Raw genomic sequence first — 70,427 nt, forward strand, 5'->3', positions numbered from 1 at the left:
CAATCCAGGTATAGGAAATAGTATGTGCAAAGACACTGAGGCATGAAACAAAACAGTGTGTTTGGGAAATTACAAGCCATTTAATATTGCTGGAGCACAGAACGCAAGGAGAAGGAAGCTGAGATACTCGTTGGAGAGGCTGCAGATACCCATGTAACTGAAAATGTGTATTTTTGTTTGCAGATGATTCCGTGTGTCTACTGTCTTTCCAAAATACATCAATCACCCCGTTGCCGAAGAAATAGTGGCACACACATTTATTGCATGATTTTATATTTGCCTGAATTTATCACAAAAACTGTCCCCAGTCTCAGCTCGTATTTGTTCCGTCCCTGATGACTTGCACCTGGCGCTTGCTCCCCTCCGTGTCCCGGTCATCCTGCTCAGTTTCCCCCTGCACTGCCTCCTCCCAGATCGATCCGCGTCCTCCTACAGTCTCTCAGGTCAGCCTCCTCTCTAATGTCAAGCAATGCCTCTTCCCTCCTGCAGAACAAAGCTCAAATGACCTCTTCTATCTAACAAGTCTGTTGGCTAAACCCAGGTGCAGAACATGTAGGCTCTGGGGTAAGACGGATCTGGATCTGAAACCTGGGTCTCTGTGCCCTTGGGCCAGTCGTTTGGCCTCTCCAGGCTCTTTCTCCACCTGAGGCTCAGACACGATCACACCTGTCTGTCCAGGAGGGGTAATGCACACTGTCAAGAAAGCTTGGGAGTGTCAAAAGGAATACTAATGGGAAAGAACTTTGTGTAGCACCTGGCATATCGTTGGCCTTTAACAGTTACTGTTAATCATAAATTCAAATTGTCTTGCGATTCTCATGCCTAAGTCATATACGGCGATTTTATGGGTGGGTACTGACCTTGACTCTTTTTGCTGTTGTGATATGCAGTGTTGCTGGACAAATTCAACGCCAACAACGTCCCTCTCCCCCCCGAGGTGGGGGGTGGGCAGAATTCGATGAGTCTGGGAAGGAAAGGAGGCTTTTCTTCCAGAGTGTTTCTGTCTATAGTTTGATTATTTCAACTTCACAAATACATTCATGTTTTCAAAGTGTCAATGAGGTTTCTGGGCAGGGACATTTGGGCTTTTTTTTTTTTTTTTTTTTTGGTTGTCGTATTTGCTTGTTTCTATTTTGTACCACTATTCACTAAGCAAACGAATAAAAACCCTAAATTAATAATACACTCTAGGGAAACTCAGTATTTTAGAAGTCATTCTAGTCAGATTTAGTTAGGATTTTAGGAAAGAGTTGATCAGAAAGTATGTGTCGGCAGAAAGAGGAATGAACACAGGCTTTCAGCTCAAGCAGACCTTAAATAGTAGATTTGGACCCACTATTGACAAATGACATAATCTCGTTAAGCCTTTGTTTCCTCATATTTGTAAGGCAGCTAATAATTCCAACCACCTTCAGGTACTTTCCAGTCCCTCAATGAGATGCTCTGCACGTAAAGTACTCAGTGCCAAATGTGGCAAACATCGGGCTCGGTACCCGTGATCGTTTTTATTATATGTGTGTTGCTGTCCTAGTTGCTGGCTCATAGCAGGTTAGAATGAAGATGCTGGCTCAAATTGACAATTAAATTGGGGTTGGTATGAGGATTAATAGTTAGAGTCTGTAATAGATTAGGGTTAGGATTGAAATTAGAATTCAATTAAGGTTAGAATTAAAATGCATACAGAGGTGATTATTAAGGATGGGGTTAATTAAAACTGGATAATGGAAGAAGGAAGCAGTATGAGGAGTACTGGTTTAGTTGGGTGAAAAATTAAAGAGGAAAGCAATGTGGAAACCCGTGTAGAATTCACTGATAAAGGAAAAGTCTTGAAGACGAGAAGGATTAGAGTCCAGAGCAGAGCTGAGCCAAGGCTTCTGAGCTGTTTCCTACAGGTGCGGTCATCCCCCTGCTGGATGAGCAATACCTCTCGGCAGAGGCCCCCTCCCATGGGGAGCAGGAGCAGCCAGCGGGGAAAGGAATGCCCAGGGCCCACACAGCTGCGTCTAGCCCAGCACCGTGCCAACACATTCCACACCCCCAGCTCCCCAGGCTGTTGCTGAGTGGACAGGAGCATCCAGGAGCCAAAACCCGCCTTCTCCCTCCCGTCCTTCTCTGCTTCTCCCCCTCCCCCAGCCTCCACTGTAACTACCAGCTTTTTAATCCCACAGACAACCTACTCCACACTTCGTGCAAGTCTCTTGGAAATGCATATCGTGTGTCACAGCATTTTAGAGTGGAAAGTAACCATAGAGATCACAACCCAACATGGACACTTTTATTTTACCTATTTACATGATGGAGATAATCCTCGTAGGTCAGACGTGCTTTGCAAAAACTCTCTACTCCTAGTGAATAGGACTGAGATGCTGGGTGCGCATGCATGTACAAAGGGCATTAGAATGATTATAGGCAAGGAGCTATTCCCAATGGAGACATCCACATCCGCAGGAGAAACTACCCTTGTCCTCAGAGACATGCAGGAGTGAGCAATTCCTCAATCTGTACGCTGCTAGGAAGTACTGATGATAATTCTCCCATTCCTCCTGCCCCCGAGGGGACTATCTGCCTCCCTATCCAACATGGGTAACCCCTTTACTGTGCACCTGTGTGATCATGGGAAGTCACTCAACTTCTCCTCGTCTCATCTTCATCCCTTCAACAAGGGGCATTGATGAGGTAATCTTGAAGGTTGCTTACAACTCTAATACTCTTTCATTCTGTAATTCTAAAAGCCAATGTCTGCTTCCTATTCCCAGGGCCTAAAGTGCTGCCAAACCGATGCTGATGATGCAGAAACGGGAAAAGGAACCAGTAGGAAAAGAGCATCCTGGAGTCTCATGTGCTAGCTCTTAATAGTCCCTCCAAAACAGCTCTCCCCTCTCCTCCCACCCTGGGTCCTCCTCCCTCGCAGTTACAGTTGGGGGAGGGGGAGCGCGGGGGACCAGCAGTCCATAGAGAAGGAAGTGAGGACAGGCAGAAGGGGATCACAGCAGAGCAGCAGATGGAAAAGATGATTAGTTAGAGGAGATTGGGACCTAATCCCCTATCCTGCTGTCCCATCCCACCCATCCCCTCTTAGTCCCGCAACACTCACCTGTCCTCTCTTAAGCCCACTCAGATGATCTCTAAGGCTTCTTCTATCTCCAAAGATAATACTCTTTACCCATCAAAACCTTTAACTGGGAAAGCCTGACCCTTCCCTTCTGAAGCCCCATCCTCTCTGAAAACATGCCCATTCCTCCTTTTTCTCCGTAGGACTGAACTCATGACAGCCTGGTCCCACCACTATCAGAAAGCCCGAACTTCCCTTTGGGCCTCTCCTCTCTCTTGCATCCTGGTCTGTACAGCCTTCAACCACACTCTGCCCCCCTCCATTTTAATCTCATGGAGATTTTATAATGTCAGGGAACCCCAGGGAGCAGAATGGTTTGGAGTCACTGAAATAGGGGAATGCACGCAAGTCAGACAGTCCAAGGTGACCAAAAACGTCTGCAACTAACTCCAAATAACTACCCAGACACTCAGGAAACATGTCAGAGGCAAGAAGAGCTCTTCTCCCAGAAGTCCCAGACAGATTCTAGAAACAGAGAAGCAGTGGGGCACCATTCTGACCTCCTGAAGGAACTTGCCACAGAACATTCACTGGCAACCCCATCAGTGACTAACATCGATAGAGAGCTTTCCCGATTATGGAGTGCCTCCCCATCCTTGTCCTCGAACTACAAGGGGGCAGACAGTTGAGCCCATCACAGAGGGCTGAGAAAGCCTGTCAGAAGGGGCAGAGATGACCCAACATGAAGGATCCTCATGGTGAGGCCCAGTCCCAGTGCAGAAAGGGGACTGGCATGGGGGTTAGAAGACATACTCTCCCACGTCCTAACCACCGTTTGCGTTTTCTGCTATGAACTGTCAATGTGACCTGGAAACCTTGGAAAGGCAGTTAACCCCCATCACCTTAGCTGCACTTGTATAATGAGGGGTTCTGCCAAATCTTTTTAAAGAATCCTTGCATAGCTCAAATTCTTTGATTCAGAGAGTCTAAGATTTGGGACTGTATACCCAAAACCGAAGCTTGAGCAAAACTGACTTCCAGGGATCCCTTTCTGAGATGTACCAAGAGTCTTCCAGAAATACACAGATCACACAGAACAGTAAACCCTAGGGACTAGGGACCGTGGAACTAAAAGCAAGTGCAAAGGCCCTTCGCCTCTCATCCATCTTACATCTGGCCTCAGGGACAAGAGCCGCATTAACCACAGAGGCATGGCTGCATAAAGAAGGCCGATCAGACCATTCACCCAAGAATCTTCCTTACTAAAACTTGAGAAGAACGAGCTCCTCCGAGCTCCTCCGGAAGACTGAGAAAGCAGCAAAAATGCTGGGGGGAAGGGCTGGGAGTGAAGGAGGGTGGGCAGGACTAAGGTGAAACTACAGAGTTGCTCTGGAGGCTGCTTGGTTGGCCAAGAGTCTGGAGTGGGTTTTAGAGGGGGAGTCATTTCTTGAACAAGGGGTTGAGGGAAATGTGGATTCCCATGGCCTGGGGGTTTGCTGGAAGAAGCCTTTCAAGGAAATGGCCTGGGGCCCCACATTGTTGCTGGACAGATAACTGGGGGGCTCTTGGGTCAGAGGAGCTAGGGAGCTGTGCGTTTAGGAGAATGGGCAGGGTAACTGGCTACCCGTGGGGAGATGTCGCTGGGCAACACTCCTGATAGGGCTCCCCTCAAGGCTCATGGGGTTCCCCAGTTGCCAAAAGAGGGAGGGCGGGGCCGGAGGATCTCTGGCTAGTGGGCACGCCCTTGCCCAGGCCTGCAGTGGCCGCTCTCGCCAGCTGGCCCAAGGCCCTGCCCGGCTCCCCTCTCTCCACCCAAGCCTAAGAGGGGTGCGAGCCCGGTCCCTCTGCTGAGCCAGCTCCCTCCCTCCGCTCCACACCCGCGCCCGGCTGGCGGAGCTCCCGGGGGAGAAGGTGGAAGGCACCACGAGGGCGCGGAGGGGGTGTGGGAGGCGGGGGGAGTGGGGAATGCGGCAGCTTGGCCCCCCCGCGACCAGCCCAACCCCCCGCCGCCCCCCCTCCACCTCCAACGGAATGGTTTGCTCCGAGCGCCCTATTTAATCCCCGCGACTGCAGCAGCGCCGGTTCCCTCCCGGTCCCCGCCTCGGCCCCGGGCTCCGAAGCGGCTCGGGGGCGCCCTGTCGGTCAGCGTCGTCGCCCACCCCCTGCCCAGCCCCCGTCCCCGGGGACCCAGGCTCGCCAGCGCGCAGCGGGGAGCCGGCCGGGACGCGCCATGGGGGGCCCCTCCGCCCTGCCCCTGCTGCTGCTCCTCGCCTGCTGCGGGGCGCCCGGCGGGGCCAACCTCTCCCAGGACGGTGAGTTTGGGTGGGGAGGGGGAGGCGTTGGGGTGGGGGGATACCGGGGCGGGGGCTCTGATCGCAGCGGGACGGGGGGAGCCTGTGGGCTTTGTCTGGAAGCGGGGTTCCAGTCGCCGCCGCCGCTGTACCCGGGTGGGTCTGCCCGGGCATCCGTGTCGGTGTGGAGCTGGGCTGTGCTGGCCGTGCACCTGCCCTATGCCTCGCTGTCTGCGTGTGCACCGGGCTCGCTCTGCTCGCAGCAGCCCGGGCTCTGGCTGTGCCGCTGTCCGTGTGCGTGTGTCTGGGTGTGCGCGTCTGTGTTGGTGTCTGCCTCTGCGTTTCTGTGTCAGTATCTGTGTGTATGTCTGTGTCAGTGTGTGTTGGGGGCGGAGTGAGATCTGTCGCCGGTTCAGTCAGGGCGTGTGTCGGGGGTTTGTGTATGTGTCTGGAAGGGCTGGATAGCCAGTGCAAACCCCCAAACTGCTGTATGCAAACATCGCTCCCCCCGCCCGCCCCCACCAGCGGCGCAGCTCCGAGTGGGCAGGGAAGGGGGCCTGGGTGAGGCTGCCGAGGGGGGCGTGGGCAAGGAAGGGGGGGCTTCTCCTTGGAGCAAAACAACAACACAGGGCGGGGGCCCCAGGATGGCAGGATCCCTAGCAGCGGCAGCAGCTGGGAAAAGAAACCCAGACAGGAGCGGAGGAGGTGGGGGAAGGTTGGGCAAAAGGAAGGATCAAGATATTTGGGAAGGAGGATGCCGAGAAAACCCAAAGCTGTCCTGGGCTAAGCACTGATTTTGCCAGATTTGGGGTGGGGTATCTCGCCTGGTCCCCTTTGCCCCAGGTGGGAACTCAAACCTTCTTGGGTTTGTCAGGGACGAGACAAGGAAGAGAGTGGGGGGAGCAGGGAGGCGGGGCCAGGGCGAGGGGACTTGGGGAAGAGCCCCTCCCGCCCTGGACCAGGCTATGTAGGTCAGCGCTGTGGGGGCCCCTCGGTTTTCTTAAAGGCTGCTAACGGTTCATGGGGTGGCAGGGCACAGTTTGTAGGGAGCCCAGGAAAGGAGCCATGGCTCTGAGCCTCAGGTCCCCAGAGGAGGGAGGGCAGGCAGTAGAGGGACTAACTAACGGAATGCATCGCCTGGTCTTCTCCGCCCAGTCAGAGGAGGGCTGGGCTGCCTTGGGGGAGAGGGGACAGGACCTCTGTGGAGCAAAGGGATGTGGGGAGAGTGAGGGAGAGGGTGGTGGCTATGCCCGGACAGATGCCAACGAAAAACAGAAAGAACCGCAGGGGAGGAGAAAGGGGAGGCGGCTCCTGGGCTATGGACCCAGTGGCCAGCAGGGATGGGCATAGGGCCAGGGCGGGGCGGGGGTGGAGAGGGGAGGGGTTGAAACTGGGGAGGATGATGTAAAGAATTTCATCTGAAGAAAACAGGCGGAGAGCCAGGGTGCCAGAGGAATAATGCTCCATCTCCCCTGACCTCCTCCCCCAGCCCTGTCTCCATCCCCGTAAAGGCGCTTCAGTTGGGATGAAGACGCTGGGGATCCCCTCCCTGTAGCTGGCTGGCTGACTCCTTCCACACCATCCCCATCAACACCCCAAAGGGAGTCCCCACCCCAGTCACCACAGAGACAGCAACCCCTCCCCTCTGTGGAATCCCCCTTCCCCAGAGAACTGCAGTCATGACCCTACTCACTGAGGAAGTGAGGAGAGTCCCAGGGGCCAGCTAGGTGCAAGGCAAGGAGACTGCTTGTTGTAGGTCTCAGTAATGATTCTCTGCGAGGCCTTGACTTTCAGCTGCAGCCCCTGGATTTCTCATCCCGCTAGCTGCATTCAGCATAGGCAGTGTGACCCCAAACTGCACCTGTTCAGTAGTGGGGAGGGACGCTCCCAGCCTGGGGCCCAGAGTCACCCCAGAAAGCTGGGAGCTCTTCAGCTCTAGGACACAAACATCGTAGAACAGAGTTACTCTGTATATAGCCAAGTCTTTCTTCACCAAACCCAGTATTATGTCTTGGCCCTTGATTCGGGGGCCCAGCACTTACTTGGATGTTGGGTTGAGAGGAAGAGAAACCCTCTGCCCTCACATTTATAATCACATCCCAGCAGTGCTGGACAGAAAAAGTACGAGGCACTAACTTGGGAATGGAGAATTTCCAGAGGAGAGGTCAGGAAGTCAGAGATGGGAAGGGAGGTCTGTTCCCAAGGAAGAGTCAAATGAAGCCTCATTTTCCTTGCAGAGTGTTATCTGTCTGGACAGTGGGCATATGTCTCATGTGCAATGTCCTGGGACTTACTGGTGTACAAGACACACAGCCACACACAGTCTTTACCTAAATTAATTCCACCTCGTAATTTCTGGACCTAAAATGGCCAGATCTGATGCAGGAGGGAGTAGTTTAAATCTGAGGCTCATGAGTGGTGGTCTTGATGACCATTCTGACCAGGATCATGAAGAAGGTGGGTGTGGTACCCCTGACGTGGCCTGGGTCCCCTGGCAGAGGACAAGGCAGTGTATAGTCTCCCTGATGATGTTTGCCCAAAACGAGATGTGACATAAAAGCATGAGCACAACATGCCCTAACACAGGGAGGCTTGAGTGGTCTCGGGTGTGTGGTGGAGTGGCTCGTTCCACGCAGAGGGAGGGAAACAAACGTTAGGTGCTGCTGGGATACAGACAGCCCTGGAGGAGAGCACGTTTTGAGGGTTCATGAGGCTGAACGGGGGCTGAGAGGCTGGAGAAGGACGGGACATACTGTGGGAACCTGACCATTAGTGCTGTAGCGGGTGGCCCAGGACCTGTTTGCCCCTTCAGTTTGCCACCTGCCCCTTCCCTCTCACCTTTCCCCACTAGTCCCAGCAGAAGCTGGCAACCCCAGGTTTGGTAGGTAGGAACCCCATGAACTTAATGTGTTCTGGGGTGATCTCTGATAAGCAGCTCAATATTCAACACTGTGACCAACCTTCCTTGGGCTCCTCCTTCTCCAGTCATTTCCGGAACCCTGAGAGCTGAGCGAGTGTAGAGGATGGGTGAACAGCCTGACTTTGCTTCAGCCTGTAGCAATTTAACTTTGCACTGCACTGCCCCACACATGAATATCTTTCCCTTTCCAGTGACCTTCTGTCCACTGCCATCCATTCTTCAGCCCCCTGGCCAGGTGCCCAGTGTAGAGCTCATGCCCAGTGTGCCGGAGAAGTCCAGAAAGCATTCACTCCAGAGCTGCCCACGGGTCTGCTTGGCAGACCTCCTCCATCCTGTTTCTTCCTCCCTGCAGCTGTAACCGTTCTGTCCCTGCTCCCATGCTCTCCCTAGTACAGCTGTAGCCCTTGGGAAGGATAGACATGCGTTTCCTGGCACTGAGAAGTGGAGGCCTTCAGAGAGAGGCTGGTGTGGCAGGGATCTGTGAACTCCATGCAGAACCAGTCTATCTGACAAGGGCTCCCTCCAAGCTGTGGCATGTCCACTGGCCATCCAGAGTCCCACCAAGGGCTCTGCCCCAAGCTCTCTCTGGCACTAGGCAGCACTGCTGGTCAAAGGGCTTTTTTCCAGGACTAGGACAGTGGTTTTCTCACTTTTAGTTTTGAAGATGTGAAATTCCTTTATCACATAAGAAAAACAGATCAAAGGAGAATTGCTCTGCTTGAGAGAGAGAGAAGATAGACCTGTGGCTCTTTCACCCTTCTTCCTATCTCCCCCCTCCACTCCCAACAATCTTGACACCCCAGTGCTCTGCTACACACAGCTTGAGGTCCTCTGCCCTCGCCTGACAGCAAGGAAGCTGGTCCACTGCCCTCAGATGCTCTCTCTCCTTCTTCTTCCAACTGAGGAAGACTGGAGGTCCAAGTCTAATTTCAAGAGTGCCTTGTTGGAGACATTCCCTCTTCACTTGGAGAGTGACTCACAGTCCTGCAGCCATAAAATTTCACAGATGGCATCTTTTGGGTGTGCTGGTCACTTTGCAACAGCAGATCGGGTAGTTGTGCCATTGTTCTGTAGATCTTGAGATCTGACGTTGGTACTCCTCACCGAGAGTCCACATACAATGCAGAAGGGGATCAAAAGCTGCTTGTCCTTAAGTCACATACTAGGACCAATATTTTCACAGTTATCACTGGATAGATAAATCCTCGGGGGGGAGGGCACTGGCTGTGAGGCATGACATTCTTTGTTGTTTCCTGCTTCAGTAAATTGCTGTATGATCCCTACTCTGTCATCTGCTCAGTAAGGGAATGTCACCTAAGGATGGCGACCTAGGTTGCAGATTCTCCATGAAAGCAACTGGTGGACTGGACTACCTCCTTACTTGACCACTGAATGAAACATCCCCAAGGCTTTAGAAAGTTTTGGTAATTATATCTCCCTCTCTCATTTTTCATGTTAAAATTTAACATTTCCTGTTTAACCACAGGCTATAGGCCTACATACGGGAACATTCTGTTTCCTGGATGAGGTCATGTCCTAGAGGTCTATGCATAAACTCTGAGAACAGCAATCCCCATGGGAATGCTTAAAAAAGATAGAGAGAAACAAACCATCAGAAAAAGAGCCTGAAGTAACAAGCCATCCAATAAAGATTCAGGTCCCTAAAAACTCAGTCAAATTAAGAACAAAAACCCCAAGCAACTATAAAATAGAGAAGAGTTAAGTCTCTGGAGCCAAGGACCTGCCTCTTCCTCTAGGATCAGCAATAGTAATGATTCCTTACAAGGTCAGAACCATCTGGTGCTCAGAGTTCCTATAACCCAAGTAAAAACCCAATCCAATCCTGTTATAACGAGGAGATCCATCCCTTCTAGCACTGAGAAGCCAAGCCTTCAAGAGTCTCGAAGCTGCTGAGACTTTTGCAAAACAGAGGTTTAGCAAAGCTACGTATTCTTCACTGCAGCAACAAGTACTAGAGAGAGAACGAGATTTGTCCCTTTACCAAAATTTCTCTAAGTATAAAGAGAATGACCAAATGCCCCAGCTTTGTCCTGAACACAAATGCCTTCTTAATAGGCATGATCCATTCCTCTTTCCCACGCATGTTGAAGACTGGACTGTCCATGGCAATTTGGGGAAGGTTCAGGGCACTCTGACTCTGGCTCATCTCACAGCCTATCTGATGGTAAGACACACTTTGGCTTTCTTATGCCCTGGTGTCTCTGAGGGGACACAGGTCTGTGGCACTATTTCCCTCATTAGAAGATACTTTTATTCATAATTGACTGTGGTAAATGAAACCCCCCTCCACCACCACTAATACTCAGGTAATCTTCAAAATTACTAAGGCTCATGTTGACAAACTCAGTCTGGTGGTGGTCCTCAATTTTTTTTTCATTTTATTTTATTTCTTTTCAGTGTTCCAAAATTCATTGTTTATGCACCACACCCTGGTCCTCACTTTTTATATGATCTTGGATATATATATATATAGGACAGGTTCGAACAAAGTATTTCAGGAGGCCTTTTAGAGCAAGTGATGGGTATAGCACGATCCTAACAGAAGTCCTGATGTCTGTGGTTTCAGTCTGACTTCTGGAGAGCTGGGTACCTTAACTCATCATCCCTGCTCCCCTCTGTTTTTTGAGGAAGGAACTGGAGCTCTGAGCTCTCCATGGTGCTAGCCCCCAGGAGCCACTACAGGCTCTCTTTGCTGCTCTCCGTGGTCCTGCCCTCCCTCCAGACTTCCCAATTTCCACCTTTCCTAAAGTGCATCTCCTTCCCCTCACCACAAACACATATGATCTTGGCTATGATACCTGACCTGCTCCACCAGGAAGAGGGGACCAAACCTTGAGATATACATATGAAAGGTGCTCACGACCACCTAAACAACTGTAGGAAGGGGACAGAAAGAGGAAGTGACCCTGAGGTTGAGAAGAACTGTTTGAAATGCTCAGGAGATGAGGGCCTACGGTGACCTCAGATGGCCTCAGAAGAACTGGATGTTTTGCCATATGTGGAATCATAAATGAAAAACAGAACTACAAGTAGTCCTGTTTTAGATTAAGACAGTATTGCTCATACACAGTAGTACCACATCTGCCCTGTAAGTGTGGAACACGTAAATGTGCGCTCCTCAGTTTGCTAAGCATGCTCCTCATAACAGCACCCTGAGCCTGATGACCAACTCAAACTGTCCTGTCACAGTGCTTATTTTCTCTTTTCCCTCAGCCTTAGCAATGAATACAAAGATAATACATACTGATGAGTTATCCGAATAGATAAGGGAGGAATTTAATATAAGAGAGGCACCAAAACAAATACCAAAACCCTGACTCACATCCCCCATTTTACAACCATCTTATCCCAGAGGCCAAGTCCTTGGCCAAATCTCAAGAGGTGTGTCTTTAAACTGGACTCTGCTACTCTTTGGGGGTATCTGCCAATACTGATGACGTCATATGCGGCTGGAGCCGAGAATGCTCAACCCCTGCCAGTCTGAGACTAGACAGCCTGTTCCTCCCATTACCTTGGAACCACACAAGCTTATCTTCCCCTACATGCTGATTTCCCCATATCAATTTCTCAGTAATAGTTCCTCTAAGAGTTAACACTGGTGAATGACCTACAGCAGAATCTAGTTGGGGAGGCAAGCTTCCAGGATGAATTTCCAGGGCCCCTCTTCCATCTCCTCATGTGAAACAAGGAGAAACTTCATTCCTCAAGGACAGGTAATGGAAGTGATTTATCTCCATGAGTGAGCCTTCAGGAAGACAGAAGTTGGGTTACAGTAACAGCTGGAGTATCTTCTATCTACTCATCTCTCTGAGCCCCCTGTCCTCATGGGCAGCGGACATGTTTCAGGAAGGATTCTAATGCAGAGCTTCCAATATTTTTTTCAAAATGTGTATCATTCTTCTGCGCTGAGTTCCTTCCTCTGGGATTCCTTAAACCTCTCTCTCCCTGTCTCCTGGAGATCTCCAGGAGAATGATAAGAAAGCTAAACAACAAAAAGAACTTAAATGTAGTCTTCTCTAAGGATTTATTTTTCCTTACCCCAGCTAGACCCGCACTAATTGTGTATTGATTGCTAATTATAAGCACCTCTGGTTCATTTACTTCCAGTTCAGGGTCAGGAAGGTCAGATGTATCACCTTGCCCTAGGGGAAAAAAGGAACAAGAAATGAAGGCTGCTCTCTCAGCCATTCATTTCTAAGCTAACCACTACTTAGCTCTGCACTTCCTTCATATAATCCCAGATATTAGCTAGGCAGAGTGGGGAACCAGTACTTCCAATACCGGATTTCATTGTGAATATGCAAATCCTGGCTTCATACACTTATTTGTCTTCTTCTGTTGCCCCGATTCTTTGCTTCCAATCCTGATTCTAGAATTCCAGCCAAAGCCTCATGGTAAAAAGCTCCAGAGGGTGAACTGGTTTCTAGAGTATCTGACTGAAATACCTGGTACTTCTTAGAAACCCAGCAAGACTCTCCTAGTTACACTGATGACAAGTAACTTGAGACTTAGTGTGGCTTAGGTCAACCTCCAAAGAGCCTAGAGCCAAGTTCTTTCCTTATTATGAAACAAGGGACCAGTTTTGCCATCTGCTCCTAACCAGTTGTCCCTCAGCAAATGCAAAAATGAGAGTAGGACAACGGTATTCATTCTTACTAACCCTTACTCTAATTCCTAAGGATGAAGTCTTTCCAAACACATATTATGTGTTTTCTCCTCTGATCCCTATTCTATCATCTCAAACAAATATAAAAACCACCATACTAAGTCCGTGGGCCTCACATATTCTCATTTATCCTCAATTGCTGCTTCATGCCAACTCTCTTCTGGGTTCCAAGCCCTGGAGTCCTGTGTCAGTGACAGATGGCCTGAGCCTCAGCGAGCCCTTGGGAGGAGAGAGGATTCTGTCCCTTTCCTGGGGAGTTTGAGCAGAAGAGAGAGCCTAAATTCTGCTTTGGGGAGAATCTCTGAGTTTAAGCCATATGGTTTTCTGGAAGTAAGGGGTTCTGACTGATAATGGGCTGCAGAAAAGGGCTCTGTATCTGGGTCATAAGAAAAGCTGTGTTTGTGTCAGAAAAAAATAAAAACAGAGATACAAATAGTGAAAACTCTAGTGTGTGATGTGTGTTGAGGGATACATGCTGAATGAGAGAAAGAGGGTAACTCGGTTGGAATATATGTACATCATGGAGAACAAAAACTGAGTGTATATCCTCCTCAGAGAAGGAACTCTGTGAAGGTTTAAGAAAAGAGCAGGAGATCTGTGAGTCCCCGTTGTGGGGACCGTGAAGTCTGTAGCACGGAAGAATGTGTCTGTTTCACAGAAGCGCTCAGCTGCCCCTGGAAGGCCCAAGTCAGGCTAATTGGACAATGTGCCATCCTCTAGAAAACATATTTTTTATGTGAAAAAAGTGAAAGGAAGAGATGGAGTCTGTTAGGACTGAGGGAGGGGGCCTGGAGCAGTGTGGGTGTGCAGAGCAGAACGTATCTGTCTTCATGCAATGCTCCTCACAGCGGCCCTGAGCCCTCCAGCCACACCTGACTCTCGGGACGCAGTGGAGGGAAACAGTAAAACCAGAAGCAGCAGAGATGAACGCTTTCTTGCCTGACTTCGAACAAGTGAAACTCGTCCCAGCATTGTTATCCCCCACACCACGCCAGTGGGCTAAGGTATCGAAAGTAGGACTTTAGAGCCAAGGAGAGTACAAGAGCCTGCTGAGAACGGGAGGCCATCCTTGCACCCAAGCAGCCTGAGGCTCCGCAGCGCAAACTGGGTCCCTCAGGGAACCCGCTCTTTACCTCTCGCCCGCGCCCCAGGCTACCTTGCCCATTCCCAGTCCCTCCTTTTCCGTAAACACACTGTCCAGTAATCTGGTGGAATTCTGCATTCGTGTACTCCCCCTGCCTCTGTTAGGTCTCCTTTCCCATGTCTGTTCCAAGACGGGAGATTTTTTCCCCAGTTCTGTTCCATACGTCTGAAAGCAGAAAGGTAAATTTAGGGGAGGGGTATGAAGTGCCTGGCCCTGGTTCAGGGGGGACACTCAGAGTTCAGACAAAGCCCGGCTTCCTGACTCCTGCATCGGCCTGCAGACCCCGGTTCCCACCTGTCCTGATTTCTGCGTGCGTGAGCGTGTGTAGGAGGGGAATGAGGAGGTGGGGTGAATGGACGTTCCCAAAATGGCTCAGAGCTACTGTCAGGGGAGTGATGTCATGCCCAGCCTTGCAGGCTTACCTGAGCAACAGCGGGCGAGACAGCCCCCTGCGGGCGAGACAGCCCCCTGCACAGACCCGGGCCGCTCCCCCAGCAGCTCCTCCTGAGGCGTCCTCTTTGTTCTGCCTCATCCCCTCCCAGCCTCTTAGTCCAGAACACTGTATGCTTGTCCCCAGAACACAGCCCAGCCCTGCGAGGAAAGAGCTCAGCCTGGGGAGGAGCTCTTTGGGGGATCAGATCCCCTTCCTCTCTGCCTCCCAAATGCAGATCTTGCTACAAGGCAGTACTGGCTACAGAGGGGCTTGTTTCTGTTGGGGGCCAGCCCGGGGCTCCCTCCCAGTGCTAATGCACCGAGAACACTGACTCAATAGCAAATCAAAGCAACAGCTGTCCCCACCTCCTTCTCTGCCACCCACTTCCCAGTCTCCGCTCCTTGGAATCTTAACTAAGTCTCTGAGGGGCCCCCTCAGCCTACCACAAGCCCACTTCTGCCTCCAGATTTTTCTCTCTCCTAAGCTCAAGAATAGGACACGCTCCTCTGCTTTCTCCTCTCTCGTAGCTGTCCCCCTCCTCACGGCCAGCTCTGCATCCCGCCACTCTCCACCGCCAGAGGCCAGCACACGTGTGTGCGCACACAGCCTGTCCTCAGTCAGCCTTTTCACAGCTAAGGGGAGGGAAGTGCCTTCTGCCTCTTGGTGTCCTCTCTGGGGAGACATGGAAGCAGCCAGTAAAGCCCTGAGTCTTAATTCTTCACGGCCGCAGGAGCTCACACCTCGTCTCATCCCACTTCTAACCTGCCTGGCATTTAGGAGCCTTCCCTGCTTTGAGGTCCAGGGTCCTGGGGGGACTCGCTACCATACAGAGATGGGGAGCAGAGAGGGTAGATGTCACAGAAAGTAAAATCACACCAGCTGGTAACTTAGCCTCTGAATCCCTTGGCCCACAGGACTGCAACCAAATCACAGTAACCACTGGGGATGGGCTTCTAACCATAGGTTCCACCGGCTGCCTGTGTGACCTTGCCCAAGGGTCTCAACCTCTCTGAGCCCTGGTTTTTCTTCTTTAAAATGAGATTTGCACTAGATGCTACCTTGGGTTTGTGTCACCTTTCAAAGTCTATGCTTCTAAGAATGATAGAGGAGAAAATATTTTGGGGAGGATTAGGCATAACAGAAGGAAGAAAGGAATCACTGTTTGCTAAGAGGGGGTCAGAAAGGACATCGATTCCATCCTCTGTGTGGGAGAATCAACAAGATTTTAGGATTAACTACCTCTGGCCATTAGGGGTCAGTAGAAAATGACCAGATGAGTTTTAGGAAATTTACAAAACGTATTTATTCATGACATATTATAGTTTGGTACTTTTTTCTAACATTTGGGTAAGACAAAACATTTGGAATAACGAAGTTTGCTTTTGGGGTTTTGGGGAGTTTTTTGGTTTGGTTCTCTTTTTTTAGTGAAAAGAGGGTTAAAACATAGATAAGCTTTTCATCTTAACCCCACCCTCCCACCCACCACAGGCGAGCTAGCCAACGAACCCCAAGATTCCCTCCTCCTCATTCAGCCTGGAAAAGCTTAGCCACACACCATTCCAAGCCCAGGAAACAAAAGCCTTTCATTTTCAATGACCTACTCAGGATGGAACCAAAAGGCATCTGCCAACGTTCAGTGATAAACCTGTTGGAGCCCGGACCAGCCCCTTCCAACCCTAAATCTCTTGGATTATCTACGAGCATAGCACCCCTGTTTCTGCAGATCTGAACCTCTTGGCCACGCTTCAGCAGGCCACGGGGCGAATCGGCATAACAGGCGCTTCTTCTAGCGAAGGTTCTCTTTCCCACTCTGTTTACCGTCTATTTTCACTTATATCCTGCACGCCTCCTGGGACAGTACAGCAAGGCTGAGAGAGTTGTGCCTTCTGGGCCCAAGAGGCTGCTGGGAGCCAGAGGGAAAGGAGGTAAACAAGACTCCAGGAGGAAAAGCCAGACGGCAATAGAAAGAACGGAGGGAGGAAACAAGCAGCAGGGTCTCAGTGGCCCTGCCACAGAGAGGGTGGAGGGGAGGCCGAGGTGAGGGAGGCAGGCTGCTGGGGTGTGACTGAGCTCGGAAGTCCCACAGGAACCATGCTGGAGCATCCCTGAGCTCAGCCAGGTCACCCTTTCGACAATCCTGCAGCCTGCGCGGGGACAGAGGCCGATCCCAGTGGAGCCACAGAGAGAGCAGGAAACATACCTGGAAAGACAGAAAATCCCAAATTGACAAAACTCCCACCTCTCATGACCCCAGCTCTTGTCTGACTGCACTATAGTATAGAGAGAGAGAAAGAGGGGTTGAGAGCTCGGGGGAGGACACAGTTCAAAAGGGACAGAAGGTGGAAGTGAGAGCTTTTCGACACTCAGGCCCTCAGTGCCCTAGACAAGAACCACCACAGTAACACCAGCAGAAATAGCGTAATTCCCGGCGGCACACAAGGAAGTGCACAAGTATGAAACAAATTCTTCTTCGATCAGGGTGTTGTGCTCTAAAGTCTCTCGGGTCAAAGGGACTCCCCCCAGATCTCAGAGTTAGCATCTAAATCAGGACTCGCACAGGACTGGCCCACCTTCCTTCAGACACAGAATCAGACATTCACAGTTAAACGTGAGGTTCTGGGCACACAGCAAAGGTCCAGGGACTGAGTTCTAAATCTGATTTTGCCAGACCCATTCTCTTCTGGCTGTGATCCACACGTACACAAGAACTCACCAGTAGCTCAGGTCAGGGAGGAACCCGAGCGAGATCCCCTGGCCGGGGCGCCTCACAAAGGGTGTGGGTAAATGAACCTAAAAGTGGGTCCCTTCAGTATTTTGGGCCACAGCCCCCAGTGTGTTTTTCCCTTGGAGATAACACTCCTCCACCCACCTGTCATGGTAGTCGTGAGGAATAACAAGTAGGCTGGGATGAAGAATATTTTTAACTGTGGAGTTAGAAATGCTGACTCATCACATCACCATCACCATCACCATCATCATCAACTCCTACTCAGGGAGCTGGTTTTCCCTAGTCGGGAAAGCAAAGCTCTGGACCCAGGTGTCTGCAAGGCCAGCAGTGGTGACCTGGGAGCGCTTCGTCCCTGTCCCCCCATCCCACCTGTGACCCTGTCCACGGGCCTTAGGGCAACGCACCATAGATTCCCAGAATAGACAGGGCAGGGAAGACATGAACCGAGCCATTGGGGCTCATACTGGCACATTCTCTCAGGCTTCCCTCCTAGCATCCCTCAGACGGGAGACATCCTACATTGCCATTCACTGGTGTCGCTCATTTATTTATTCAATAAATATTTATTGAGCGCTTACTCTTTGTGAGGACACGTGTTATGAGTGAAACCCTGAGTCACAGGTAGCGCTGCGCGTCAAGGGCACGCTGCTCAGTCCCCAGTTCCCGCCTCTGCTACTCTTAATGCGAACAATCCATCAGAAGGCCATGGGTGGGGGAAAGGGCTACTTTGTCCTTTAAAATGCCGGGAGTCCTGAAGATACTAGAACCCACGGGTAAATAAACCAGGAATTAAGAAACCCCCAAGGCAACTGAAGGCAAACAAGACACTCTTTTGGTTTTCAGCCCAGACACTGGAGTCCCATGAAAACGTGAGAGGATTCTGTTGGTTTTAACTACACGCATCTGCTGCTTGGTTAACAGAAAAGTCCCCCCATTGTAAAGCTCTTGGGGGTAAATGAAGTATCCCCCAGAGGTACAGATGAAGCCACATGAAGAAATCCAATTAACAAGGAAATTCGGCCGGTGTAAGCCATCCCATCAGCAGACAAGCCCCCCTTTCCAACTTGCTACATTGTTACATTGATCATTTTACAGATGAGCCTGTGAATGTTGTTTCGTGAGCCACCCCAGCCAGCAATGCAGGAAGGAATCTTGACCCCTAGAACCCCTGTTCTCCTCCCTACACACACACACACACACACACACACACACACACACACACAGAGGGAGACAGTGCGGCTGAGATGTGCATGAAGTCTGGGTTCTGAGGTGAGAGGGGTCTAAGTTTGACGACTGTCCTATCCCAACACTTACTGGCTATGACACGTGGATGAATTACTTAACTTTTCTCAGTCCTCGCCAACTCATCCTTAACGTGTGCATGATGATACCTGTTCTGGATAATGATTATAGAGCACCTAACTTGGGCTTGATGCACACAAGGTGATCAATAAATATCGATTCCCACCCTGTTGTAGCTCCTAGAGCTTTAGCCTCAGGACGGTCTACCCTCTCCTTTGTCCTATTTCTTCCTCTTCCTTTTTGGTTTGCTGTTCCCTCTCAACGGGCAGAGGCTGAGCCTAGTTCTCACAACAGAAGATGCTCAGCATCTTGGATTCATTTATGAAATATGTATTTATTATGCCCCTCCCATGTGCAGTATGCCGCATTAGAGTCAATGCTGGATACAGAGATGAATCAGCTATCAACCCCACCTGTGGAATCTTTATAGTTTGGGAGGGAAGCCAAACTTCCTGTACCACACAGCAAGGCACAGCTTAAGAAAAGTAGATCAAGTGTTGCAACTCAGAGAAACCAGAAGCTAGTTCCTTCTGGGACAATTAAGGAAGACTTCTCGGAGGCAGTGCCACAGAGGGTAGGCTTTAAGCACTGGCGGCGGGGCTTAGATGTATGAAGATGGCTGGAGGGCATTATCAGCGGGGTTATGGTAGGAAAGGGAATGTAGGCAGGAAAGCCAAGGGTTTGTAGAAAACTCAGATTGGCATCATGTCTGGGATATGGGTAGGATAAAGGAAAAGCAAACTGGAAATCACAATGGCATCCAACTGCCCAGGATCTCGAAGGCCAGCCCGACACAGCTGGGTATTACGCACAGACCATGGGATTCAGTGAAGGCTCCGAAGCAGGAAGACCGTGAGGCCCATTTGAATAGAATCTTTTTGCCACTCTTCCCTATGATTAGCCTGACTTCTCCCCCCACCCTTCCCGCGACACACACACACAAGGGGCTCTGTAGTCCAGACTGCACCGCCCTCCAGTGTCCCTGCCTGAGCAGAAGGTCAGCTGTGTCCACTGCAAAAGTGTCCAATGCCACCCTTTCCGAGGGCTCCTGAGTGTTCCCTTGCAGTTGGAGTGCACGGAAGCAATCTATGCTGATGCCATAAATGAACAGCACGATCTGAACCCCAAATCACAAGGCCTTTGCAACCCCAGTCATGTCTGCTACTTATCCATGTTTCTGTTAATAGTATTATAATCCCTCGTCCGCTGCTGGGGGCCATTCTGAATTGATCATTACAGGTGCACAATGTTATAAGAACAGTGAGGAAACTTTCAGGCTTACTAACAGACAGCTCTCAAGAGAAGACATGAGATCATAAGTAGTTTTCAGAACTAGAGGGAGAAATATCACTGCAGCAGGAAAAGAAAAAAAAATACACACACACAGTTATATGTTCACCGGCTTCTTAAAACACTACAAACCAGACTGAGTTCCCCGGAAATCTACAGACAATATAGGCCATTTATTAGTATCCGTTTTAATTATCAGTCCCCTTATCTGCACAGTTCAGTGTGGTTTGAATGGCCTCCCTTCCCATGTCCCATATTCATCCTACAGAGGGGGAGAAAATGCCAACAAAAGCAGGGAGGAGAGGAGAGACGAAAGGAACAGGGGAGAATGCCGAGGGAAGGCAGCAAAAAGCACAGAGGAGAGAAGGAGCAGGAGAGTGGAGACGAAATCCGCGCCGCCACCGCTGCTGTTGGGCAAATCCATCTCCTGCCTGACTGCGAGCAGACCGAGCAGACCGAGCACAGCACCAGGTGTATCTGAAGGAATGACCAGAGCCAATTTAATGCACCAGGAACCCGATCTGCCCTAAGAGCTGAAGCTACAAAGCCAAATAAGGTCAGGCCTCTGCTCTTCACCAGCTCAGAGTTTAGATGGGGAAACTGATCAGCAAACAAGTGGACAGCTGCACAATGGGCAGAAATGCCACATGAAAGAAAAAGGAGCTGCTGAAAAAGCTTTGAGAGCCCCCAGGGAGAGAGAGAGTGGATTCTTGAGACGTGCGCTGTTTGTGTGCCTCTAGGTACACCAGGCCACGGGACCTCTCTCAACCTCATCTCTAAAAAGATTGTTTGGCTGCCTGTCTCTCAAGGTCGTTTTGTCAGCCAATGAACCGGTGGCTGAAGATCCGCCCTGCAAACTGAAAAGTCCTGTGCCAAAGTTTCAGATGGCGATTCTCTCCGCTCACCTGAGCAAAGGCCTGTTCGGTGCCTACTGCACACAGCACCAGGACTGCGGGTGGGCATCTGAGCACCGACTCCTCTCTGGCTTCTCCTTGTCCCTCTAGCACCCCAATCTGCCTCTCCGCCCCCTGTGTCCAAGCACCCACAAATACACAACCCGGAAAAGAAGATGAAACACTCACCCGCGTCAGGTTGCCTCCAGCCTTGAAGTCCGCGGAAGGCAGCAGGGCAAGGGCCTGGCGCGGGGTGGGGTGGGGGGCACTGCAGGGTCTGAGAGCCCCCCCACCCCGTGCCAGCACTGGCCACCTCTCCGGGCAGCCTCAGCCCTCTTGCCTCCCTTCACCAGCACTTTGCCGCCTGCTTCTCTCCGCGGGGTGCAGGCGCTCCGCTGTCTCGTCTCTACTCTCCTCCCATTTGGGCATTGGTGCTTCTCCTCTCGGAGATGTTTTCTCGAATCTCCTGGAGGGTGTGTGTGAGGGCCCGTGGAGGCCGCTGACCCTCGGAGGCGCGCTCAGGCCCTTGCCCTCTTTCTCCGCCTCTCCCCTCCCTTCCCCTGCTCTCCGCCCTCCCCAACCTGCCCCTTCTCCCCTCCATTCGAATTCCGCAGTGCCCCCCTCGTCCCGCTCCCTATCTTCAGACCCACTTCTCAGTCTGGTCTCGCACCCCTGGCCCGCATCCCCGACCCCGCCTAGCACCGCGGGGGCAGCGCTGGCCTGTCCCGTTCCCGCGCGCCCGCCGGTCTGCCCGCCAAGTTCCCGCGACCCGGGACGCGCGCCGGCTCCGGACTCTGCTCGGCAGCCGGTGACGTCACTGAGCCTTGCGCCCGTGATTGGCTAGTTCCGGGCCTGCGGCGGGAGACTTGGCCGACTCGCAGCGCGGCTCTCTTTGTCCCGCGCGTCTTCAGGTGGAGCCGGGGAGCCGGGCCCTGGCGCGTGCGGCGTGGGTGCGGCGGCTGCAGGGGCCGCCGGCCGGGGAGACTAGCGGTGACTCAGGCCCCGGGGTTGGCTGGGGCGGGCAAGGAGCAGAGCCGGGGGGATCAGGCAGCAGCGGCCTGGCGCGGGCGGGAGTCCCAGCTGCGCGCTAGCTGGTGGCCTCGGGGACTCCCGGGCCCGCCCGCAATCGCAGGGGCCTCAGCTGGAAAGCAGCAGAGCTCTGCACTTGGGGTCAGGCTTACATTTCCAGTCTTCGCGCTTCGTTTGTATGACCTTGGGCAAGTCACTGCAGCCTGTTTCCACGCCGCAAAACAGGAACCAGCGCGGTTATTCCACAGGTCTACGAAAAGGGTTAAGAGAAAACTATTTAAGAGTAATCTAATTGTCAGATCTGTTGTTATTTTAGTAGATAATATGGTGTAGCCGAAAGGATCCTGGATAAGAAATGAAAAATCTTCCTTTATCTTTCCTTTTCTGGGATGACCCTCAGCAAAGGGACTTTTAACCTCTGTAGGCTCCATTGTCCTCATCTGTTAAGTGGGAGAAACGGACCAGAGGACCTTTAAGGTCTCTTCTGGCTCTGACGTTCAATGACTGACTGGTAAAACTTAGCATCCTCCTTTTAGCCCGCCTTCGGAGGAAGAGCTCACTTCCTTCTTCGGCACTCTCGTTAAATCTCTCCCCGTTGTGAGAAACCCACCTTCTCTTAGGGATCCTGGCGAACCTGCTTTTCACTAAGGGCCTGCCCTCTCCCCACCCCCAACCCACCAAAGTGTCCCAGACCGTAGCAGCAAATATGTAGGGCTCATCCTTGATGGAGATTCTCTCCCCAGGCTACTGGCAGGAGCAGGATTTGGAGCTGGGAACTCTGGCTCCACTCGGCGAGGCCATCAGCTCCACAGTCTGGAGCAGCCCTGACATGCTGGCCAGTCAAGGTGAGAATCCAGGCCCCTCATCTCAATGTCCCTCGGTCCCCTCAACCATCCTCACATCATCTCCCACTCATGTTGCCTCTGCCCTATGTTCTCACTCCCCTCATTACCACGCAGCTCCATCCGACATCTTAGTCCTTAGTTCCACACCACCAACTTCTCTTGCACCCACGCCTCGTCCCTGCTCCAGCGTGGAGCCCTCCGTATCCCCTCCACCGTTTCCCCCAAAGTAAAATGACCCCAGGAGGAGGGTATTACTCAGAATGAAGAGGTTCTGGAAGACACAATCGAGGTAGAATTCTTCAAAGGGACCCACCGATAAGGGGATCGCTCGTCAAAACTTGGTATAGGGTGAGCAGTAAATAACAGGTTTCCCAAACCTTTCATTCAGATGCTTCAGGGATAAATCACATCCCGGTTTACTAAGCCAGCTCTGCCTCTGGCTCGCTAATCTTGAAGTCATCATTTAAATTTTCAAGCCAGACAGTTTCTTGAGGAACATTCCCATGAAAAGGCCATTGAGAGTCGAAGAACAGGGGCGCAGTCCCCACGGGAGTCCCCGGTTAGCAGAACGATCGTAGGCAATCATTCATGTCCATGGCCTCATTCTCTACATCTGTAAAATGAGGGAATTGGATTCCATGATCCCTAAGCTCGCCCTCAGTTCTGTTATGATTCTAAACACCAAAACCAGCGGCCAGACTTTGTGCTCCCACGTGGAGAGGGACACCCCGAAGCACCCGTGCTTCTTATCAAGCCCAGCACACGCCGCCTTCTCTCCTTGGGGCCCCTTCTCTGCTAGGAGCATCCATTATGTATTTCTTGGAAACGGATCTTTGGTGACCAAGGAGGAAAGGAATAACAGAGAGGGCAGGGGTAAGGTCAGTGCCAGGGGGAGAATGGGGACTGTTTAAAATGACTCAATTAGGGAATACAGGAAGTAAGTTTCTTGGCTTCCCATTCAGAGAATAGCCCTGATCCACTAGCTTAGCCCCACCGGAGGGATGGTGAAGACGCTTCAGAACCAGCGGAGGGTGTTGTAGATTTTAGTCCTGTGGAGGCTGCTGCTCTCAGGTCGCAGAAAGTCAGTCCCAGAGACGAGGGCCTGAGCATGGGGAGCAAAAGCCATGCTGTGGGGAACACAGAACAGTGTCCAAGGGGGAGGGCTCCTGGCCAGGCCAACTAGAGGGCCCCTCCCTGGGATTCCTTACCTGTCCTTTCTTTGTTTAATTTGGTTAAGAAGAGAGGGGTGAGAAAGTATTTCCATCACATGGCAGGGAAAACTTTAATCCTTTAAAATAACAGGAGGGGGGTGATTTGGATTGGTGTGTTGAGAGGACGGTTGTCCTGGTACCAAAAGACTGTCAGCTGATGATGAAGGGAAGTTATTGTGGGAGGAAGTAGAGTCTGTGCCAAAATATTTCAGCTTTTCTTTCTTCTTCTTCTTCTTCCTTTTTTTTTTTTTTTGAATCTTTTTGGTTCCTTATTCCATAGTTTTATCAGCTCCCTCTTATGTAAATGAACGTGGGACCAAAGGCTGGCTTGGCCTTCTCCTCACTTTTAGTTTGGGGATTACTGGTCTCAAGCGCCTCTCCCATCCTGGCTCCTAGAGGCAGGCGGAGGCAGGGAGGCGGAGCGTAGATTGACAGTTGCGTGTGCGTGCTTTCAAAGTGAACGGCAGCGCGTCTCAGGAGAGTTGCATGTGCGGTGCTCTGTGCAGATCGGGACGTCTGTGTTCCCCTCCACTCAGCAAACATTCAACAAATGACTGTTTTTCTGTGTATTGCAAGCAAGAGGAAATAAGGTCTGTCTCCCCTTCCCCACCACCTCTGCTCCTTCTCCCACGATGCCTTAAGAGAACGCAGACACAGGCGCCTTGGACCGTCTGGGTTATGTGAGGCACGCTTTGGCCCAGAAGCGGGTGGAGGGGCCGGGCTTCCTCCGGGCCCTGACCCTCTTGCGCTCCTGCAGATAGCCAGCCCTGGACGTCGGATGAGACCGTGGTGGCTGGAGGGACGGTGGTGCTCAAGTGCCAAGTGAAGGACCACGAAGACTCGTCTCTGCAGTGGTCCAACCCTGCCCAGCAGACTCTCTACTTTGGAGAGAAGAGAGGTACTGTCTCCTCTCTCCGGGGGAGCTGTGGGCTGGGGCGGGGGTCCGCGGAGCCCAGGGTAGCATGTGCCTGGGGTGCGGAGGCTGGGCACCCGGAAGGTGTGCTGTTTGAGGAGGCAACAAGCCAGGGGCTCATCTGCACACTCCAGAGAAACCGTGGTGTTGCTTTGACCTGAGCCGTGCACCGTCCTGCGGGGGCGACACCTCAAAACAGCCCTAACTTAGCTGGTGTCAAGTGTTGCCCCAAGTACTTCACAAGGCACCCCACGAAATTCAGGCCTACTTTTCTGAGCATCCCTGAGGCTGCTGTGCCTGCCCAGTGGCTGAGGAATGTGACGGCCGTAAAGAGGGCTCAAAGTCAGGAGGAGTTGCCCCCGCCCCAAACCATGCTAGAGCCTTTCTCCCAAAGACGCTGGCCTGGGACTGGAAGATGACCGTGAAAAGGCCAGTAAAAGCCCTGCTTCCCATTCTGCCAATGTCCCCAGCCCTTCGTGATAATCGGATCCAGCTGGTTAGATCCACCCCCCATGAGCTCAGCATCAGCATCAGCAACGTGGCCCTGGCGGACGAGGGCGAGTACACCTGTTCCATCTTCACCATGCCCGTGAGGACAGCCAAGTCCCTCGTCACTGTGCTCGGTGAGGCTCCCTAACCCCAGGGGCTCTGCAGCAGGCCTCCTTGCAAACACAGCTCCTAGGTGAGCCCCTGAGGCAGTCAGAGGCCCAGCGGGTCTCTGAGCATTTGGGGAAACTTCAGTCTGTGCTTCCTTTTGCAAAGGAACAAAATGCAGAGAGCACTGGGCTCTGATCCTTTCCGCTCTACTTTGTGTGCTCTGGGAGGAATCTCTTACTCCCTCTGAGCCTGAATCTCCTCAACTATGATAGAAAGATGCTGACGTCTGTTCTGCATACCTCCTAAGACTGTATGAGGGAAACACGAGAAGTCTTTGCAGTGTTGATTCTAAGGCCCAAGTACCCTCCAGCTGCTTATGTGCTCTCAGCTGGGTCCCGTGTTTCAGTTTCCTTCCTTGCTCCCCTGGGCTTCACATCCTTTCTGTAGCCAGCCAGTGGTGCTGTGGGGTGCTGGGCTACGTATTAGATCTTCCCTGTGGGTTCTTAGGGAGGAGATGGGAGAAAACAGTGATTTCCCTAGTCTTCTACCCATTCTAATCCGAAGTAGGACTCAGGCATCCTGAGTCCCTGAAAGGCCATCTCTGCAAGGAGAGCTGAGGTCACCTCATGGTGCCTCTCCTTCCTATCTTGGCCATCCCCCCTCCATGGCAGGAATCCCACAGAAGCCCATCATTACTGGCTACAAGTCATCATTACGGGAAAAAGAGACAACCACCCTAAACTGTCAGTCTTCTGGAAGCAAACCTGCAGCCCAGCTCACCTGGCGGAAGGGCGACCAAGACCTCCACGGTAAGTTCTCCCTGCTTTGGGGCTCAGGGGGAGAGGGTAGGATGGATGAGGAAGAGAGGGGCACATGTCTGTGTGTGTGCGCATCCGCGTGGTGTAGGAGGAGAAGGACAGGTGTTTTGTGCACACTCGTGTGTGTGTGTCAGGGCCCACATTCTCCCTGTGTGTACATCACCACTTCACAACTTTCTAAGTTTGTCTAAGTGGAGACTCGCCATCTGTATGCCTGCCGTGGGCCCACACTGTGTCTGTGTGTATGCGCGTGGACGTGTCTGTTCTGTACTCCAGGAGAACCAACCCGCGTTCAGGAAGACCCCAATGGTAAAACCTTCACCGTGAGCAGCTCAGTGACATTCCAGGTTTCCCGGGAGGACGACGGGGCGGACATCGTGTGCTCCGTGAACCACGCGTCTCTAAAGGGAGCTGACAGGTCCACTTCCCAGCGCATTGAAGTCCTGTGTATGTGCTGGGCTTGCGGGGGAAGCAGGGTCAGGTATGAAGTGGGGGGAGGGGAGGAGAGCGCTCGTGGCTACGCGCAGCACCACGTGCAGATAAGCGATGAGTCCAAGGGTGACGGCACCGGGCCGAGCATCAGCAAGCTTCTTGGGGGAGGGCCCAAGAGCAAGTATTTGAGGCTTTGGGGGTCACACGGTCTCTGTCTCAACAACTTAACTCTGCTGTTGCTGCAGGAAAATAGCCAAAAACTGTACGTCAGCATATAGGTGTGGCTGTGCTCCCGTAAAGCTTTATTTACAAAAACACACACAGCCGGCAGGATTTGGCCCCAGGGCAAGTTTACCAAGTCCTGAGCTAGGCCAGGGACATACCGCTAGATTGTGAGCTCCCGCGGTGACTGTAGCAAGCCGGGAATTAGAAGACACAGGGCTGGTCTCCCCTTCCCCCCGCCCCCCACTGCTAGGGGCTGTGCCAGTTTAAGGAAATGGCTTCACCCAGTGAGCTGGACTCTTTCTTTCCTCTAAGAGAAGATGAACCTAGTGATCATGAAGGCTTCTTCCTAGACCAACACACTGTGACTTCAGGATCCCGGATTTTCCCTGTGGTCCTTATCGTCTGCCCCAGCCCCCAAAACCCTAGGGTTCTCAGGTTTCTGACCTACAATGACCACCGTCACAGTCCCTACTCCAAGTCTTTTCAAGGGTCCTTGTTTCTCTGTGGACTCTGCCTTGAGTATGGACAGGAAACTTTCACCCTCACGTGAGAACCTAAATTTTCTGAGTGCGGGAACCAAGAAAAAAGAAAAAGTGCAAATACAGAATATAGAGAATCATAAAACAATGCATTTCTTGTCCTAACTTATCTAGAGGCTGGTCATTTTCCTCGAATAACTCAACTGCTTAACCTTTTTTTTTATGGAAGATCCAGGACTGACTCTGGTGCCCTTTAAAATCGCTAGACCCCTTGCTGAAAGCTGAACGCGAGGCAGGTTTCGGGGGTGTCCCTTTCCATTTGGCCGCAGACGGCCCGGATTCCCGCAGGTGGGACTGCTGCTGACTGGCTATGCCTCTTTGACCAAAGCTTGCCCTCTCCCGGGGGCCGCCGCATGCTTCACCGATTAGCACGTGGGTCAAGGGGAAGATACCGAGGAAAGAACCCAGCAGACTTCAGAGTTCTCAATCACCCTAAGGTGTTTCTCTGCTGACCGGTCATGTGTGTGGGGGCCCCTGGCCTTGGGGTCCTTCCCTCAGGCCCTGGTCCCCCCTCCCATGTCCGAACCCCACAGACTTCCCTGTCAAGTACTAGATCCTCTGGCGCTGACTCTCAAGGCCCAACGGTGATCAGCAGTCAGTCAACAAGCGCTAGACTCCAGGCAAGGCACTAGAGGCTTCGAAGGGGGTGGGGCCCCTGTATTCTCACCTGGCCTGATTCTCTTTGTCCTATTTGATCTGACAGAAACACGCTCATAAGCAGGTGGTTAAGGTTGGCTCTTCCCCGCAGGGGAAGCTCGGCCCCTTTATCTGTTGTTCTAAACCAGCCTCGGGCTGTATTCGAGCAGCCATCTGGTCCTGGCCTCCTAGCAGCCCTCTGGTGCCCATGGCAGATGCCATCCTTTCTTCCCAGAGCACATCTCTGCAGCCTAAATATGACCCCCATCTCTTGCTGTTGGGAAACTCTCCCTTCACTTTTGCTCTGACCCCTGAAAAGGATACTCGGCGTTCACAGGCGGCTTCCTAGGAGCCGAGGAGAGAGGGTGGGGAGATTGTGAGCTCAGGAAACGATCCAGTTCAAGTTCACTGGCTCCATCAGAAATATGCGTGAAGTCCCACTTCTGTGCCAGGCCCAGAGGAACCAGGGGGCCTTTCTCGGCTCTCTGTTAGGACACCCCTTCAGTCCCCAGCACAGACAGAGCTTCAGAAATCCTACCTCTATGAAGTTGCAGTGCAAATCCCGTGCACGCTGAGTAGTAACCGTGGATTTTGCTCCTGAGAGGTTGGGGGTGGAGGTCTGTGTCCCCAGCCCCGCCCACGCCTGAGACAGGTGGGAGTCGAAGCCTTAATGCACAACGGGGTGATGGCGAGACTGTGGTCCTTGGTCTTCTCCTGGACGGTGCGGCAACGGCGCCCTGACGTCATTTCCTTCCCCACAGACACACCCACGGCGAAGATCAGGCCAGACCCCCCGCACCCCCGCGAGGGCCAGAAGCTGCTGCTGCACTGCGAGGGGCGTGGCAATCCCGTGTAAGAAGATCTGCTTCCTGGCCTGGCACACCTGCACCTCAGACCCTGATCTTCCCTTAGAGTCTCCCCGTCTCCCCCCTGCTCCAGCCTCTCGCTTTCCCTGCCCCTGCCCTTCACCGTCCATCCCTGGACTGCATCTCCCGCAAAGCCGCAGAAGAGGGGCCCTCACCAGCTGCCCCCGAGGTCCCCATGGGAACCACCAAGACGCAGCCAGACATGAGTTAGGAAACCGCCCTCATCCTGGGGTCAAATCCCGAAGGGTCACCCCTCCCTTCAGCAGCTTGTACCTGGGGCCCCTGGAGCCCCTGAGCCTGGGTCAAGTCGTCCTTGACTTCCTCCTCCCAGGTATTTTTTGTTGTTCCCTTTAGCCCCCTGACCTGCTCGCTCCCAAACGCGTGTGATCCCTCTGCCTCCGCAGCCCCCAGCAGTACCTGTGGGAGAAGGAAGGCAGCGTGCCCCCTCTGAAGATGACCCAGGAGAGCGCCCTCATCTTCCCCTTCCTCAACAAGAGCGACAGCGGCACATACGGCTGCACGGCCACCAGCAACATGGGCAGCTACAAGGCTTACTACACGCTCAACGTGAACGGTGAGCCCCCCGCCCACATCCTGCCCTCCCCGGGCATCCTCCTCGCCTGCCTGCCCACCCCACGCTCTGTGTCTCCCTCTCTGGAGAGCAGCCCTCGCTGTGCCTTGGGGGCTGCTCTGGAATGTGCAGGACCGAAGCCATCAGCAGAAGGGCCGGCTCTGGTGAGCCGTAGTGGTGCACCTGACGCCATCCCCCACCCCTACTCTCCCCGGGCAGCAATAACTACCCCTCTGTGTGGAGAGGCCCCGGAGTCTCGCCAGGGCCGGCGTGGGGGTTCCCCTCTCCAGGGACCTGTCTCAGGGCTGCTATTCTTGTGACCAGCATGGGACACGTGGTGTCACTGCCACTTCCTGGCTGCAGACAGGGTAGTTTGGGTCCAGGCAGAACACAGATGCCTGTTGGTACGATGCTGAGACACAGGCCACTTTCTCTGGTGCCGTATCTCCCAGAGAGACCAGCGATGCTTCTTCTCTGAAGTTCTTCCCACAGCTGGGCCACAAAACCTCAGGAGCAGTGACAGGCTGGCACAGAGGTCCCCTTATTGGAGAGCGGGCAGAATTTTTGAAGGTCCCAGCGGCAGCGGGGTCCTGCCAGAAAAACCTTACAAGCTCAGAATAGGGGAAATGCGTTGTCAGGGGAATGCTAGAGGCTCCCTTACCGGAAATGCCCGTTCAGTCAGTGAGGTGACAGATAAGAGACCCAAGACCCGGGGGACCGGGGTGTTTGTGCAGATGGGGGGGCTTCTGACCCCAGAGACAGAACTCAGCATGTGGGAGCTGCCTCAGCACCACAGACAAAGCGAGGACCAATGCCAGCCCCCAGAGCTTCCCTGGCCAATTCTGGGGGTGACTGCCAGGGCCGTGAGAGTGTCCCTTCCTGGCCCCTGCGGTTAGTGGTTGGTCTCCCTCCGGCCCCTCCCCCACCGTCCCGTCCCACTGCGTCCGCGCCCAGTGCTGACACCCGGTGGTGGGAGGAGGCTCTGCAGCTCCTTCCCGGGGACTCCAGAGCAGCCCCGATGGACCCTGTCAAGGGAGAAGGAAAAACAGGGAGTTCCAGCAGAGACAGGGATCTGCAACTGACGACCCCAGAGGTCACTTTGGCCATGGGAAGCTCTGTTTTTCTGAGGGATTTCCCTTTCCATAGCCTCTGGAACAAAGATCCAGGATAATTATTATTATCATTAGTTTTGAATGTGAGACTGTGTGCCCCTACTGCCTGGGAGAAAGACAGGGGCGACGTCCCTCTGCTTCTTCCCACCCAACACCTTCACAGCCACCCCACCATATCATGGAGCCCCGAAGCCCATCCTCTCCCTCCCTCCCCAGCAGAGCATAAAAAACCAGAACGTAAATGTTTTCTTTTCCAATTAGGCGTAGACAGTCAAGGAACGAAAAAGCTGGCCCAGTCAGGCTCGAGGAGACGTGAGGCAGAGAAGACAAAATATATAAGGAGCCAGTGAGGCATCAAGACTCAGGCTGACACTAGGAAAACAGTGGCCCTCCCGTGGTGGGACAGGCACACCTACGGCTCATGTAATTTTGGACACATCAGAACTGGGTCCTGGGCCTGGGCACTGTCTCCTTGGGGCTTGGATGAGGCTGGTGCTGTCCTTGTCGTGTCCGGCCCAGTGTGCGCTCTGAGGATCTAACCCCCTCTCCCACCCCGACGTAGATGCTGCCGTGGAAGGAAGATGGCGGAGACCTCCGCCATCCTGGGAAGAAGCTCAGGGTGTGGGCGGGGGAGGGGGCATCCATGAAGGAAGTCCTTGCCTTTCCCACAAACCTCTGAGGCTGGGACGTGACACTGGAGTCCGGGACCTCCCGGCGGAGGCACGCTGGAGGACTGCGGTGTAGGGGGACCCTGGAACTGCTCTTCATGCTGTGACATCAGTGCATGGCCTTCTGGGAGGTGCCGTCAGAGTCCCCCTTCACAGCTTCATCAGTGTCTCACTGCCCCTCCTCTGTCTGGGCTTGGGGCAAGGAGGAATAGGCTGGGGACCCCCTAGAGAGGCCAGCTCTGAAGGGCAAGCAGACAGGAGAGAGAGAGAGAAGGAATAGTCTGATCCCCCCAAAAGTAAAAGCAAGAGCGAGAACAAGAGAGGACATGGGCGTTAACGTGGTGAATTTGACCAGAGCTTCGTGCCAGAAACACAACTGAAAGGGTTGAGTGTGAGCAGATCTGTCAACTTATTCACGAATACATAATTTTTAAGAAGAATTACTGCATTCCAGACGAGGCATAAGAAAGAAGGGTGCAAAACCAGGCATGTCCCCTTTGCCATTCCATCCAGTCCGCTCAGCGGATGTCAGCCCGTGTCCTGTGCCGTGTGAGACAGTCCACGACTGGGCCAGAGATGCTCTAAGACAAGGGCTCTTCCAGGTCTAACTGTGCGTTCCCCCCCGCAGACCCCAGCCCCGTGCCCTCGTCCTCCAGCACCTACCACGCCATCATCGGCGGGATCGTGGCGTTCATCGTCTTCCTGCTGCTGATCCTGCTCATCTTCCTGGGCCACTACTTGATCAGGCACAAAGGTCAGAGGCAGCAAGGAGCTGGGGTGGGGGGGTGGCGGGCACGGAGGCAGCAGGGAGCTGGCTGCGGACACTCCTTTGGGGACTCCACTGGCCCTCGGAGGGCGAGAGGAAGAAAGAAGACAGCCAGCCCTGTGATGACTGAGCACCACCAACCCCGCAGGAGAGCCCCATCACTTGGTGATCCTCCAAGTCAAATGGAGCCTTCCATCTCGGTCCGCACTGCCCCCTACCATCCCCCCGCCCTCCCTGCCCCCCCCCCCCCGCCCCCGCCCCCGCCCTGCCACTCTGCCCCCAGGGTCTCCTGCTCTGAGTGGAGACCTGCTCACTCTGCCACTCCCATCTCTTTCTGTGCTGGCTTCCTTTCGCATCTCTTTGTCCTTCCACCCCACAGCATCTCTGCTGTGCTCCCGTTTCCATGCCTGCCCACTCCTTAGACTTTCCCCTCTGTGCTACTTCAGCCAGCAGCCCCGCTGCATGGCCGACCCAGACCTCAGCTACCTGTTCATGGCTGACCTGCAGTTTCCTGCCCCCACACACGCACACATATTCACGTGTACACATGGGCACACACAGGCACAGGCGGGAGCACACACGCAGAGGCACATACAAGTACTACACGTACAGGTGCATACACTCGCGTGCACACATGCCCACAGGAACACACAGACATGCATGCACCTATTGGCACACACCTTACGCACAACTGCGCACGTGCACACAAGCGTGCACACGCAGGTGCACACATGCACACTCACGCAGACGTGCCGGCAGACGTGCACGCGTGTGCACCCACACACATGTACCCGCACATGCACGCACACGAGCGGGCACACGCAGGTGCGCATGTGCACACTCACGCAGACCTGCCGGCACACAGGCACATGCATACACCCACACGCAAGCACACACATGCACACATACACAAAGGTACACGCAGGTTTTTTTTCTTGCTTTATGAATGAGATTCTAGTGAAGGGCGGCAGTCGTTCACTGTTCATGAGGTGTGGTCAGCTGATGGGCATTGGCAGCAAGATGCAAACTGGGTCAGGTGGGGAGGTAGAGAGCTCGGGGCAGGAGAGACGTTGCAGGAGCAGGGGGGCAGTGGGCCGGCAGGGCAGGGGTGGGGGGTGGGCTTTGGAGGAGTGGAAACTGCTCCTGCAACTGACAGGAGGGGTCTCTGCAGGAACCTACCTGACGCATGAGGCCAAAGGCTCTGACGACGCCCCAGACGCAGACACGGCCATCATCAACGCAGAAGGCGGGCAGTCGGGCGGGGACGACAAGAAGGAATATTTCATCTAGAGGCGCCCAGACACCTCCTGCACCCCCGGAGGCCCCACGGGGACTGCTGGGGCCATCACCAACCTGGACTTGTACAGAGCGACCCCAGGGCCGCCCCTCCCGCTTGCTCCCCAGCCCCCCCACCCCCCTGTACAGAATGTCTGCTTTGGGTGCGGTTTTGTACTCGGTTTGGAATGGGGAGGGAGGAGGGCGGGGGGGAGGGAGGGTTACCCTCAGCCCTTTCCGTGGCTTCTCTGCGTTTGGGTTATTATTATTTTTATAACAATCCCAAATCAAATCCGTCTCCGGGCTGGAGGGGCAGGGGCCCTGGGTGAGGAAAGCAAAACCCTGGAGTGTAGGAGGTGAGTGAAGGCGGAGCAGTGAGGACAGGAGCCCAGCGGGGCTGGTATGGGGCCTTCCCCCGCCACCCTCAGCCCTGCACCCACGTCCTGGCCTTCTGGGGGAATGGGGAGGTGGTGAGCAGAAGCTGGAGGAGGCTTTTCCTCTGCTAGTCACACACCTCAAGTTAAGGACAGGGAAGCGGGCCGCCCAGTCACCCCTCCTCCACCATGACAGGAAAGGGGTGAGTGGGGGTCCCCAGGAGGAGTGAGCCAGCAGGTGGAAGGCAGCCACGCAGGGACCCAGGGCTCCCACATGGGAAGGATGCAGGTCCCTGCCAGGAGGGGGTAGATCGGCAGGGAGAGGATGGCAGAGAGGGGGCCCTGTACCCCTTGCCCCCCATGACGAATGAAGCCCGGCCCCGGGGGGAGTGTTCCAGCAGCTGTGGGAGAGGCGCTGCTCTGGGCCCCTGGCTCTGACCCGAGCCCTGACTGTCCCACGGCAACCACTGCTCCCGTCTTGCCCGCCCGCCCTGCCCCTCCCCGTTCCCTCAGCAGCCAGGCAGACGTAACAACAAAAATACTAAAAGGAGCTTCACTGCACTGAGCTGTGTCCTGCCCAAACGAGGGAGTAATGTGAACTCTGTGAGTGTGTGGTTCTCGTGTCTGTGCTCTGTGTGTATATGCACGCGTGTGACAGAGGGACGGAGGCAGCGCCCAGGCGGGTGGGGGCTGCGGGACGCTTTGCAAAGGAGGGCTTCCGGCGGGGAGGGTTCCGAGTCGGGCTGTGGACCTCACCTGGGCTGTGGCTCCATCCCCGTGTCCCAGGCCACCCTCGGTGCCCATCGGTCATGGAGAACACAGTGCCAGGGTGTGTTTTGCTCAGTCGTCCATCTCATCTGCCCCGGAAGCACAGAGCATCCAAACCTGCCTCCGCTTCCCTTCTCGGAGCCAGAGTCAGTGCTCCAGCCTTTGCTATGCACCCCTCAGGCCTCTCCCGGCACCGACCCTGAAGGACCACTGTCCCTTCTTCCCCCCAGAGTCTGTCCCCCGGGGGGCGAGGGCCGGGAGTGAACCTCTGTCTCCTTCCCATCTCCACCCCCGCTTTTGATTTTCTGTCTTCCTGCGCTGCTGCCCTGGAGATGAGGTCGCTCGCCCTCCCTGTCCTGGGGGGTCCCAGGCACTCCCTCCAGCGCGTCCTCCCTGCTGCACCCGCAGGCCTGTCCACCCCCCTCAGTTCAGGTAATATCCTCGTGAATCTTCCAGCCGCTGGTTAGGGCCCTTGGGCAGCACAGGCCGCCCCCCCAACCTCAGCCAGGGCCCCCCCCACTCACAGCAGCAAGGCAGCCTAGGGCCCCAGGCCTGTCGGCTCCCTGTCTCCCACCACCTGCTTTTGGGAAAATGACCTTTCCTCTTTGAGCTGAACCACTCTGTCCATATTACACAGAAGCCATATTTGTACGGGGGGCGGGGGGGAGGGGCCGTTGTGCTGTGTGTGTCTGTCTGTGGGTGGGGGAGGGGAGCAGGGAGGGGATCGTGTATCTTTATAATCTTTCTAACTCTCCTGTGCTAATCTCAGAGGGGCCACCCTCAATATATCTGGATTATCCGTGTCGTCCGGCTGCCTCCTTCTTGCTGCTCTTGCTCCAGTTGGGGTGTGTGCGTGTGAGGGCGGTTCTGCTGGTGTCCCCTGCGCCTGGACCCCCCAGGGGTGGCCCCCTCTCCAAAGGGCATCCCTGCGTGGAGAGAGCAGAGCTCTCCAAGGGAGAGCAGGCTATTCACCCCCGCGGGCTGGGTCCTTGCTTTCTCGCATGTTTGGGGAAGGGTGTCTGACTGCTCCCCGCGGCCCACCGCCAGGCAGTACGGGAGAAGGGCACAGTGAAGGCAGAGACACCATCAGCCCCACAGCAGGACAGACCCTCCCCAGGGCCACTGTCTAAGCCCCCGCTCACGCTGAACCTGAAACCGGAGCAGTCATCCTGGGAAGAAAGGGGATGACGATCTGTGTAAGGCACCCGCCTTTGCATCTCGGCTCCCCTACTCTGACTCCATGCAGCCCTACCTGAATGTAAAAGGGCTTCTTGGTGAGATTGATTTGAAACACCCCAGGCTTTCCTGGAATGAGATAGTGTCACCTAACCAGCTCCTGATACCCCGTGACTCACCCGTCCCGAAGTCCCGGCCGTTCCCCCACCCAAGAAAACGCAGGGAAAGGGAAAGAGCCGAGACGGTGCAGAAGCCCTGGAGGGGTGAGGCTGCCGAGAGCAAAGGTGTGGGTTCAGGGGCCTGCATGTGCAGAGTAAATGCTTTCGCTCTGCCTGCCAGAGAGACACAGAAGCCCCACCCCCGTAAGGAACTGCATACATCACCCGGAGGCCAGCCAGTGAGGCCGTTCCAAGACTTTCTGTCCCCCAATGCAAATACAATCGAGAGTGCCCCACGGGCAACAGTCCCATTTAGAATATGCTGCCCCACTGTCCCCCAGAGCCTGCTTTAACGTCAGACAGCGCGTCATGCTTGGTATGGAGAATGCGTTTGCGGCGCCCACAGGTGGCTAGACGAACACTCAGCTGCTCCCCGAAGCAGCTTCCTCACACAGCCTCGACCGCTGGCCCCCAGCCCTTCCTGTCCTCACGCTGAAGCGCCCAACACCCACCGACCAGCTAGCCCTCGACTATGTGCTCGCGACACACGACACGCACAGCCACACACAGTGACGGCATGCACAGCACAGGGCTATCAACAGGGCACCCGTCCGACCTCAGGCACCACTCACAGCCCCTCCCTCAAATGTCCCCCTGGAGCTGTCTTTCCTTGGATCCAGTTCAAGGGGGTGGAGACTCAGTGAGAGTCATCAGCTGCCCCTTCCCTCTGCCTTCCCAGCAGGTCTCTTATCTCTGTCTCACAAGTCACCCCTGGCCCCTCTTCCTTCCTGGTGCTCGAAGACTCCATCCTTGCTGGAAAGCCCCCTGGCTTCTCAGCCCCCCTTTCCACCTTCGGGAAAACACCCGCTATCAGCCGGCCATCTTTTTCCTTTCCTGAGTGCAGGTCCCCACCAGTGAAATCCAACCTCAAAACAGGAAGCCCTGGGCTACTGCCCCTTCTGGGCCTGAGCTTGAGGCGGGCCATGGGTGTGGGGCGAAGGCTTCCTGAATGCCCGGCTCCCCCCCACTGCCTATGCCCTGGCCCTGCCCAGAACTGATGGCCTTCATTAGCCCCTGGCACTTATCTTGGAGCCGCAGCCACCCACGGGACGTTCCCAGCCCTTCTCTCTGCCTGCCCTTAGCCCAGCAGCCGCCATGGGGAACTGTCTGCAGCACCAGGTGAGTGTGGGGCTGGGCCCACAGTCCCCCATCTCTTTGCCCACCCCCTCTTTCTGTCTGCCCCAGGGCCTTTGCACCTCTTTCCTTCTCCCCTCATCTCTTACCCTTCCCTCTGTTTCCTTCTCCTCCTTCTTAATCTGGTCTCCGGAGTCCCCCATCCATCCAGGTCCCTGGCGCCCTGGCCCTAACCTCTCCCGGCTCTCGCAGCCCGTCCGGTCCCCTCCCCTGCTCTTCCTCTGGGCTCCGAGGCTCCTGTGCCATCCTTTCCCGCTGTCCCCACTGCATCGCCCCCTCCAGGCTGGCCTCCGCTCCGTCTCTTTATTCCCAGGGAGTCTTGAGTGGGGTAAACAGATGATCTGAATGTCCCCTCTGGGGCTGTCCTCCAGGTGGCGAATGAGGACTCTACTAAGTTGACCTTCGAAGACGATATTTGGGATGAATTTAACGATTCCTATGACCTGGACTATAACTACAGCAACGTGGACGCCGCTGCCCCCTGCCGCTCCTGCAGTCTGCTGGACGACGCCTCCTTGCCCTTCTTCATCCTCACCAGCGTCCTGAGCATCCTGGCCGGGGGAGCTGTCCTCTTCGCCTTCCTCAGACCCCTCTTCCACTGGCGGGTGTGCCCCGAACGGCCTTTCCTAGTACAGCTGGCCGTGGGCAGCACTCTCTTCAGCATTGCGGTGCCCTTCCTGGCCCCGGGGCTCAAAGGGCTCCAGGGCACCCCTCTGTGCCACCTGGCCCACATGGTCTGGTATGGCTCAGCCTTTGCCCAGGCTCTGCTGATAGGGTGCCACGCCTGCCTGGGCCCCAAAATGGGCACAGGTCAGGTCCCCAACCTCACCCTGAGGCTTGGTGTGGGACTCTGGGGAATGGCTGTCCTGCTGGGGCTGCCAGTCACCCTGGCCAGTGACACTTCCCATGGATTCTGCTCCCGGACATTCAGCAAGAGCCACTGGTTTCTGCCGCTGTCGCACGCCGTCGCCTGCTTCGCCCTCTTCACCTTGCTGCCTCTGGGTTTGCTAGGAGCCAAGGCGCTGACGAAAGTACTGGGCAGGTGGCAGTGTCCCTGGACCAATGTCCTGTGGGCCTGGTTTGTGTTCTGGTGGCCTCATGGGGTAGCTGTGGGCTTGGACTTCCTCGTGAGGTCCAAGGCCTTGATCCTGTGGACATGTCTGGCCCAGCAGGCTCTGGACTTGCTACAGCACCTGGCGGAGGCCCTGGCCATTCTGCACTGTGTGGCCACACCCCTGCTCCTGGCCCTGTCCTACCACCAGACCGCACGCGCCGCCCCGCCCCCCCTGCCCCTGCCTCTGAGACGGCCTTCTCATCTGGACACCCAGGGAGGCAAGTCCTAGCTCTCTTCCCGCCTGTCCACCTGAATTAAAGTCTGCGCTGCTTTAATGAAGCTGTGGTTTCTTATTTTGTCTGGGGACGTAGAAGAGAGGAAGGAGAATGGAGAGAGGCATTTCAGGCCAGACCTTCCTGCCGGCGTCCATCTGGCCGGCCTGGGGAGAGAGTGAATGACACACAAACTTCCTCAGGGCGCACAGATGTTCTCCAGAGGTGTGAGGTTATTGCCGTCTCAAAGGGGAGGAGATTCGCCAGAGTATGAGGGGAGCAGGGCACCTGAGAAACCAGAAGAGAGGAAGGAAGAAGAGAAACTGCTCTGGAAAGCAAATGAAGCAGGAATAAAAACTGGAGAGAGAAAACCAGAGAAGAGAGAAGAGCCGAGAGCATGGCCCCCGCCCTGTCTGACTGGTCTAGCCTTCCTCTCGGACTGCTATCTCCCTGACAGCTGTTGCCTTTGCTTAGAGATCAGGCAGAGAAGCATCCCAGGGGGCCTCACTTAGTCCAGGGAACATATCAAGATCATTCCAAAAGCCACTTCTTAGGAAGCATCTCCCTGAGGTTTGTTTCTCGGCAGGACACTGATCCCTGTGTGTGTGAGCATGCACGTGTGTGTGTGTGTGTGTGTGCATCGGTATGTGTGTGTCTCCATCTGTTGGAACCTGCATCCTTGCTGGGTGCAAGCACGCAATCGCGCCTCTCCGCCTGGGTCTGCACCACTCACCTGTGTGCCCTCTCTCAGACCCTCCCTCCTCAGGGCTCCTCCCTCTATCCTTGTTTTCCGAATGTGGAATCAGGATTAATGACTCACTCCCTTACCCAAATGGGTTTTCTTTCCCTGGGCTTCTATGCCGAGTCTTCTCTGTGTGTCTGTGTGGGATGCATACAGGGAACTAAAAACCAAGAAGTCAAGGGGGTTGAGGCACTTTGAGGGGAGGGGCCTGATCTGACTCATCTTCCGCTTAGCTTAGAATCCTCCAGATTTTTCCCCCTTTGAACCCGAGCTCCTGAAACGGGTCTTTCCTTCCACCTTTCGCACCACAGCCCCATGCCCTGCCCATACTCATAGTCCTGGAGGGTTTTTCCCGAGTCTGGGTAGTGGTTGGAAGGATAGTGGGTAAGTCCTCTCCGTAAGGGCGAGAACTTCTGCCACCAACAAACCCACCCTCTGCCCAAGATGCCGCGCACCCAAAAATGAGTTTCTCCCTCCAACCCAAGTGAAAGCTGAGGAGACTGGAAGGGTACCTTCCAGCTGTCTGATCCTGACACGGCCTTCCCGTTGTGTAAAGATGTGCTCTAACCTGGCTTCCCCTACACCGTTTCTGCCCGACTCTGGGCCTGGAGATGACTGGGAGAGCGCGGGAGAGGCGCAGGCACGAGCCAGAACGTCCTCGGGAATTTTCCTGGGTGGGTGCGTGACAAAGCCTCCAAATCCCACCCCCTCCACCTCCCGTCTCTTAGCAACCATCAGGGTAGCGGCTGATTGGTGCATCCTAAATTGAAAGGCGGGACTTAGGGCCTGAGGAGCTGCCGGAGGCGTTCTGAGACAGGAAAGAGAGAAGGGAAAATGAAGAAAAAAGAGAGAATTTACAAACCTAAATCATGCTAAGGTCACCAACCACAGTTCGCAAAGGCGGCACAGGGATTTCTCTCTCAGCCCCTTCCCAGAGAGGACTTCTCGGAACCCGCCAGCCCCTCCGCCTCTCCATCCTGACTGACACCCCCTGACAACCCCCTCCTCCAACGACCCCCCGGACACCCCCACCCCCGCCCCGCTCAGGGCCCTGCCTAAGAGGCTGACCTAGCGGAGGGGAAGGGCAGGGTGCTCCCCGTCCGGAACTCTCCAGGGCCAACCCGATGATAAGCGGGGGCTGTACTCCAGCCCCCCGGGCGCCGTGCACCTCGGCCCGGCCCCAGCCTGGGCGACCCCAGCCCGGGAGACACAAACTGCGCCTGCAGGGTCTCGCTGGAAAGAAGCCCAGAGAGCCCCCTATCACATCCCTCACCAAGCCAAGGACGAGGCAGAAGCCGGTAGCTGATAAGAGGTCCTGGAGGCTGCGGAGGGAGGTTTGGGGAGGGCCTCCCCAGGCTTATCTCCCGCCCATCCCACCCCTGCCCTGCCGCTTTACCCCAGTCCTTCCCCGCGACCCTTTCCTGCATGGTCTCCTGCACTGGGACGCTTCTTCTGAGTCTCATCCTGACCTCGGATGTTCCTTCAAGGCTTTCCTGGGGTCCTCCCACCCCAGGCTATCACCCCAAGCCATCTAACCCACCCACCACATGCCACCAGCTTCCCCAAAACTGGTTCTGAACCTGGCATCTTTCCAGCAACCCCTCAGGAACCCAGCTCCTGTTTCCTGAGAACCCTTTAGAATTTCATCTTATGGTTGGCAGGGACGTTCCCTGTGTCTGGGTTAGGGGGCCTCTGGGCTAGGGGAACGATTGTTTCCCAAAGACAGAGCAGGGAGCAGGCGAGCATGGGGCACTCGCCAGGCCCTGGGGAAAGTCCACCTGCACTCCTGGAGGGACACTTATTCCTTTGGGGGAGACTGAAGATCACAGTGACACCCACAGGTCGTTTATTCCAGGTCTGGGGCCCCTCCCAGAGGTTGTAGGAAACAGATACCTGTCCTCACACCATTTTTTCCCACTCCCATGTCCGAACCCCACAGCCCCATCATCACCTTCCCCCAGAGGCAGCCCTCTGGGGAATTCTGATTGAGAACTTCACTGGGATTTCAAATCCAATTCATCGCCAGCTCTAATTGCCAGGGATTTGCATGAAAACCATCGTATGCTATCTAATTATTCTGACAAGAGCAGCCCGCCGTCTGGGCACAAGGAGAATCGCAGCTTTAATTAACAATAATGCACCTTGTAGACGAATGTGACTGTTTAGGTTAATTAACAAGTCCAAGTCCTTCCAGATCGAATCCGCATGTCTTCTGGGTGATTTGGGCAGGTGGGACGTGGCCCAGGGGGCGGGGCTGGTTGAGAAATGAGTTCAGCAGAAGTGGGCGTCAGCTTTCTCCTCTCCTGTGTGTGTGAGTGTGCATGTGTGTGTATGTGACCCTGACCCGCTGCAGGATCTCCAGAGAGCCCCTTGAAAAACTGGTTTAGGGGAATTGGGGGGGCATAGCTGTAGGGGATTTCAGCCATCTTGATGTTACACTTAGATTTAGGACATCTTTCAGACACAGTTGTATAAACGAGAGGAAGAAGTCCTTGCAGTTTCTCAGATGTGTCTAATTCACCATCCAGGTGTTTGGGAACCAGGTTTCCAGTATTAGAACCCCATCTACCCAACACTGCCAAGTCTCTCTGCCTTTCCTTGTACCATGTTTTGGGAGCACTGTAAGTGGCCTACTCCCAAGATTCCCAGATAATGTTGCAAGTCCCAGCCTTGTCCTTCTCCAGGCTAATGGTTTGAACCTTTTTCCTACATCATTCCCTAGGTCCTGAAAGAATGATACACTGTCTATGGCTGCAAACGGCCACTTTCTGAAGGACCTGAGCCTGCTTTTCTCCCTCAAAGTTGGGTATTACTAATGCTTGGGGAAGGGGAAATTCTAGGTCTCTTGGAAAATCCAGTGAAAGTGATGAATCTCTCTTTAGGAAAATAGAATATTACACTCACAATTTGGCATGGAGTTCTTCCCCACAGCCCTTGGAGTTAAACTCAACACAGGAATTTCCATGATCAGACAGTGGCTTCGTCTCCTTCTTGCTCAGGAAGCTTGAGGCCCAGGGACCTAAAGAACTTTCTGTTCTCTGAATGGGCAAGTCCCATTTCTACTCCGGGCTTTGCACTTGGCAGCCCTTCTGCCAGGAACGCTCTTCCCTGTGCATTTTCCGTGACTGGCTCCTTCTCATCCTCCAGATCTGAATGCAGATACCACCTCTTCCAAGACTCCCCTTTCCTGATATCCAATGAGAGAGCCCCCACCTACCCTGCCCAGTTACTCTCCACCAGTTCACCGGGGACGTTTCCAGCATGGTGTGTATCACACTCTGAAATCGTCTCCTTTCTTCATTGTTTGGTGGCCAGTTTCCTGCTCCTCTGCCCCCTCCCGTCCCCAAAAAAACAAGTGTCAGGAATGCAGGAGTTTTTTCTCTCTTGTGACTGGAACATAGAGCTCAGGAAGTAGGTGCTAAATATGTGAATTAATTAACTTCATACAAATAAAGCATATGGTGCCCCAACCTGGAGGGCTGACAGGCCCCTGGGATGGAGAAATAAGTAAACACAGAATTCCCCCAGAACAAAAGTCTGGGCGGAGCTCCTCCTCCCAAAGCCCTCCAGGGTGTCTCTCCCAGACCTAAATCATCTGTGGGCTGAAGAGACGGGAGGACCTTCAGCCCAAGATTTCTGGCCTGGGTGGAGGGAGGTGATGGGGGGATGGGTTAAGTGGGGAATGGCCATCGAGGGGGGCACTCATAAGTAAGTGATGAATCACTGAATTCTACTCCTGAAACCAGCAACACACTCCATGTTAACTAACTTGAACTCAAATAACATCTCAGAAGAAAAAAATAATAATAAGATTTCTGGCCCGAGAACCTGTTTTCTCTGTCCACATGGGCCAGCTGCAGCCAGGGGACTCTCCACAGGCCCCAAGCCCCAGGTCGGAGGAGCGACTGTCCTTTGGTACAGCTCTGGGCGGTGGGGGACAGCTGGAAGGCCTGTCACACTTCATCTTTACTTGAGGGAAAGTGAGTCCCCAGGGACGCCCCGCGTTCAAGGAGACAGTCTTCCAGTGGCTCAGAATCCAATTTGGAGTCCAGCAGCCTTCTCAGTTCTGATCACACTCAGGAAGGGAGCCCACACTCTTCTGGACCCACGAGATGCTCTGGCCTCCCCGCTGCCGGTTGTTAATCCTTCCTTCTCCTCCGCTTCAGTTCCAGCTCAGCTCGTGGCCCCCACTGCCCATTGCCACCGCCCCCTCCAGACCTCCGGGCTCCAGCTCCCTTCTCCAGCCCTCTGGAACCCACCTCCTCCCACTGTGGCCTATTCATTCTCTCTGCAGTTCTGGGCACTTGGTCAGGTTAACTCTTTTAGGCACTTAGGGGTGTGTAACTCATTTCATTTAAAGGATATACTGAGTGACTCCTAAGGTCAGCACACTGGGAGAGGTCCCAGAACACACAAAAAGAACCCAGACACAATTCTAGACATTGGCATCTCCCTGGACCCACCTGGTCCCTTCCTGTCCCCTTCCTTCTTAGGTTCTCAGGACTTCTCAGCTCTCTCCTTAGTAACCTTACACATGTTTGGGTCCTGGACACATGGAAACCCCGCAAGATCCTTGGGCCCCTTGATGGCTCAGTCCGGGTCCTGGCTTCTATTTCACACCCACAGACCCTTAGCCAATCACAAAGCCTCGCAGGAGCGGGTGGTCCTGCCTCCCTGGGGTGGCCGAGAACATTCTTTCTGTACAGACACAGAGAAGATACAAGAAGATATGGGGGGGGGGCGGTGTTTTCCCTCCACACTCTTCCAAGGTGGGTGTGGTGGATTATGAAAGTCAGTACAATGAGGGCAATTACCCAGAGGAGAGGGAAAGGGTGGGGAGCTTCGGGGAAGAAAGTCCTTTACAAATTAGTCGGTCCCTTTCGGTCTGTGACCCGAGGAAGAGATGAGGATGAAGTGGACCGTCTCTGCCAGCAGCCTGCAAGCTCGGAAAGCACGCCCCTGTTTCTCCTCTGCGGCCACTCCTTCAGTCTCCAGGGCTGCTCGCACCACGTTCTGGGCTGACTGACAAGGAGCAGCCATGGAAATCTCTGGGAGCAGAGTTGGAGGGACGCCCACTGGGATAGCAAAAATCGTAGAAATTAAATACGAGTTAATAGAAATTAAGGCAAAACCTGTGTTTTAAAAAAAATCAATTGCACCGAAACAAGATGGAAGAGACCTGGCTCGACAGACGTTCTTATTAAAAACAAAACAAAACAAAAAAAAAACACCAGCTTAGAGGTTTCACTTGGCCACAGGCTAAAGATGATTCAGTAGTGTGTGCGGCAGCCAAAAAGCTAATGCAGACTCACGCTGAAATAAGGGATGAGGCAGGGCGCGTCACCGCTCCTTCCTGCCCTGCCCTGGCCAGTTTGGGAACCAAGAGCTCAGCTCTGGGGCCCACACTAGTGAATTAGAGCTCTTTAAAGGGGAGTGGCCGAAATGACAGACCCCCACCCCCGACCGAAGGGCTGAAGGAGCAGGGAAGGCGGGTGAGACCCTGACTCTGGGTGGATGTAGAAAACACACAGCTATCTTCATGTCACTGAATGGCTGTGCTGTGAAGGGAGCATTAGGGAAAAGTCAGCTGTAGCCTTAGAACTAGGGACACTGGGTGGGGGGAAGTAACAGATTGGTTTTGGCTGAACATTAAGAAAGTCTTTCTGCAATTGGAATACAGATGACAGGGATGGGCTATGGCATTCTTATTACTATAAAAAATACATGCACATGTACACACTCACGTGTGTGCACACACAGTCCTCCACGCACGCACACACACACACTCACACATGGAGCTCCGCACTGCTCTGTGCTCTTGTTTTACTGTGGCAAACACATCCGAGGATGGCCTGGCCCTTGTGGAGTTTAGAGACAAATGTGAGTGGCGGAGATTAGACACTAAACACACAGATAACTTGCACGTGCTTCTAAATGCTGTTACAGGAGAACAGAACTGGTATCTTGCAAGAGAATAAGAGGACAGATCTGATTTGAGTTATGAGCTCACAGTTACAGAAAGGACTCAAGCTGAGGCTGAACAGTAACAAATCATCAGACACAGTGGAGGGATCCCCCATGCACGGGACCCAGCCAGGGCTAGTCCAACTGCTTTCCCCCAAATTGGCGGTGCATCAGAACCGCCTGGGGAGAGGCTTTCAATAGTCCTTGACTCAATTCAAGATGTTCTGAATCAGAATATTTGGGGCCAGAAGACTCTGAAACCCCTGGGATGATACGTTAAATGAAAGAGCTAGTAATTCTTTGATTCCGGTGTCTGTGTCCCACTTGTGATGATTTTAATCTCTTTGCTTGGATCCTTGAATTGAAGTCCTCTGGTTCAGAGCTAGGATACTTTGGTCTCTTCCAAACCTGGTCTGTAGAACAATGAAGAATTCTTAGCCAGATAAGCACCTGACCTGAATCTTTCCAAGAGGTGGGGACCATTCCAGGCACCGACTGCTGCAAAAAACCGAAGCTGGTGCCTGGGGTCCCTCTAGTGGCCAGAAGTGGTCACTTCGGCCCCTCGTCTCTCCAGACCCAGGTTTAGCCTGAAATGACTAGTTGATGCGGGCGGTAAGAGGACGAGGGAAGGGAAAGCAGAGAAGCCGAAACACGTATTTGTAGAAAGCGTTCACTAGAATTAGCATTAAGAAATGGAGGTGGTAGAACGAAGGCACGACGGATTAGATCCACCTGCCCCTTGTTCCAAGCCTGGGATGATCCTAACCTAGACACCCTCCACTAACCGGAGTGGACGGCCCCGCGGGATGCCCGGCCACCAGCCAGGGAATCCAACGTCGCCTCTGTGCCCTGGGAAGGTACACAGTGGTGAGGACGCGGTGTTTGGACAGAGGGCTGGGCTGAGACGGGACGGCTGGGTCGAGGCGTTCTGAGCCTGTCACTTGGCTCTCCAGGCTCCGTTTGCGCACTTGGGAAAAAGCCGGTAGTGATGCCAGTCCTGCCTCGCTCCCAGATCTGACCTGAAGATTAAACAAACTGACAGACGAGTTCCAGCTCGGAGGAAATACACCACCATTCGTATTAAAGAAGAGTCTGCCCTACATGCGACTGGGAAAGCGTCCACTGCCTTCGGGGCTGCTCACTCCCCCGGCCCGTCAGCTCCGCCAGAAGGAGCTGGAACACTGGATGCTCTCCACCTCCGCTCCTGGGTCTCCTCTTGGCCCTGGGACCGAAAGGCTAACACGCTGTGCCCGAGACAGCCTAACAAGAAGCTCCGAGGAAACTTTCCTTTAAAACAGAGGCTGGCCCCGCAAGGGCGACAATGTGGCTGTTGTAGGCATTTTCTGGGCATTTGGGTTGGCTTTGGCTGCATTACAGTGTTATTTAGGGCAGAGCATAAAATGTTCTTGGACGATAGCTCCTCCGTGCTGTTTATGATACTGAGCCCTGCCCCAGGGACCCCAACATGACCCCACCCCAGCTCCTTGCACATGGTCGCCTGTGCTTTCTGTCCCTTGGAACATGGGTCCTTCGGAGGCTCCTTGCTGTGGAAGAACCAGTCCGCTCGGCAGACGCTGAGCTGCCCTCAGCACTCTGGCAGTGGATTAATGGCACATTTTCTATGCCTTTGCCACTCAAAATATGGGCTGCGGATCCCAGTATTGGCAGGACTTGGAGCTTGGAGGAAATACAGAGTCCCAGGCCCGACCCCAGACCCGTGGCTGAGTCAGAATCCGCACTCTCACGGGATGCCGGGCAATTCGTTTGAGGGTGAGGAGCACTGCACGCTTAGATGGACGGTCAACCCCCAGTCCCCACACATCTCCCCCAGCGGGTTCCTGGGACGTTTCCCTTCTTCAGTCTCCTTGCCCTCCAGACTGGTCTTCAAAATTCAGACCTTTCCATGCACTGGGGGCAGACCCTGCACATGCTTAGTTCCCACAGTTTAGAAAAAGTGAGAAAAGAAAAAAAAAATCAACACTTTCCTGTTCCTTCCCCGGCCCCTCATTCCCAGAAGTAGAGACGATTGTCTCATCTTCCCCCACAGGGCACAGGTCGGAGGGCGGGGTGATGGAGAATCGACCTTCCCGCCTTTCTGTCCTTCCTGCGCTCTGGCTGGGAGGGACCCCAGGAAGGACGACTGTGGGGAACTGTCAGTAGACCAGGGGTGCCGTGAGTGCAGGAGCAGGCAGGACAGAGCATCTAGGGGCTCCAAGGAGCTGGCCGTGAGCCGCAGGAAGGAAAGCATCCCTTCCTCGAGGTAGCGAAGATCACAGAGTGCCACGCGGAACACAGGGTCTCACACCAGGCCACACAGTCATGGGGCAGACGGGCGCGCTCACACGTGCATATGTGTACAGCCACACCCGGTCTTCAGCTTCTGACCCCGAGGCTGGGCACCTTGTCCTCTATGCAGAGGTCAAGCTTTGCTGCGTCTGGTGGCACAGAGCTGACCCCAGCAGGGGGTCTCCGAGCAGCAGGAGGCAGCCTTGTCCTGTGATGGGAGCACGGGGTGGGGTGGTGGGAAGGCCTTGTGGATTCCTCAGATGCCTCCCCTTAGCCTTCTGCCTCTCACTGGCAAACACCTCCTCTCACCCAGGTTTCCCCTTTTAACACAGAATCCCTCTAAGCTGGGCCATGAATTAAACCCCAGACCATAAGTGCAAGTTCATGTATCAGAAATGTTGCTGCGAGGAGGCCAAGGGCACAGAAGAAAACCAAGCAGCCGAGGCAGAGCAGGAACCAAAGGGAAGAAGCAGCAGAAATGCGGACCCCAAGCTCGTCCTTCCCGGCCTCACAGCTGTGCCGAGGAGCAGCTCGGGTTCACAGGGCGGGATGTGGGCACAGATCCGCCTTCTCCGGGGCTCGTGGGGGAACTAGCGTTTCTGGCCTCTTGATGAGCCCAGCATAACCCGTCCTGAGACCAGCCCCCCTCAGCAGGAAAGATTCTGAAAACACACCCACCGTTCCACCGGGAGTCACCGGCTTCCCACCATACTAGAGGAAAGCCAGGCCTCAGCCTGGCACAGTCAGCCCTCCCTTCCTTCCCTGAACCCGCCTTGCCAGTCACGCGAAGCTCCAGACACGATGTGTGACAAGCTGCTCCCCAAAGTAAGCCGCCTTCTGTCAGGCCCTGTGCCTCTGCGTGGGGCTGTTCCACTGGACTGAGCCCTTTTTACAACCCCTCCCCCTTTGGCCAATGCCTACTTGTCCTCCAAGCCTGCCTCAGGTGTCCCCTTACCTGCGGCCATCCTCTGTGCTCCCAAAGCATTCTGGGATCTTAGCACCCTGGGTTATTTTGCCTCTGTCCTTGGATGCCCCCTCCCCCCAGGTTAGAAGTCTGAAGGACAGAGTCTGTGGCTTCCTTGTCTTTCCATTGCTAAACCTTGCCCAGGGCTGGACACAAAGCATGCATTTGCAGTGTCTGTTGCATATACTGATGCAGGTGTGCAGGACAGAGGTCAAGTACCAAAAGGGAAAAATGGGACCCTTAAATCAGAAATTATGTGATTTGTCGACGTAGAAATTGTTAGGACTCAGAAGAATCGGAGATTTGAACCCAGGCCCGTGTTCCTGGCTGACTTTCAAGCGTGCTCCCTCCTCTCTTGCATCCAAGCTGCTGGTGAGTCACATCCCCACGGCCCTGTTGCTCTATTTTCCATCACAGGGACCAGAAGCAAGTCAGGCTGAGCCCTCTTGTTTTCCAGCCCGCGGCTGAGCCTCAGGGGTGTGGAGGTTTCCCCATCCTTGTGATCCTCCCATCAGTGCGGTAGCAGCATCACAGACAGCCCGGGTGGGAGGGGAGGGGCCTGCGATGAGGAAGGGGCCGGGAACAGAAGGCCCGCTGCTCAGGCTCCTCCCGCTCCTCCTGTCCAGATCAGGCTGATTCAAAACCAGAGACGTTTATGGGACAGGAGCCTACCCAGGTGCCCTGCCCCCTCCCCAAACCGCCAGAGAGAGGATCTGTTTCTCCAGCCACGCCCACCGCCCGGGGAGAACTGGACGGAATCCATCCCTTGGAGCCCACTTCCTTCTGGCCTCACCACAAGGGGCCACAACCAGATGGAGAAAATAGTGAAGAGGGTCGCACATTTACATACATTTGCATGTGTTTGCATATCCACACAAGAACATGCAGTTCATTCTCAGGCAATTTTCAAGTGGATGTGATTATTGCCACCTTCAGTTGTCATGGATAGATTCTGCTCTTCTCACTTTCCTTCTCACCCGCGCCCACAGGCCCTGAGCCCCGACACTGGATGCATGCGTGTGGTGTGTTGGGAAGGACAGGGCTGAAGGCGAGCAGCAGTGCCCAAGGGCGGGTGGCGGGGGAGGGGCGGCGAGGGCAGCCGGTGAGCCTCGGAATAAGCGGCTGGATCACATCTGCTGTGCTCACATGCAGGGAACATGCAGGGAACAGCCTCGCAGCTTGGACCCTGGGCAAGGGGCTCTCTCTCCCCTGTGGCCCTGGCAGTGCAGTACCTCGGCCTCCTGGGCACGGGGGACAGTGGCCCAGGATGTGCACTGTGTGCGCAGAAGCTGGGACGCCAGGCACCAAGCTGTCCATCCCCCAGAATCTTACATTCTCCCCCTTCTCAGAACCACCCTTCATACTGTTTGTCTCACACTGCGTTATTCCCAACCATTTTTAATGGTGCCAAGGCTCGAAAAGACCCAGAGGGGCACCCGTTTGGTCTTCCAGGTTGTAAAACAGTTGGCAGGCCTGGCTGGGTGGTTGGAGAATGCAAGAAAGAAAGGGCAGGCTGGGTCCTTGCTGTTCTCCCTGGCACCGAGAGGCATCGGAGAAGCAAAAAAAACATCAGGACTTTCCTTGTTTGGGTTGTTAAGTCAGAGAAAGACGGTCTCTGCTGATGATTCCTGTGAGTTTGAAGATTCAGCATATAAATTAAACAAGAGTACAATTTTACCAATTGCAGAGATGCATCACTCTCCGACACAAATTTGCTGACCAAACCGTTAACAAGTGTCTTCTGGGTGTCTTCCGTAAATCCGGAGCTGACTGGCTGACCCACAGCCCGCACGGCACACACGCACGCTGATTTTGTCGACTGAGTAGACATAGTGCGTTGACTATGACCATGAAACACAGAAATAAAAAGCATACGGACCCTGCCATCCAGGAGCTCGGGGTCTCCAAAAACACTTGAAATATCGTATGAGTATTTAATAATCAAAGGACTGTAATATGGTCGTTGAGAGCAAAGGCGCTGAAGGCAGAGACCAGAGCTGGATTCCCAACCACGTGACCAGGAACAAGCCCTGGGCATCTCAGGTGTCAGTTTCCACCGGAAGTGTCCAGCAAGCACCCCTTCCAGGGGTTCCCGGAAGACTACACTGGCCTAGCACGTGAAGGGCTCCGCACGGTGCTTGGCACCGAGTCCTCGGTCAAGGAGTTGGATGCAACAGGAGAAAGCCGTAATTAAGTACCCGAATGAATGATTTGGAGTTGGTCAACTTTTAGAATTAGAAAGAACCTTAAAAACCCTCTAATCCAATGTTTCCCAAATACTGGTCTGTGGATTCTTGCCAGTTTGTGACAAATCTTTTCTCAGTCTCCAGCAAGATGTAAAAACAAAAGCCGATGTAGTAGTAAGTTGTTCTTTCTTTGGCCTTGAATTTTCTTCTTCTTTTTTTTTTTTAAGATTTTATTTATTTATTTGAAGGAGAGACAGAGAGAACGAGCGGGGGGAGGGGCAGAGGGAGAGGGACAAGCAGACTCCCTGCTGAGAACAGGGCTGGATGTGGGGCTCAATCCCAGGACCCTGAGATCGTGGCCTGAGCTGAAATCAGACACGTAACCTAATGAGCCACCCAGCTGCCCCGAGTTTTCTTTCTTTTAATGGGCTGATGCAAGGCAGCTGGCGGGGATTGTTACTCCCACATCAGTCCTCCATTTGTGATGCTTACTGCTGGCGGTGTTCTCTTGAGGGAGTGTGACTCCAGCAGACCAGCCTGGAAGCAGTCACCAGTCCCTCTGCCCCGTGAACACTCCCCGCATCAGGTGCTGTCTCTGCTGGGACGTCCTGCCCCTGCAGAGCCCAGACGGGCCCCCCCACACCCCGACACAGGGAGGTCCTCCTACATCACTGCCCTCCCGGCGCCAGAGCCCGCTAACTCCATTCCAGGTCTGCAAGCATGTTGACCCCCTCCTCCAAGCCTCCGTTCAGTAAGCTAGGAGCATCTACTATGGAACCGTACTGTGGGGACCGACACGATGACGCATGTGGCAGCGCTCTGTAAGAGTGACTTGCCTGTGACTGTCACGTGCGTTGTGACAGGGGAGCCCGTGGCCATCAGGAGGACTTCGTACAGCACCCGCCCTTCACCGTCAGCTTTATTCCCCTGGGCAGGGGTGGCATGGTGGTGACTGCTTCCTGCCAGACGCCACACCCAGAACTGAGCCCCATCCAGTCAACCACAGGGACTGAAACAAGACAACGGCAGCAGGGGGCGTCTTCAGGATGGCGAGTCCCATGAGGGTCACTCCTTCGCCCCTCCCACCCAGGGCCCCCGTTTCCTTTCTGGCCGGCTGACAGAATGCCCAGGACAGCTATGATTTTGGAGCAGAGGCTATTTTCTTTTTCTTTGGGCTTCAGTATCACAGCATGGGTTAGTCTACCTGCTCCCACTTAAGATTCTTCGCTTTGGACGAAAGGGCAACACGAGAAGCATTTCAGGGGAGCCTCTCAAAGCCGTACGAAGCGACTGCTTTGCCGAAGACCAAGGCACTCAGCCCTTTCACCTGCTCCCAGTGCCCTGAGAAGCGCTGTCAAGAGTGTGGGTCCTGGAGGCAGCTCACCAGGTTCACAACCCAGCTCTGCTCCGTGTTGGTTTTTGACCTTGGGCCAGTGACTTAACGAGTTTGTTTCTTAGATTACTCATCTGTGGGAACAAGATAAAATGTGCACCTACTTCATCACGTTCTCCTGAGGAAACCGTGAGTTAATATATGTGAAGTGCTGAGAACGGTACCAGGCACCCAGCAAATCCTCAGTAAATATGGGGCATTAATGTTCTTCCTGGGCTTGCAGGACGACGTGAACTTGCAGATTTGCTATGAGTTCCACTTTCCTCCTAACATCTTTTGTGCAGGTCTTTATTCAATCTGAGCTCATCAAAGAGCTCTTTATGAAGCCCCGTGGGTTTTGTTAGCTGCCTTCTCTTTTTATCAGGATGACTCATGATTATTTTATTTGGATTTCGTGTCTCAGAAGTGCCCATCCCATTAAAGAATGGAGTTCCATTACTATTTTGCATCATGGGTCACAAGATCATAATCCTTCACTCTGAACCTTTTGAAATCGGCTCTCCTGGTGTCTGGGGTACGCTGATCTGAATATTTTAATTAACTTATTCATACATTGCCTGTTTCCCAAAAGGAACGGAAGTGGCTGCCATATTTTATTATAAGAGAGCACCCTATCCTTTATTGTTCGTTTTTGGAAATGCCAGTCACTTGCCCACAACAGGCACATCATGACCCAGGTCGTCTTCGCTGGTCATAATTAAGTCCTGAGTGCCAGTTCCCCCTCATTGCTTTCTCTACCTGTAGAGAGATTAAGCTGTCAGCAGGGCAAGGCACGAATCCATCTGATGTTCTGCATGCGACTTCCGGCAGATGTCCTGCTGGTTGAAGTCCCTCATCACCACTAGATCTTGCCTCTCTGCCAATTTTTGCGATTCGGAGAAAGGAGATAGAGTGATATCCATGTGCCAATTGCCCATACGCCTGCCTCATCTCTGTATGAATGAAAGTTCCTGAAAGACCCCCTTTTCTAACCGACCTGCATGCATCCCTTAGACTCTGCTACATGTCTTTATTTTCTAAAATAAATTCTCGTCTAGACTCGAGGATGTTTCCTTGATGTGCAGCTGATTTGAAAGGAGCATCCGTGAGCCACCCCTTCGGTATCTGACTCTGCGCGGGGGTCAGAGTACTTACCACCCCTCCGCAAAGTGGGGACCTCATCCAGAATCCTGGAGAGAAGGGAGAGCACCTGGGCTCCTGCTGGACTTATGAGAAGCCCCCAACCGATGCTGAGTCATCACAGCTGGCCATTCCGCTGATCTGAGCTATTAGTTGTTGGTGAGCTAAATATATTTCTGCATCTTCCATCTACATAGTAATTCTTGGTGTCTCATCTACCCCCTCATATCAGGAAAGGATCATCATTCATAGTAGTAATAATTAACGTTGCATCGGTTGTAAGACCCTTGAGGGCATGGGTCAGCGCTCTCACGAATCCCAGATCTCAGAGAAGGGCAGTGAAATGCAACAAAACAAGAACTGTCACGTCTTGAGCACCTACTGTGTGCCGGGCACTGCTGTTGGGATAAAGATCACGAAGGTGAATAAAGCACAGCTCGTTCTCTCCAAGACTCGGGAGTGCTGGAAGCAGGAGTATGAGCAGACCTCGCAGTGTGGTGCCGTGAGGGCAGAACCAGAGCGGTCTCTCGCCCTGTTACGGGGCACAGAGGAGCGGCATGCCGCCCGGCCGGAGGGAGAGGGCAAGTCTGCTGGTCAGAGTGGCTCTGGTCCGTGCTGATGCCCAACCAAGGCTTCAAACTCAGCAAAATGCGCTATCATAAACAAGTCTCATCCACTTCTCTTTAATTACAGAAATCCCATTGTGGCGCAAAACCAACCGCTTCTTCCCTCATTGGGAAAACATCAATCTTTGGGTTTAAAGGCTAGACAGGAGAAACTGCCCAGTAGCTGTGGATGGCCCAGACCAGAACCTCTTTAACGGGCTTTTAGGTAAACGCTTGGGCCCTGAGGGGCCAACACTCCTGAGACACAGAGAGAGAGAGAGAGAGAGAGAGAGAGAGAGATGCGTCAGGACCCTGAGCTCCTGAGAAAGCAGAACAAGGATACGGAGCCAGGAATGGAACGGCCAGGGATGAGGGACAAGCGTGCAGGCTGCCTAGAAATAGCACCACGCAGAGGACAATTCCAGCAGGGCCCGCTTGGGACTGTCCTCCTGAAGGCCAGAGAGCCAGACGACACCCGGAGGCCTGACAGTTCTTGTTGTCTGGGGACTCAGAGTCCCTGCGTGCGATCTGGCCTCTGCCTCAGAAACACCGTCCAGAATTTTTCAGCCAGCGCAACAGATCCGTAACATTGCAGATTCCCTGATTTGACTCCGCTGCAAATAACCCTGGTGACCGAATAAGGTGATGGGAGGATTATATGGAATTTTCTTCTTTCACCACCGCTGGGGTAAGAGGCTCAAGCGCTGAGTTCAGGGGACAGGGTGAGGCAAGCTGGAGGCAGAGCAAAAGGGACACCAATGGCAGACTGGGACTGGCCAGGGGAGGGAGGTGCTCTGGGTACGGGGAGAACATGAAGCATTGTGGTCTGAGCACCGTGTGACAAGCGGGTCATGCCCCAATAGCACAGAGGGCCAGGCGGACGTGACGGGGAGGAAGGGAAGGGTTCAGTCCTGGAGAAGTTTGCAGAACAAGTGAGGGAGCGTGTGTTTATCCAGGAGCTGACAAGACCCCTAGGGAGAGTCTAAGCAGAAAGATGAGATGATCTGGTTTGTATTTTAGAAGTTATGGATACGTCACTTTGGAGGTTGTACCAGAAGCTGGTAAATCGGCCGGATGAAGAAGAGGCAGCCTGAACGGGGAGGGGTGGGACAGAGGAAGCAGATCTGAGGATGGCCTGGGCGGAGAGACCAGCAGGACGTGCTTGCAACATGGGGCCGCGGAGGCCATGGCCAGTCAAGGAGGACACCGGGGTCTGCAGCGGCGTGAAAAGGCATTTTCACCAGAACCTGCCTCGTCAGGGGAGTTGGATCAACGTTAACATAAACACAGCTCGCTGTGTCGATGATGGCCTTTTGTCATTAGCAGCGACGGGGACCTAAGTGAGCACTTCACAGGGAGTCAGGGTCCCTGATTCCGGCTTCAGGCCCCTCGCCGTGTGAGCTGAGAAAGTCATACCACATCCTCCATAAAACGAGAGGGTTTGACCGGATACATTCTGAAGTCCTTTCCAGCTCTGACTTCTCTGGCAAAATACTGTGGGTGAATACTGGGAACAGAGTGTAATTTATGGCAAGGTTTCCATAGGTAAATGTACTCCAAATTTCAGACAACTCACTTAAAATTAATTTTCGGAAGAGGCTCCTAATTCAAGGACGGCCAGTACCCTCTTATATCACTTCTTTCCTCCCTCGGGTGAATAGATGAATAGAAGCCTCGCTCGTCCAAAAAATTGTAGAGACGATGACCTACGCTTTGGATCCTCTATAATTCTGGGTGCAGTGCCAGGAAGCTTTCTACCACTCCAAATTTCCTTGAGCTGAATTAAATTCGGTCTCTCCGCAGGGGCCTGATTCTGACCTCAAGTTCGTCAACACTTCAAGTGCGGCGCTCATCCGTCCGCCCCTGCAATCAGCAAACACCTGACGGTACGTGGGGAGGGACCAAGAGAGTCAGACCGCAGCAGTTCCCTCTGGGAGTGAGCAGTGCAGCGGAGGGGGTGGGACAGGAGTGCGGCTTCCCCACCACGTGCAGGGACGTGCGTGATGCCCCGTGGAAAGGCACCGATGAGGTGACAATAGGAAAACAGTCACTTCTGGTGCAAAGGTAGGACACCCCTGCACGCCCCAGCCCCACAGCTGTGCAGTCAGCAGCCCTGCTGGCAGGTTCACAAGAGAGCTGTGATACAGAGGGACAAGATAGCTGATGGGACACTGGGGTGCCCCGGTGGCCCTAGGGGCAGATTCTGCTGGAGTGAAGCTCATTAGAAGAGTCAAGGGCCAAAGTCCAGGCAGGGGTTCACAGGGGAAGCCCCATGTGTAGAGAGCTCACCACAGGAAACTAGCTTGCCTGGGGACCGCACTCACCGGTAGACACTTAGCAGTTTTGTGACTTTTGGCGATTAGTCTGACTTGCCTTCTCCTCCAGCTGCGGCATCTGAAGGGTTGCCAGGAATGCCTGTTCTGTCCTGTGAAGGTCGATGGACAGGATGGTCACAGTGAACGTTGTAGCTCATGATCACTGAATATTTGCCACGTGCCGTATGGATGTCCAGGGCACTTCAATGTATTAATTTATTTAATCCTCACAGTGACACATAAAGGGGGTCTTCTTACATTCCCTTGTGTATCGATGACAGCACAGAGCCACCAAGATCCTGCAGCTAAGGTGTGGTGAAGGTATCAAATCCAGGAAATTTGTCTCCTGAGCGCACCTGTTTGATCCTCACATCCTATTAACTTCTCTTCCAGCATGAGGGCGCTTTGCGAGCTGTAGATGACAGTCAGTGGGAGCCTTCACATTGTTCCAACGCAGTAGGCTAACCAGTCCAGAGTAAGGAGAAGTAGGAACACAGTTAAATAGGAACAGATGCACATTACATAAATCTTCAGCATTAGAACGAGTCCTCTTAGACTAACTTCTTGGTGGGTTGCTCTGCCCAGGAGGTAAAATTAAAAATGATATGACTTTATTCAAACTCTTAAACCTTGAAAATCACATAGGGATGATCTAACTTAGCCTTTTCATCGAGTATTTAAAGATAGACCCAGGAAATTAAGTGACTTGACTAAGGTCCCACAGTTGGCAAAGCAGAGAACACAGAACTATTTGGTGATTGTCGAGTTCAGAAGTAAAATAGTGGGACGCGCCCCAGAATTAATGCTGTTACGTGTCTCAGGATTGGTGACCCTTTCGTTAAGGTGAATTTCTCAATGACTGAATTAGGGAATTGCTTCTCTCAGTCAATGCCGGAGGCATACACTCTTCACGTGGAGTCCTGCTTGTCAAAGATGACGTGGGGTAGAACCCAACTGCTCTCTTTGTGTTAGATTACTTGATTATGACATAGAGAGTCTATGAGTTGACCTTATTTGGCATTGACGGCACTTAAAGTGGCGACTGCCTCCAAGTGTATGACAAGAAGCTTCACCCGCGATGGGTAGATTGCTGTTTTGCGGTTACAGTCATTCAAGGTGTTGTCCTCTGTCTTGGACCAAGGAAGCGTGGCCTCTTCCAAGCTTCTGCTGTGAGTACTCTTCTCTTTGGAGGCGAGGGAGACTGTCTTTCCTGACCAGGTTCCAAGGCTCTCCAACTTAGGTTTCTGTTGAGTGAAGCCAACCTGAGGACCTAATTTAAGTTGTGTTCCTGGCTGATAACTGCGTTCCGTGTCCCTCGACAGAGAGTCCCATAAAAGGACGATAGAGTCTCAGGACCCCAGGAGAGATGGGAGCGTGGGGCAGAGGTTGTAAAAAAACAATCCATGAAAACTACTAATAAAAACATAAGCAAATGTAATCCTTATGAAGTACTTGATCTGTGGATTCTGAATGGGATTTCCTTCAATGCCCTTTGAGAGAATCAGTTAAAAATCAGATGGTTTTTTTTTCTGTCTTTATTTTATGCTTTTAGGGTGTCTTTAGATGAAACCTGGACACAGGACTGGATGACATAAGACACTGAGTTTTCTATATATTGTATTCTATTTTCTCAAGGAGTTTGAGTTTGGGAGAAAGGAGAACTTTATCTTTGGGTGGGCCAGGGTCAACACAGTCTTAAATCTTTCTTACAGAAGCCAAAAGTTAAGTTCAGAAGCCATGTTTTAGTTAATTAACGAAAGAATCAACTCTTTATAAAGGAATTACAGCACATTTTCCGATACCATGCCCTGAGAAGGATTTATTCAGAGACAGACCAAGACCCTTTCTGCAGTTGTCGGGGCTCCCACCAGGGAACACTGCAGAACAGGGAGCTCTAGTTTTGCCCTGAGTGTCTGGGCTGGGGGAAGGGGTTGCCTTCCACACAGACAGCGAGTCCAGGGCACGAGAACTGCTCGCAGGCTCAGGCCCGCAGCTCTGATTTAGTCAGGACATAACCCTTTGGCTGCTGCTCAGGGCCCACGAGTTCAGGATGTTGGCACAGAGACAAGTGCCGTCCATCTGGGCTGGAGAGAGCACACGATCTTTCATAACCTGTGATAAAGCAGGTGCCCGGAGCAGCCCCTAAACAGCAGGCTCTGTGGCCGGGGTGGCCACTGAGCCCGTCTCCACCGCCACCACATGTGGGGAAAGGGATGGCTCCTCGGAAGATCATGTCCCGGAACCCACATCCTTTCCCCTTCGCTTCTGCTCCGCCCCTCCCCCACAGCTGTTTCAGAGGACAAGGACGTTTTACCACAATACGCACAGCTCTCAGGATACAAACTGTATCTGGGTGAATAAATTTTTTTGTAAGATTTTATTTATTTATTTGACAGACAGAGATCACAAGTAGGCAGAGAGGCAGGCAGAGAGAGAGAGAGAGAGAGAGAGGAGGAAGCAGGCTCCCTGCTGAGCAGAGAGCCGGACCCTGAGATCATGACCTGAGCCGAAGGCAGCGGCTTTAACCCACTGAGCCACCTAGGTGCTCCGAATCATTTTTAAACACAGTTTTACTCCTTCAGTTCGGCATTTGCTGCCACATAAAGCTGGTCTCTTTGGTCATCTCCATCCTGCCTCCTAGTGTTAACTTTTGTTCTCCTTCCCAGCCCCCAACTCTAAATCCAGAGCTATTTTCTTTGCTTCCCTGGGTCACTGAGGAGGTGACAGCTCTCCTCCCTCATCTTTAGGCGCACATGTCATTCCGAAGCCGAAGCCGTCACCCTGGCAGATCCCAGCGCGGCGAGTCCATCATTTCCACCCCTGGATTTCCCTGGAAATCCTGATAAATAGCATGTGTTTGAGAAACCGTACGCTGTCTTGCAAGCAGGGTTTCAGCCGTCTCCTGCCGAGACCAGAGAGACAACCATGCAAAGGGAAGGTGGCCAATCTTCACAACATTTCCCTGGTCACATCGCACCTCCCGTGTTAATTACAGGGGACTGGTCTGTTAAGGAATGGGAATAGTGAGGGTCTGGGGCCACATAACGGATTCATTTAGAAATACATACTGAGACGTCTACATTAATAACAACAGCAAAAGGCATTTTTGAGTGTTCAGTGTGTACTAGTCATGGTACACACTTTCTATGGAATTTCTAATTTGACCTTAAAACACTAAGAGCTATGAAAGGCAAATGTAAGAGTTGTACTTTACCAAACCAACTAGGAAAACATCCAGGATCTCGTTGACAGAATAAGTGGGGAGACATGGTGAACAGAGTCATGGAACCATGGAGAGAAAGGCCGCTGAGACATCACGAATCTAAGGCATCAGAAACAAACAACGTTTTTTTGTTTCTGTTTCAGTGTTTGTTCGAAGCCTGAGCAAGAGGAGGATGAAAAGTTTAGGTTTGGGAGCCAGTGTTTCCAGGCTTCGAATCTTGCTTTGGTTGCCCACTAGCTGTGTGATCTTGGGCAAAACACTCCAGCTTTGTGAGCTGGTATTTTGTAACCATGAGGATAACACACATCTCAGAGAAGCTAATTAAACAGTGGAGAAGATAGTAAGTGCTTCCATATATGGGGAAAAAAACAGTAAGTCTTTGTTAGCCTCATTCACTCTTTTATTCAATGTCACAGGGATTTGAATGGGGAAGTCATATAGAAAATGCTACAGGGAAGTACATAAAAGAAAAAAATAAATCCAGAAGCCAGGTGGGAGGACAGTTGTGTATTATTTGGAACACTTTGGTTATGAGTGCAAAAATTTAACCTGAATTAGATAAAGAAAGAAGACAAGAATAAAAGAATGTATTTCATCATATACCCCAAATCCCAGTGGGTAAGGCTGGATCCAGGGGCTCAAATGACGGCAGCAAGTGTCTTTCCTTACTCTCTTGGCTCCTACTCTTCAGAGTTGTTTCCCCCCCTCAGGTAGGCATTCTCTAGTTTGTAGCAAAAACCAGCTGATGGCATCTCTAGGCTTACATGGTCCTTAGTTCTTACAATTTTGTAGCAGAGAAGTCTCAAAGAGTATCTCAACCTCTGTAAATCCATGTTGCTCCTGGGCCCCTGTGTCCATCTCTGGACTACTCATCATGTCAGGGTATGGAAAGCAGCTCTGATCGGCCAACATGTATCACGTGCCCAGCATAGCTGTGGGATCCCTCTTCTCCCAAGACTGTCCTGAGCAGATTACCTAGGTTGGTTGGTCAGAAAATCCCATCCCCCTGAACACTGCCCAGAGTTGAGGGGGTACAGTTGTTAGAAAAGCAGAATTTTATTACCAAAGGAGAAGAAAAAGATGAAGGGAAAGAAATTACAGCCAACATACACAGCTGCAAAGGAGACCAAAATTCAAGATATATAAGGTTCTTGATGTTGCGGCTGCCAGTGGAGGTAGAGCGGAAAGGAGAGCAGGGTTCCTCCCCTCCAGTACTCTGTAAGAAGCTGAACTAATTATGTAAGACCATTGGTCGTGTCAGTAACACTTTTTGATTCTGGTAAGGGGATTCTGCTCTAGGTCCCACATTCCAGAGGGACTCATACTATAAACATAGTCAAGAGCAAATTTATTTTAAAAAACATAATAGTGCTCCTGCCCTGGGGATCCAGTGTCCAGCAATGGCCAAAGGACAGATAATTCTGACATCTGCTCTTGTAACGAACACCTTCACCTCCCTCAGAGAAGCACTTCTCCACATCTCCTGTCCTTTGTCTTCAAAATAAAAAGCAATTGTGTCTAAATACCGTTAAGTTGGTAGGTTGCCGCACTATGAAATGAGTACTGTCTAGATGAAAAGAGGTCTGAATGGCGGCAGCTCTTAGAACAGAACAAAACAAATTAATTAACTTGTCACATTTGTGCTCTCGATAACATGAATGCAGCGAGTTCTTGGATAAAAGATGATCATTTCCCAATAGAGCCAACTGTCCATTCTCTGGCTTCTCTTTGCATTGCAATTTGTAGTTTCCACAGAAACTCACAAACCAGCACAGGTTACACATGGCAGGTGAGGGATGTTCTGCAACGTTAAACAATTCACGTTCCTTTTAAGTTTAGATCGTCACAGCCAACACAATACACGAAAAGCAGGGCATTGATTCTTTACATTTGCAAATAGAGACATTGAACTCTAGAATTATGAATACCTTTGTTATTTTTATTTATTATATTTTATAGAAGATGTTATTCATTCACTGAGAGAGAGAGAGCATGCATGCAAGTGGGGAAGTGGCAGAGGGAGAGTGAGAGACAGAATCTCAAGCAGACTCTATGCTCAGTGCTTAGCCAGACATGGGTCTCGAACCCATGACTCTGAGACCACAACCTGAGCCAGTATCAGGAGTTGGATGCTCGACCGACTGAGCCATCCTGGCGCCCCAGAGTATCTTTATAAAGATATTCAATATAATTCTAAAGATTTATTTATGTATTTATTTGAGAGCGAGCAAGCGAGAGAGAGAGTGCGTGCGTAACAGGGGGAGGGGCAGAGGGAGAGGGACAAGGAAACTCCCTGCTGAGCAGGGAGCCCGATGTGGGGCTTGATCCCAGGATTCTGAGATCATGACTTGAACTGAAGTCAGATGCTTAACCGACTGAGCCACCCAAGCACCCTGATATTCAATATAATTCTAACAAAGTTTCAAATATTGACTAAAACTTTCAGCTTTAAATAATTTTAATTAGTTTTATATTTATTAATTATAATTCATATTTACTTTTTAACATACTTAAACACTTTAGAAGAAAAATAACTTTCTTGAAAACAAATTATTTTGTTTGTAAAATCTCTCACATTTACTTTAATTTGAATTTTTAATGAAAATATGTTCAAATTTAACACAGTTTAAAGGAAGACATTTTTACAAATTCTTAGGTCGATAAGTCAAGGATAGAAATAAAAATGAATAAATTTCAAGTGTCTGTCAATGGATGAATGGATAAAGGTGGGCAATGTTTGTGTCCACACACACATACACACACACACAATGGAATATTTTCAGCCATGAGAAAAGGGAATCCTGCTATTTGAAACAACATGGATGAAATTTGAGAGCATTAGGCTAAGTGAAATAGGTCAGACAGAGAAAGACAAATACTGTATGATATCACTTATATATAGGAATAAAAATAAAAACTCAGAAAACAGTTTATTGGTTTCCAGGGGCCGGAAGTAAGGGAAATGGGGAGATACTGGTCAAAGAGCACAAACTTCTAGTTATAAGGTGAATAAGTTCTGGGGATCTAATGTAATAAGAGCCAATAATACTGTATTATATATTTGAAAGTTTCTAAGAGAGCAGATCTTAAATGTTTTCGCCACAAAAAAAGAAATGGTAATCACCAGGCATGATGGATCCGGTAGCTAAAACCATGGTGGTGATCATTTTGCAACAGTATCAAATCAACATGTTGTACACCTGAAATTTACACAGTGTTACATGTCTATTATATCTTAATAAACCTAGAGGAAAAATAAATAAATAAACCTAGAAGAAAAAAGGAAATTTTGATCTAATAAATTTTCGAAGAGCAAAAAAAGAGGCTGAACTATTTAACTGTAAACAATGAAGGTAAACCCATTTCTGATATGTATGACCAACATAAGATTTGTGATGATCATATTACAACTTCTAGTGAATGGTTTCAACATTTATAAAAACAATATACATGAGTAAGAAAACTATCCTCATCAAATCTGCAACTGGAACAGGTGAAATGAAATGCCTACAACTCTCTATCTCTTACCGAATGAAAATTGCATTACTAATACAAACAATGATAATGAAAAAGAGAATTACTCAACATTACAATTTGGAAACAGCAAATGTAATCTTGACCTGCCCATCTGAAGATGAAGAAAACCTCATTAGTGGAACTGGCAAATTTCATAGCTGAGGAAAACTAACCCTCTTGCACGTTATTGGATGAAAGTCTTAGAAAGTGGTCATTGCATTATTACAACATGATATTAATATTTTACACAAAATAGAATCCAATTCAAGTTAATGTGTCCATGACAGAATTTTAGGTGAAAATTCAGAAGCTTTCTTTGGTGACATACAAATTGCATAATTTAAATTTGTCACTAGAAGAAATGCACCCAATTGTGCCAAAAGAAATGACATTCTTTGGAACAAATAGAAGATTACATACAATACTTTCTGGATCAGAGACGAAATATCTTGATGAAATGCCTAGTAAATTGACCTTAAAACCTCTGCGGGATACGTGGCAGGAACGTCACTAGTCATTGTTAGAATAATTACAGTGGGTCAAACAAGGTGAAGCACTGGGATAACTACAGGAAACAAAAGAAGATCCTGAAATAAATAGTAAATCAAAACAACAATGAGATACCACCACCTCACACCAGTCAGCGTGGCTAAAATTAACAACTCTGGAAACAACAGATGTTGGCGAGGATGCAGAGAAAGGGGAACCCTCTTACACTGTTGGTGGGAATACAAGCTGGTGCAGCCACTTTGGAAAACAGTATGGAGGCTCCTCAAAAAGCTAACAATGGAACTACACTATGCCCCAGCAATTGCACCACTAGGGACTTATCCAAATGATACAAACATAGTGCTCCGAAGGGGCACCTGCACTCCAATGTTTATAGCAGCAACGTCCACAATAGCCAAAATATGGAAAGAGCCCAGCTGTCTATTGACAGATGAATGGATAAAGATGGGATATATATAAATATACAATAGAATATTACTCAGCCACCAAAAAGAATGAAATCTTGCCATTCACAATGACGTGGACAGAACTAGACAGTGCTATGCTAAGTGAAAGAAGTCACTCAGAGAAAGGCAAATATCATATGATGTCACTCCTATAGTGCAATTTAAGAAACAAAACAGATGAGCACGGGGGAAGGCAAAGAAAAATAAATAAGATGAAAATAGAGAGGTAGAAAAACCGTAAGAGATGCTTAACTCCAGGAAACAAACTGGGGGTTGCTGGGGAGGAGATGGGTGGGGGGAAGGAGTAATTGGGTGATGGGCACTAAGGAGGGCACCTGATATAATGAGCGCTGGGTGTCAACTGATGAACCACTAAACTCTACCCCTCAAACTAACAATACAGTGTATGTTAACTAAATTGGGTTTAAATAAAGAATTTTGGGGCACCTGGTTGTCTCAGTCAGTTAAGTGGTTGTCTTTGGCTCAGGTCATGATCCTGGGTCCTGGGATCGGTTCCGCATCAAACTCCCTGCTTAGTGGGAGCCTGCATCCCCCTCTCCCTCTGCCATCTCCCCTTGCTTGTGGACTCTCTCCCTCTCTCTCTCAAGTGAATAAATAAATTCTTTTAAAAAAATAAAGCATTAAAAAAAAGGATTTAAAAAAATAGTAAATCAGATCTGCAAAAAATAAAATTAAGTTTAATTTCTGTTTTACACAGTTATTTGTTAAGAAATATTGCTTGCTGTTAATAATGTTAGCAGAAGCTTATGAACATCAACTAAGAAATATAATAAATTAATTACTTAATGAAAAGTAATAAAAAGTACTCTTTACTCTTTTTAAAGAGTAAAGAAACACTTCTTAACATTTTAGAGAAAATGTTTTTCTAAGTCAAAAGAAACTGCCTATGTGAATTATGTCCTAAAACTGATATTCCAACAACACAAAAGAAATTAGAAAAAGAAAATAAAAGCATTTCCATAACTCTGATGGAAAAGATGCATACATAAAAAATTCTGGTCTTAGTTTCTTTTCTTTCTTTCTTTTTTTTTTTTTCTGGTCTTAGTTTCTCTACAGACTTTTAAGTCCATTAGTGATAATGGTATAGTCTCAACTGAAGAGAGATAACTACATATTACTATTTTTTAAAAACTTTATTTATTTATTTAGTTGAGAGAGAGAGCAAACAGTTGGAGAGGGAGAGAGAGAAGCAGACACCCAGCAGAGCAGGGAGCCCGATGCGGGGCTCAATCCCAGGACCCCGGGATCATGACCTGAGCCAAGGTAGATGCTTAACTGACTGAGCCACCCCGGTGTCCCAATTGTTTTTATTTTTTAGTAATATTCCAGCATTGCCCTTTTCTTTTTTTAGAGAGGGGCGGAGAGGCAGGGGAGAGACAGAGGAGAGAGAGAATCTTAAGAAGGGTCCACGCCCAGCACAGAACCCGAAACAGGACTTGATCTCAAGACTCTGAGATCATGACCTGAGCAGAGATCAAGAGTCCAATGCTGAACCGACTGAGCCACCAGCCACCTCTCTAGCACCGACGTTTTTGAAAGAACTAAGTGATACCTTATCCATCAAGATATTGCTCTAAAAGAGCAAAAAAAAAAAAAAGTTGCAAGTGATAGTAATTTAAAGAATGGAATCTAAACATTTGGTAACATCCTCTGTAGTAATTTATTGTATTTGACCCCACCACAATATCCGAGCATAATACATAAAACGTAGAGATCATTTCCAGGAAATATTGCTTTACATATTTTTGTGTTGGTTCCAGTGGCTACTGCCTCAGAGAAGCAAATTTTTTACAGATGGAAATTACTGAAAACTATCTCTGAACCACAACAACTCAAGGAAAATTATCTAATTTGGCGTTGCTTTTAACAAGACAACTGGAACATGGAAATATTGATAAAAGAATGAAATTAGTGACTTTTCTGAAATGAGGGCAAGAAAAATAAGTTTCTTGAAACAAATGTATATTTTATGAATTCCGTGTCTATTTATCAGCATTATCCTTATTTTTAGTTCTGATATCATGAAGATATGCCAATCTAGGTGAAAGTTTGGGATATTTTATTTGCCATTGTTCCCACCTGACTTGTAAGACACTAGATAGATCGTGTGGGGCTCCCTCTGCTCGTCCTTGTTCTCAGCCCGCGTGTCGGGTGCTCACAGACAGGGTAACCAAGTTCTGGGGTGAATGCTGCTTTAAGAGAGTCTTCTCACCTGCTATTTGATCATTTACGGAAAGTGCAATGCCTGCCCCATCATTTCTCTGACGTCTCGGAGGTTTCCATTCTCACATTTATCTCTGGTCTCCAGAGCGCTCGTTCAGTCTCTAGTGGCTTCGCGTCTGCAGCCCATGCCCCACTCACGCGCTCACCTTCCTGTGGAAGCCCCTTTACGTCTGCTTCCAGAGCTCACGTGCGGTATGTATCGGGCTTTGCTAATCAAGTTCAGGACGGTGGGGAAGACCCCAGGGATCAGAAGTCGCTGCAGAATGCACAATTACAGGTCCTGTTGGCCATCCCTGCGCTAAAGGCTATGCTGGCCGCCCTCCCATGAAAAGTGCTCAAGTGTGTGGCACCGGTTGACAAGTGACTCCCTCTCCCTCCCGTCTTTCCTCAGCCATTTCTCCCACATGCACATCCCCCTGCTAGGAACTCTGAACTATTTTCCTACAGAATGCAGAATGAAGTTCTCGCTAATCTTCACTCCAAAACTTAGTTCCGGGCTCACATTTGTTGTACCCAAACCCACTGAGGTGTTTGGCAAAGGGTCCATCTACTACATCAGGGCACAAAAGACCAGCAGTCCCTGAGATTATTTCTAACAAAATCCATCACCCTCCCAAAGACCCAAAGACAGCTGTTGTTGAAAATAGGAGTATTCTTTCTTTTCTTCCTTTCCTTTTCTTTTCTTTTCTTTTTTTTTTTAGTTCACCAGAACTGGTTTCATAGAAGCACAAGAAGGTATGCCTGTAGCATGCCCATGGCTGCTGTGTTCACTCAGAACCACACAGTCATTATACAGATAGCACAGCTCTATCTTGAGTGAAGCCTCCTTGCACAGAAGAAAGAACAAAGTCAAAATGTAGGTATCACCGTGGAGCTTTCAGGGTTCAGTCCAAATAAGAGATTGCCCCAGGACGAGGCCCCTTACTTACCTGTCAGGATGCTGGTCTAGCCATGGGACCCTCATTGCCTCCCAGGGACCTGCTAGAGGTTAGGACTTGGGACAGGGGGAAGCTAACTGACTCAATCTACCATGTGGTTCTCCATGAAGGAACACCTACCTGCTGGTGGACAAGAACGTCTTGGGGAACATTAGATTTCCCCTGCACCATCCATACCATCTTTAGAAAAGGCAAGAATTCGCTACTTTGGCTTCCTCCTACCCCTTCCATCATCAATAAGACTCTTATGTGGACTCATATTAAAATCCTTCTTTATTCTTGGTGCAGAGAAGCTTCCAAATTTTCCCCTAAAATATCCTGATTGCTTCCCACCCTCAGGAACCTGAAGTCAGGGGCTATGCAGTAGTGCCTGCAGGGGCTCAGAATGGCACTGGGTTGTGGGCCCCAACCCCACCACTCTGAGCATGGCTGACAGAACCCCAGAAGTGGGTGTGCCATTGAGAGGTTGTCCCCCTCCCAGGGTCCATGTACAAAGGCCTGAGCCTTACCTTTCTACTTCCTAAATACTGCTCCCTCCCTTCTGTCTACTTCTTTCTCATCACACTCATCATCTCTTCCTCAGATCATTGGAAAATCTCAGTAACTAGTTTCTTTGTGTCAAGTCTCGGTTGGCTTTTTCCAACAGCTAACAGAATGGTATTTCCAAAATGCCAATTGGACTATGTCATTTTCATGGATGAAAGTCACTAGTGTCTCCCCTTCAGGGGCATTAAGGATAAAGTTCATACTTACTGACCGGATTAAAATGTCTTAATAATCTGACCCGCTTATCTTTAAGACACTATCTTTTTATATTTCCACCCCATCCTCCCCTGTTCCCCATCCCATCCTCTATACTGCAGTCACACTAAATGGCTTTCTGTTTCCCAAATACAATGGTATTTCCCTAGGCCTTCATACACACTGTCCTCTTTGCCTATAATAAAGACTCGTGCCAATCACCTGGCTGATAAATTCCCCCTCTTCATTTACTTCTCACTTTGGGTGACACTTCCTACAAGCAGTGCTTCTTGACCCCCATACCTCCATGAAGTCCTCCTTCTATGGACTCCCATTACACACCCAGTTTCCCTATCATAATATTCACATGCTAAATGACCAGCGTCCTTGTCTTTCTTTGGGCTGCATGTTCTCCTTATTATTTACAAAGCCTTGCAGAGTGTCCAGCACACAGAGAGTGTTCAGTAGGTCTTCCTTCCATCAATGAATCAGTGACACACATGGACAGAGTAGGAGAAAGAGCCATCATCCAGAAGGTGGAAAGAGTTGGGGAAGCAGATGTGCAGGAGCTGTCCCCGCATGGATGACTTTTCTAGGGTCATTGCCCCTGCCCTGGAATGAAAGCATTTATTGTTGTATCTTGAGCTAGTAATGAACGATGTGTCAGTCACTTGTGGGGTCTGGTTGTTTGGCTGTTTTGTCCTCTCCTCCTTACTCTCCCATCTATCCTGACAATAAGTCTCTATTAACAGGAGTGACCTGAGCATATTTCTGTTCTGAAAGTCTGATGAAACCTCACTAACACCAAAATCAAGGAAAAGTAAGCAACCCCCATACTACCCTAAACACTTAATTCAGCATTTCCTATATGCTCAATATATCTTTAGGACAGCACAACTAGGAGTATAATAGTTGCATGAAAGATTGTTCCTCACATAAAAGAGCTTGTAGTTGAAGAGACAGTTCATCATTTAAAATTAAGTGTTACTAGGTAGGATTCAATTAAGACCAAGTCAAGATAAAGAGACAACAAAGAAAGGGATGTAAACTCAGATGAAGGTGAGTTCAGTGCAATGTGAAGGCTTCACAGAATTCTTCAAGGAAGAGGTAACACTAAGACAAAACTCCAAAATAATTGTGTTATTTGTGTAGACCTAATATTTCCATCTGGAGTTCAGGATGAGCATAAGCCAGGCTGTACTGACCTAGAGAGGGTTCCCTTACAAAAAAAAAAAAAAAATCCAATCTTTAAAATTAGATTAGATGCTTTTCATTTCCAACATGTAAAGAACTTTGAAGTTACTCCCATTCTTACAACAACAACAAAATAAGAGACAAACAAAATTGACAAATTTTCATGGATACCTCAAGATACAGAAGTTGCAGAGGGAACTGTCCTTGCCAGACTGGACACACAGGTGAATCCAGAGAGAGCCCCAGACACATCTGCTTCCTGCTGGAGAAGCCGCTGGAGCCATACGCTGGAACACTTACAAGATGACTTTGATGAATTGCTTTAGGCTGAGTGTGGAGTGTCCTGAGAGTGAGAAATACCTGGGGGATATTGCTTTAAGGGGCCCCTCATACCTTCATGAGTCTTACCTCCAGGTGTCCCACAGGGCTCTCATGGTGAAGAGCTAAGAGAAAACCACAGAGCTCTGGCAGAGGCAGGGGAAGAATAGCTGTAGTGAAGTCCAAAGTGAATATCCTCCATAAAAAGACCTCTTCTCCCAGGGTGAAGAGCCTTATCCCATCTGGGGAAGAACTTCTCTCACTCCCGCCATTCTAGATGGCTCTCTCACCCAGGAGTGAGGAGGGAGGATAAGATACACTCATGAAGTCACATCCCACAGACATAGACCCATTAAAAGACTGAAAGTTGATCATAAAATTATAGAATGCACCCCTGTCCCATACCTTACCACCACATCAATAGGACTCCTGCATAATAACCATGGTTCACAGTTGGAAGATTTATAAAAGAGAATCCCCAAGTCAATAGAGAAGACAGAAACAAGGACCCCAGAAGAATTTGAAGTCTCTGGTACCTGCAGATACAGCAAATATTAAACACAGCCCAACTTCTTGCCAGATTAACATAAAGCCTCACCTTAAATTCCCATTTGCCTCAGTTTTTATTCTAATACATGATGTCTAACTTTCAACAAAACTTACAAAGTATGCTATAAGGCGAGAAAAAAAAACCACACACAATCTGAAAGACAAAGAATGAAGAAGCAAACAACAGAAAAGAACATTCAGAAACTGTGGGACAATTTCAAAAAGTTTAATTGGAATATCAGAAGAAGAAGAAGAGACAGAAGAAATATTTGAAATTAGAATAGAGAGAATTTTCCAAAATTCATGATAAACAAACCACAGCAGATTCATTAAGATCAGTGAACACCAAACAAAATGAATATCAAAAAGTCTATAACCAGGCATATCATTTGAACTGGAGAAAACCAAAGACAAAGACAAAATCTTGAAAAGAATATAAAGGGGAAAAAAAACACCTTATCTATAGGGGAACACTGATCAGAATTTCTCATTAGAAACCATGCAAGCAAGAATAAAGTGAAATACTTAAAGCTTTGAAAGGAAAAAACCTACCTACTTAGAATTCTGTATTCAGAAAATTCTCTTCAAAGATGAAGAAGATAAACCTTTTCAAACAAATGAAAACTGAACGAACCCATTGCTATGAGATTGGCCTTGACAATAATTTTGAAAAAAGTTTTTCAGGCATAAGAAAAATGATATAGTTCAGGACTGGGATCTACATAAAGAGAAGAAGAGCATCAGAGAAGGAACAAATAAAGCTAAAATAAAATCCTTAGTTTATTCTTTTTAAGTGATCTAAAAAATAACTGTTTAAAGTAATAATAGTCACATGTATTGGATGATTATAATAAATAGAAACTGAAATAAATGACTCAAAATCATAATATATGGAAAAGGGAAATTAAGAACACTCAGTTATGGGTACTTTACTA

The 70,427-nt window shown here is 51.4% G+C and overlaps 2 protein-coding genes across 3 annotated transcripts; both read left to right on the forward strand.

Annotated features, from left to right (window-relative positions):
* The first annotated feature begins 5,125 nt into the window (after positions 1–5,125).
* On the forward strand, positions 5,126–34,229 carry CADM3 (cell adhesion molecule 3). 2 transcript variants are annotated; one of them, XM_045982902.1, is made up of 10 exons: positions 5,126–5,364; positions 22,513–22,614; positions 24,583–24,723; positions 25,209–25,361; positions 26,007–26,144; positions 26,430–26,600; positions 28,747–28,837; positions 29,256–29,425; positions 31,831–31,956; positions 33,140–34,229. In XM_045982902.1, exons 1-10 carry the CDS (start codon positions 5,283–5,285, stop codon positions 33,256–33,258), a joined length of 1,293 nt encoding a protein of 430 aa, XP_045838858.1. In that variant the 5' UTR covers positions 5,126–5,282; the 3' UTR covers positions 33,259–34,229. The 2 variants fall into 2 exon arrangements, with proteins under 2 accessions (XP_045838858.1, XP_045838859.1); XM_045982903.1 differs by lacking the exon at positions 22,513–22,614 and having other exon boundaries at positions 5,128–5,364.
* Positions 34,230–34,383: 154 nt separating this feature from the next.
* ACKR1 (atypical chemokine receptor 1 (Duffy blood group)) lies at positions 34,384–38,306 on the forward strand. The gene is made up of 2 exons (XM_045982904.1): positions 34,384–36,898; positions 37,285–38,306. The coding sequence occupies exons 1-2, from the start codon at positions 36,875–36,877 to the stop codon at positions 38,254–38,256; spliced, it is 996 nt and encodes a 331-aa protein (XP_045838860.1). The 5' UTR covers positions 34,384–36,874; the 3' UTR covers positions 38,257–38,306.
* Positions 38,307–70,427: the final 32,121 nt, after the last annotated feature.

This window comes from Meles meles, chromosome 17 (genome assembly GCF_922984935.1).
Source record: "Meles meles chromosome 17, mMelMel3.1 paternal haplotype, whole genome shotgun sequence".
Taxonomy (NCBI): domain Eukaryota; kingdom Metazoa; phylum Chordata; class Mammalia; order Carnivora; family Mustelidae; genus Meles; species Meles meles.

What these genes read in the sequence shown, in the direction of transcription:
- CADM3 (XM_045982902.1), top strand. Translation starts at nt 5,283, where the DNA reads ATGGGGGGCCCCTCCGCCCTGCCCCTGCTGCTGCTCCTCGCCTGCTGC. An exon ending in CTACTTTGGAGAGAAGAGAG is followed by an intron (nt 24,724 to 25,208) that starts GTACTGTCTCCT and finishes CAATGTCCCCAG; the next exon opens with CCCTTCGTGATAATCGGATC. An exon ending in CTACTTGATCAGGCACAAAG is followed by an intron (nt 31,957 to 33,139) that starts GTCAGAGGCAGC and finishes GGGTCTCTGCAG; the next exon opens with GAACCTACCTGACGCATGAG.
- ACKR1 (XM_045982904.1), top strand. Translation starts at nt 36,875, where the DNA reads ATGGGGAACTGTCTGCAGCACCAG. An exon ending in GGAACTGTCTGCAGCACCAG is followed by an intron (nt 36,899 to 37,284) that starts GTGAGTGTGGGG and finishes GCTGTCCTCCAG; the next exon opens with GTGGCGAATGAGGACTCTAC.